The following is a 71,912-nucleotide window of genomic DNA, read 5'->3' on the forward strand; positions in this document are numbered from 1 at the left end:
CTGCAGTAACCTTGAGGTGAATTAAGACATTTTTTTTTTCATATTCTGTCTTCTGTGCCAGTATTATCCTGCCTGTAGAATATGAATAGATTTTATAGGTTTTGAAGTAAATGGGTTGCATTCTATGTATTTTTAGACCTTCAAAAAAGAATATGTATCTGGAAAGCCTGGCTCTCCCAGGACTTTGTTAAAGAAATAAAGGATGCAGTGTTAAGAGAGTCAGGGATAATTCTGGCCTCAGGTCTTTCAACTTCTCTGCCTGCTGATCACCACCCCCTTAGTCTGAGAGGTGGCAACAGAAATCAGATGAGTCAAATAAAATAATGGGCTATTTCTGTTTGCTACAACAAAAGATACTTTCTGGAGGCTTTGCCATGTTCACATACCCTTTCTCATCCCATGTTTCATCACATGGCCACTCCAACCAACCAGACTCAGGTAGCTTTAGGACATATAGACACATTTCTAAAGGGAATATTTAACTTTATAACAATCTATATCTCTCAAAGTTCAAAATTATACTAAAAAGTTGATGAGAAATATCAGTACTTTCCAGTGCCACAGTCTGAGGGAAGCTTTGACTGGTCCCTGGGTGGGGGTAGGATGGGTGGGAACCAACCCCGCCATGCACCTGCATTCTCATAGGAGATCCCTGGGTCCCGATACGAGAACAAACATCACACCAAAAAAAGGTGCCAGCTATGCATTAAGAGAGAAAAGTGGTTTATAATCAGGGCACACCTGAAGATCTGCTGTTCACTCTGGAACAGCATGAAGCAGGTATGTACACAACCATACAAGGTACAGTCAGCTGAGCACAACCTACTGTCTGCGGGCAGACAGTCACTCCTGGGTTTAGGGATTAAAAAAGAATTCTCCTGGGAGAAGAATTTGTTTAAGCCTTCGATTTTCTCAGTTCATTTGTAACGTCCCAGGTCAGGCAAGAACCATTATCCTCCCTTTCAAGAAATAATGACCTAGGCAGGACCCAAGCTTCAGCAACTGCACTGCAGGATAACCATTTTCTAAGCTCTATTTGACAGCTTCAGGCAGCCAAGTACAAAGTAGGTTCAGAAAGCCTCTGGTTGAAACCGTCGCACAGTAAATACCAAGCGAGTCCAGATAAACATCCACCAGTAGTTTGCTGCACATTCTGCAAACTAAGCGCAAATATACTTCTGATCCGCTCAAGCCTTACCCGAGTCTATTCTGACTCGATGGGCGATATGGCAAAGGATACCATCAGAGTTTCCAAAAATAAGTTTATATATGTTGAAAGAAATTAGCTGGGAAAAATAATAGATTAATTCCATTTTAATGGAGTCTATTTTTTTGTAAAAATACAAATTTTAGGGTTTTGCTGGGGGGGTTGTTGGTTTTGCGTTATTTTTTTTTGTAAAGGAGCAAAAAGTTCATTATTATCGTTTCCTGCCAGCTGTTGAAGCAAAGAAATAAGGCAGCAAGTAAGACTGCAAAGAACGCAAGGTATTTAACAGGGAGTATTTGTTCAATATAATTAAATACTCCCTGGTAAATACCTTGTGTTCTATACAGTCTTGCTGCCTTGTTTCCCAACAGACTAGGGAAGCGCAGGGCTGATGTGCGGTCAGGCGGGGCGCAGCGCTGCAGCGGGGCAGCGGCGGGGCAGGGGAGGGCAGCAGCCCGCGGAGCTGCCGCAGCCCCCGCGCCCCCCGCCCGCCGCGGCGCGGCACACTGCTGCCACCTGCCGGGAGACCGCGGCAGCGCCCCCCCGCCTGCTCCACCCACAGTCGGTCTGTTGAAATAATGACATTTTAAGGAAAAAAAAAAAATACCCCAAAGCCATGAATGATATTTGAAAGGTTTATTCAATACAAAGAGAATCAACAAGTACAAACTACATTTATTGAAGTTGTTTTACAATTCTGCCCTTTCCAAGCTTTTCTTAAAGAAGGCAAAGGCAGTTTCATGAAAAGAAGCAATATTAAGCAGGAGGCAGGTCCTTGTAAGTACTAATAAAAAACACTAAGCATGATTTTTCTGGTTGTCTCCCATCTTATCTTTCAAAGCCTAGCATGAAACTTTAAACCCTGGTTCAGTTTTGCACAAACACTGCCAAAGGAGAGCACTTTCACGAGCACTAGTTTCTCAATACTCATCAATTTACATATACCCCAGAATGTGCCCAAGCACTGAGATGCCCGGCACAGGACGGCCCGTGGATAAGCTAGTAGAGGGTTTACTAGCTGCAAAACCAGGGAACCTATTTCCCATGCATGTAGCTTGAATAGGATGGAGCATTAAACATATCCTGCATATTTTGGTGCCCAGTGTCACAAATGTAAACACCTACTACCTCTGCTGCTTTGTCACTGGCTTGGTGCAGCACATGACAATATGCCATTCCAGATGCAGCAGTCAACATCAGGGCCAGTCCCTCCTCTTCCTCTGTGCTTTACTGTGGCCTCTCTAACCCCTCAAAACCAAAACGTGATGGTAGAGGAGGCAGAGAAGGGCAAGCAGCTGCCTATTTGCCTGACCGTATATTGTGACACAAGACTACAGATACACTATGTGCCTTCATTGTGACTTCCTGAGAAATGATAATCAGAATATTGTTTTACTTTCATATAAGAATCTGCAATGACCGATGCTAGCTACATTTTGAAACACTGCCACCTGGGCTGCAATTCATCTTACTCCATCTTTGCATATTCACGCCACATAAACCTCTATGTTCAGGCTAGTTACGCTTTTCTGTAGGAGATGCTTAAGATTAGCTAGAATTCAACCACACAGGACATAAATTTTATTGTCTTATTTCCCCCATCACTCAGCAGATGGCATTCTGGCAACGGTCTTGCAGATGGTGTGAATCAGCCCACCCATGCTTTAATCAGGCTGCCTAACTGGGCAGACAAGACTCAGCACGCTGAGCAAATAAATACCCATACTCAAAGCCCTTGTCATTCACTCTTGCTCCTTAAGAGCTATCACAGCACCCCATGCAGAAAGACCTCAAAATCAATCAGTCTTCTACACTGATAAAACTTCCATGAAGCACTGGACCAAACAGAGATTCCCTGCAGAGAAGGGGGAGGGAAAAAAAAAAAAAAAAAAAAAAAAAAAGGAGAGGAAAAAAAAGCAGCTCCTTATCACACAATGTTTGGTGTAGGGGCACAACTTTTGTCTTAAGCCTGCAAATGATCCTGTGCTTGGTACCCTTTATTTCTACCTTTAGAAATAGCTTCACTTTACAAAAGACAACAGATGAGTCAAGTGGACTCCCTGTTGTACATATTTCAGCCCAGTCATGTTCCTGGAAGGGCTAGAAAGGCTTACTTATTCAGCCTAGGTGAGGAGAGGATTAGGAGAGGGGAGAGAGATAAGGAAGGACAGGAATGGTGAACACGTAATCTGTGCACTCTGAAAGGAACAGGCTTAACCAGCAGCTGAGAGCACTGTCAGAAATTTCTCTCAACAACCCTGCACACATCAAGAATGTTCCACAGTGCAGGGACACAGCCAGCCACGGACTGATGCACTCATACCTACGAGGCAGCTGACGCTGACTTCAGTAACAGTGGAAAGGTCTGATGTGGAGGGGATGTAGGAGGCAGCTGTGCCTGCTGGCACAGGCAGAAATGCTTGCAGAGAAATATCCTGGCAGTCCACACATGGGAAAATGATCAGCATCAGCTCTCACTACATGTCAAAATTAAGTAGTAGTGAGTAGCAACCTCCAGCACTGGACCCCTACTATCAGGAACTGAAGAGTTCACCAGCAATAAGGTGAGAGGGTGGTGGTTCAATGCTTAAGTCACATGCCTCTCTCCTCATGACTTTTACTACTTACTCCGTAGTGATCGACACTTATGTTCAGAACCAGCTGGTACTGGGTAACTGTCTGTTTTGGTACAGATTCTACCAGAATCGATGTAGAAAGCACCAACACATGGTATGCAAGAACACACATGGAAAACAAAACCATAGGGTGCTTATCCATTACTGTGTATAGCTTCACAAACTGACTCAAAGCCTTGCCTGTGAGAATTAAGATGGTGCTAAATACTGGCTAGATGCTTCATTTGTGTCTCTGCTGGTATACTCCTAGCATCACAGAATCTGCCGCTGCCTATGTTGCTGGAAAATGATTCCAATGGAATTGTTGGATAAAACATAAAATCAAGATGTGACATGCCATGTACTTCTCAGCTTGTAGAAGTGCAGCAAGGTCTAACCAAGGAAGCTTTGAAGAAAGCTGTGACATGTACAGGGATGCATGAGCATGTGAAACTATCTTCAGTCTTTGTTGATGCCAAAACAGCACAGAGTAACTACTCAGAGATTAATTTTGTCTTTAAGCAGCAAAGGTATTTATTTTGTGCAAATTTGGGGAGCTAGCCAATTTGCACCGGACAAACTGGTTCCGAAGTTTTCAGTGAAAAATTAGGTATTTTATACAGTTTTCCTTAGAGGTTACACAACGTTTTTACATACATATTCATTTGATTTTGACACCCAATCATTCCATTCATAATAGGTGGGATCTAGGTGGAATAGACCTTTCAATTTTCTTTGTTCAACGATTTCCTGACTTGATGGTCTCCTTATGTCCTTCAGGTGCCCACCTTCTCTTTTCTAATTATTCAGAGTACATTCCTTTCTCAACACAAACAGAGCATCAACCAAAGCATTGTACCAAACTCATCCTGACCCATCTTTTTAAGACCTTGTTCTGTTTCATTGTGAGCAGTAAGCAAAGCTGCCAAGTAGATTCAGCCCCCTCAGGCTTATGCCCAGAAGACAAATGAAGTTAACCAGAAATTCCATATGCTTTAGTCCCAGGAAAACAGAAGGCTATTGACCCTGTGGCATTAAACAGAGTACCAGGAGTAACTACCACTGTCTTCACATTCTTTCAGAGCTCTGAAAATTAAAAAAAACCCAAACCCCAAAAACAACTCCACTGCGTTTTTCCTCCTTCTCTCCTTACAGTTATCACATTCTGCAAGGTTTCAGCTTCTATGTTATTTTCTATCCTTATTCTTGATTTGCACACCTGTTACACAGCAGAGCTGTGTTGACTGTGGCTGGATGCCAGGAGCCCACCAAGCTGCTCTATCACTCCCCTCCTCAGCAGAACAGCGCGGGTGAGAAAAAAAAATGGAAAAAGCCTTCCTAGATAAAGGCAGTTTAATAAAGCAAGAGCAAAGGCCATGTGTGGTAGCAAAGGAGAACAAAAGAAGTTATTTTCTACTTCCCATCAGCAAGCAATATTCAGCTACTTCCTGAGAAGCAGGACTTCAGTACACGTAGCAGTTGCTCCGGGAGACAAATGTCATCATAAGGAATGCCCCCTGCTTCTTCCTTCTCTTAGCTTTTATTGCTGAGCAGACATTACATGGTATGGAATATCCCTTTTGTCAGTTTGGATCAGGTGTCCTGGCTATGTCCCCCCACAAGATCTTGCCCACCCCCAGCCCACTGGTGAGGGGGGATGCTGGAGAGCCAGCCTTGGTGCTGTGGAGCACGGCTCAGCAGTAGCCAAACCACTGTGTGTTACCAGCACCCTTCTAGCTGCCAATACAGAGCACAGCACTGCGAGGGCTGCCGTGGGGAAAATTAAACACACCTCAGCTAGAACTGATACAAGAGTTTAATTCAGCAAGGTGATGAGAGGTAGGGTTCTTTTTTTGTTTGTTTGTTTGTTTGGGCTTTAGTTTAATTTTTTTTTGCTAAGTCTGTTCATCAATTATTTTTTCAACCTCTATGTTTAATGCCCTGGCAAATATCTTCATTGCAACTTTTTTGGCTTTTTCTCAGAGTCTTTCCTGCATGTCAACTGTGCATGTTCTGCATGTCCAGTTGAGTAATTTTTCTTCATAGGTCCCAACTTTGGGCAGGATGCTTTGTTTTTCAAATTAAAAAAAGAGGGAATCTGAAGGAATAGCTACCTTGATAAAAGAGTGGATTCAGCCAAAGTTCAGGTGGCCCTCCTTAGGTAAAACTCAATGCCATTTGGTTACTGCTGAAGTACATCCAGTTTAAATTCATAGTCACTTAAACACAGGTTTAAAAGAAGCAGCTTAAAAGCCCCCCTATCATAACAGATATATAAAAATCCAATCACCATGACTAGAATAAATGAACTAATACTTAACAGAAGAGGCCATTAAGAAAGAAAAGAAAAAAAATATCACAGAAAGACTGTTTCCAAAAGCAACAGAAGGACCCTGGGGTTTAAAATACTATGACTGTGAGATTTTAAGAAATTTCGAGTCATGCTACTCAATGAAACCTAATAAGGAATTAGGAATGTGGCCTAATTGCTAGCAACAACAATCAGTGCATATAGAGCATTTTGCATCTGCTATTAGATGCAAATTAACAATAAATAAATAAATAAATAATAATTAGAAAGCAAAATTCAAAGAATTACTTTGGAAAAATCATACCCTAGGCATTAGCATACTAACAAGAGGCAGAACTGAATATGCCCACAAAAGACAGGGAATTTGTCTGAGAGTGTGTCTAATAGAAGCAGTTGTTAATATCAAGAAGTTTGCTAAAAGGCAACAGACACAAAAGGTTGTTCAGAATTGAGGCAGCAGGGAAAAGTGCAACAAGTTCCACTGAGCATAGAACAGTGCATAGCATATTCTTTGACCTCCTGGAGAATCTGAAATGTGGGGGAGCCTACTATCTGAATTTTAGGAGTTTTTCATTAGTGATGAATAAAGCATATGTTAAGGTTTTGGAAACCAACAGAACTTGCATGAAAGATCTCATTATAATAACTTCACATGCAGAGTGATGAGCAACGCCGATCAACTATGGTAGGATAGGGAATATATAGTAGCGTCATACCTACAGGGCAGAGGAAGGAACGGGATCTGAGAAGGGAAGCCTAAAAGTTGAGCAACGCTGTTTTGCCAAGGGAAGAGGAGATAATGCAAACAGCTAATCTTGCTGTACCATCCATTCTGGCATGCTCCACTCCCACCTCATCAAGGCAGCAGGTAGCAAGTATACATCACAGTAAAAATCTGTTGGAAGAAGGGTTCGCCGGAGTCAAGAAGACGCTCAATATGAGTTATGCATCTTGCTCAACTTTATTAGTTTCAAACACTACTTATATAGAACCGATACACATGCATATTCGTAAAGCAGAAATATAATTGGTTAGTAGTCTCTGAACACGCGTGGTTCTCACACCCCTAATTATCATGACTAAAATAAACATTCTATCCATGTAGCTAATTGTGTTGCTATGCTTCAGCCTTATAGTTTGTTACTCCCTATATTCCCATACCACTCCCTATCTTTCTTGGCCCTGCACCTGCTTTCCCAGCAGCTGTATCCTGTTAGAGCCACGGCCTGTTGGCACAACATAATTACTCAGTCTCAGGATTCAAGAATAGCTCAAGGCTACCTTTCTTGTTATCTTCAGCACAGCAACTTCAGTACAATTCTGATTACAGGCCTATTCTAATACCAGGCCTGGATTGTGCAGATCTTCAGAGATTCTAAGGCCATGCTTCTGCAGCCATTCTTCTGCAAAAATCCTCAGAAAAATTTGACCATCTTGAGATCAAGGTGGCTAGTAAAATTTTTGGGAGGTAGAGAAGCCTGTTGTTGCTACCTTCAGGGGCACTGTAAAGCAAGTGCCACATAAAAGCTGGCAACATTAAGGTTGCAAAGAAAGTGAATAGACAATCCAAGCAGGATTGCAAGGAGCTGATGATGAGAGAAACACAGATGGATACCTGACCATGAGAAAATAATTAAGTAATCTCCTACACTGAGCTTACATTTTAGAGAACAAGGCTCACCAATGGAAGGGAAGGATCAGCCCTACAATTCTGGGGGTGTTTTCAGGCCTGTAGGTACCTAGGTATGTAGTAAAACCAAAGAAATGTGTTAACTAGTCTGCTATATGCAGAAGCGGTTTACCACTGAAGTGTTAACATGGTCCATAACCGGAATGGAAGTCTAGGGGCAAAACTTATATTGTTACATAGTAGCTGAAAATCACAACCTCCACTGCAAACATACTCTGAAACAAGGAGAGCAGCAGAGATTCAGAGCATGACTTAAGAAATGGTGCAAGAAAACCCAATATTCTTTATTTCTAAGATAAACACCTTATTGGAAGAACAGGCATGAGCTAAATCAAGTTGCTAATATTAGAAAGCTACATTCAAGTAAAGGGCAGATATTGAAACAAAGGGTATTTTTATTGGTTGCCTGCTAAGCCCAGGGACTCCAGTAAGATATTTTTCCTCACAAGTTTGCAGATGCACCTTTCATGCCCTTGGCAAAGCATTACACAGTCTTTCTAAACTACCTTGCAGTAGTTCTAGTCAAGTTACCAGAGAGCGTATAATTATGTTCATGTATGACTCCAGGTATTTTTTTTTACCACTTTATTAGCTGTCTTCCCTTTAGCCTTCAGTCATGAGATTTATCCTCAGCCAGCTATGCTCCTGCCTAGTAAACAGATTTATTCTGGTCTTCTAGTGTAGTAAAGCCTTGGTGAAGCCTGCAGCATGAGCTTACACATGTATTCAGAATGATATAGTTTGCTCTTTTACATTCCCCACCCTCCCCAGTTTCCTTACCAAGTTCTGAAGAAGCCCCCTTTAAGACTTAGTCCTTTCCCAACTAGCAGGACCTACCACACCATAGCTGTTTAGATTATAGTTTAGCTATGTCTATAAAATTACTTCACTACTTTTAAAGCAAAAAGAAAAGCAAGTTGATGCTTTAGCTATTATTTTTGTAGTAACTATGAACAGCCTCTTTTGTAACTGGTTTAGGCAAATCCTTAGGTTAAAGAGGCACTTTTCTCATTAAGACCTTAGTGTGCCACCTGCTTCACAAAACAGGGGCTCCAAGAGAAGGCCTCGTGCAAAGGCCCCGCTCTAGTCAGTGGAGCACGTTAGTACTGTCGCAGCCGTCCGTCCGTCCCTCCCCTCCCCTCCCCTCCCCTCCCCAACCCAGCAGCAGCAGCAGCGGCCTGGCCCTCCTCCGAGGGCAGACACCTCCCCTGCTCATACCCCACCCCTACAATCCACACCAGAAGAGGCGGAACAACCCGACCCGCCGCATCCCAAACTCCCGCCTTGCCAGGCCGCCGCCCCGCGCACGCGCGGCACCGCCCACCCGCGCAGCTATTTCCGGCCGCCGCCGGGCGCTTCCGGTTTGCGCGCGAGGCCCGGCCGGAGGCGGAGGGGCGAGTGCTGCGGCGGGTCCCGGCCGCCCTCCTGTGCCGCTGGGTGCCGGCCCTGCGCCGCTTGTGCTCGCTGCTGGATCCCCCGAGGGTGAGCGGGGCCGGGCGGGGCCGTGCCCCCTGGCGGGGCGGGGCTGGGCAGCGCTGCCGGCCGCGGGGGCTGCAGCCCCGGGCGGTGGGCGGGCAGGGGGAGGCCGTGGCGGGGAGCGCGGCGGGCCGCAGGGGGTCTCTTCTAGCAGCGCAGATTCGCCGCCCCCCCAAAAAGTGCCCTCAGCCGAAACAACCGCGGTCGTGCTGGTGCTGTTGGCCGGTTGCTCCTCTTGGAGACCATCACTGTGTTTTCGGGGTAAAATGGTTAAAGCTTTACAAGGCCGCCCTGAAGCCGCGGGGTCTCTTTCTGGCGTCCTGGTTTTCCTCCTCGAGGAAACGTGTTTGCCGGTAGCTGCCGGGTAGCGCTTCCTCTGTAAGAGCCGGTTCGGCTTGGCAGGGCCCGGCTGCCCGGGGGAGGGGGCGGTGGGCGCGCAGGGGTTACCCCGCAACGCTGCTGTAGCGCAATTCGTATTTCTAAACGTGGCCCTCGCTTTGGGTCAGCTAAAAGTAGCATGTGCTCGTGGTTTGGCGCCTAGTTAACCTGAGGCTTCTGACAGCTGTGGTGTTCTCTGGCTAATGCCTCGTGCGCTCGGACCTGCAAAGAGAGGAGCAATACATTGCAAACTGGCTAAAGAACCTCAGCCTTCCTGATAATTACCTGACTTTGAGCAGGATCTCACGGAAAAATTTTGCTTAAATGCAAGAGATGCTTATGTACTTTTTACAGTCAAGCTTGTTTTCTAGATACCCATCTTAATAGCTGATGTAGTTGTACTCAAAATCAGAGCCTATAAGGAATGACTGTCTTCTGTTTAAAGTTATGTTGGGGGAAAAAAGTGACCTCATAGATATTTTTCCTGTAAATTGTAAAGATTTCAAGTATCTGTAATACACTTTAACTGGTTTTTTTTGCAGATTAGTAAGTTTACTGAAGCATTGTTACGGAGCTAGAATGGGAGTGAAAGGAGTTTTAATTGTTTACTTCCAGTTATGCATTTTGAATATAGATACATAGGGTTGTTCTGGGTGTTGTTTTTGAAATATTAGATGTTCAGCTAGTCACAAGAAAAAGGGGTTAATGTTTATTTATCTGTTTACTTTCATTTCAAGCAGAGTAGTTCCTCTTTTCTAAGAGTAGCAACTAATTAAATGACTGAAGTTCAGAGTGACTTGTTCTCGTTTTAGCTTTTTCCTACATGTTAGTTTGTGACACTTAATATTTTGGCGGTAATCTATCCACTTGGATTCTGTAGCTTTTCTTTTCACTGTCCAGTAGTCCGGCTTGAGCTAAGACTGCAAGAGTACAATATGCTCATGCAAGTAAACTTCCTTTATATAGCACTATAAGTCATCAGTATAAAAGGTCATTTTTTTGTCTTTTCTGTAGTCTGAGTTTTGCAGCTATTCATGTGGTGTTTAGTTTTAAACTTTTGACATTTTTTCCAGGTTTAAGTCTGTTTTATTATACAAGATCCTCACTGTCGTAATGAGGCTGGTAATTCTTGAAGATTATGATCAGGCTAGTGAATGGGCAGCAAAATACATCTGTAATCGTATTATCCAATTCAAGCCAAGCCAAGGAAGATATTTCACGCTTGGTCTACCAACAGGCAAGTTTCATTCAAAGCCTATATAACTGACTAAATATAGAACTATGTTTGTATTGTTGCTAACAGATACAGTACTTAAAAGAACATAAATACACTTTTGGTAATGCTCCCAATATATTTCTTTTAAAATACGAATTTAATTTGTGTAAAAAGTTGTGATAGTATTTCTCAGCTTCTCAAACTAAATGAGAAATAATAGGTTTATTTTATGTTGAAAAGCTTTGTAGCAAAATCTGACTATAAAGACACTTAAATAAACTGAAAGTGTTGTGTGGATACATAGAACAGTAGAAAAACTTTATTTAACAGGGAGTACACCGTTGGGATGCTACAAAAAGCTGATAGAATATCACAAGAATGGAGATCTTTCTTTCAAATATGTGAAGACTTTTAACATGGATGAATATGTAGGTAAGGTGCTAATTTTTTCCTTTTTTAAAACTATTAAATACTTTGTCAAAGCACGATGTCAGTATAGTATCTTTGTATCTCTGTTAGACTTCTGTCATAAGATGACCCCATAGGGTCATCTTAAGCATTATTCTCTATTCCTTTATCCACAAAAATGCAAATAAGAAACAGGTGGATCCTGGGCTAAATTAAATGCTTCCGAATAATTCTGTAGACAGTATGTTATGTAATATTTGTGACTTCATTTCTTCTGAGGACTTTACATTTATCACTGATAAATGTAATCTGAAAGGAATGTAAACCAATTACTCTGTGCATGCCAGCAGGAAATATTTCTTCTCAATATAATTTCAAATAGTGCTTTATCTGACTGATTTGCCTTGCATGCCCTACGTTGGTTACACACAGAGTAGAATTAAGGCTGCTTGGTTAAATCTTGCAATATGTTAATTTCACTCTAAATTATTTCAGGACTTCCCAGAAATCATCCAGAGAGTTATCATTCCTATATGTGGAATAACTTCTTCAAACATATTGACATAGATCCAAATAATGCTCATATCCTTGATGGGAATGCTCCAGACTTACAGGCAGAATGCGATGCATTTGAAAAGAAAATTGAAGAAGCAGGGGGAATTGATCTGTTTGTTGGAGGTATGAGGAAATGCTCTGTGGTTAGTTATGATTCAAGTATACTGACTTTAATCATTATTTTCATAATGTAGCTAAACCCATTTTTTTCAAAGATGGTATAAGAAAGTTCTGTGACTAACAATCAGTATGAATACCAAAACAAAGTTGGTGTCCAGGTTTCTAATAACTTAATTTCAAGTATGTTCTGAATGTTTTTTTATTGGAAATGGGGAACCAAAAGGAAAGAATGAGTCCTAAAACTTTTTTATGAATTTACAATGTTTAAGGATATTTGTTGACTCACAGGTGTGGAATGATTTACTTTTTTTTTAACTTTGGAAAGGCATTGGTCCAGATGGCCACATTGCATTCAATGAACCCGGATCAAGTTTGTCTTCAAGAACAAGATTAAAGACTTTAGCAATGGACACCATTTTGGCAAATGCTAAATACTTTGATGGAGACTTATCTAAAGTACCAACTATGGCGCTTACAGTTGGTGTGGGTACAGTGATGGATGCTAGAGAAGTAAGAACTCATTTAGTTTTAGTTGCATGCATCTGTTTTCAAGACTAGTGGGTATTGATACTGGGATTAAAAGTAAAGAAACCTTTGTTTTGCAGGTGATGATTCTTATAACAGGTGCACATAAGGCTTTTGCATTGTACAAAGCAATTGAAGAAGGAGTTAATCACATGTGGACAGTTTCTGCTTTCCAGCAACACCCTCGTACTATCTTCGTGTGTGATGAAGATGCTACTTTAGAACTAAGAGTTAAAACTGTGAAGTACTTTAAAGGTGAGCACTGAACCAGAGGTTACATGTACTTAAAAAAAAATATTAAATTGACTTAAGTCTGAGCCTTCCAACACTTTAGCTAGTGTATAATGCTATATATTCAAAATGCTAAATGTTAACTTATTTCTTGTATTACTTACATTCCTGAAAAATTTACTTTGGAAAAATATTTCCATTGCTTCCAATTTTAAAATGATAGTTTAGTAATATTCAGTATGTAGAACAGCAGCGGTCTCGTGTTCCAGAATACTGGTCTTAAATATACTGGAAAGTTTCACTTAAAGAAAACTTGTGTATTTATTAATCCTGGTATTTTTTATGCTGCTTTTGCTACGTACTGTAATGTGTTATCTAGTAAACTTGAAATGTGTGATAACAGACTTTGAAGCCACTTGAGGATGTTTTTTCATGCAGTGCAATTAACATAACAATCTATACTGACTGGATACGCTGCACCCTTTTACTGACCTTTTCATATTTGTAGTAAGTATAATGAGGGAAACTTGAGATTTTTGGTAGTCATTGAGACTTCCTAGATGTGAATTCTGTTTCACTGAGACTGCCGAGAAAAGCTTTTTCCTAACTATATTAGCACAGCAAATGCAATTGTGTATGTCAGTCTTCTTTCTTACTAGCATGGATACCTGTAGTAGTTGAGGCATCTGAGATCAAGACTGTATTTTATGAAATTATTTTTTTAGAGCATTATATCACCAATGTCTATATATTAGATTGCAGTTCTGGTATTAATGTGATTTTTATTTTTTTTTATCCTGATATCACTTGTGGCCAGCTTGTTAATTTTGGGGTTTTCCAGTATGCTGTCCTCCCCTATGTATGAGGTGTGGGGTGTGTTAGTCTTTACCTGTATCACACTGCTAGGTAGTACTTGGTGTTGTTTTCAAAGATAAACTTCTTTAAGTGCTCGGATAAACTTTAAACATTATCTTGTGTTTCATAGCTTTCCCAAACAAAGCTTTTGTATATATAAATCTGATAGAGAATTAGTAGGTATGAATGAAACTGAACATTGCTTTAAAAAGTCAAGGGCTACATTATATGAATGTGTGCTTTTATCACAATGTCTTTGATTACCCTGTAATACAAAGCAATAGAATTCTTAAAGATTGTTTACTTTAAACTTGCTTTATTATTAGTGAGATTTTCCCCTTTTAAGATGGAAGAGAAATCAATGTGGGTCAAACCTGGAATTATTTTTGAGTCTTGATCTTAGTTAGACTTATTAGGAAGCTGAGTAGTTCTTAATACTGCTAATTATGGTAGTTATTTACTCTAATTTTTCACTACTTAAAAAAAAAAAAATCCTCAAGGTACTATTTGAAACTTGACATTTTTTTCATAACAAAGTGCCACACTGGCTGGTAACTAGAATAACTCTTACTCCACTTTATTTCTAAACTTTCTGAAAACTGGCTGGTTAGAAGCTAGAATTGCCAAGTGTACTTCAGTGTTCTTACTGGAAAAGGGAAAGGTAACTTCCTTGCAGAATGAAGCAGAAAGTGAACTTTGAATTTACTAACTACTGCAGATAAGTCAGTTCAGTATAGCTTTTCCTGTATTTGTGCATGCTGCTCTTAACTGTATGCAGAAATCTGTTTATTCAAAGCATACTTGAATATACAGTGAGACTTTCCTTTGAAATAATTTTGGCATCTATCAAGTAAGGACTCTGGTGCATACGTTTTTTATAAAACCCTTTTCTTTATGGCTTTTTCCTGAATCATTCACTAACAGGATTTAAATATATTGACAGCAGCAATACTTTAAACATTTCTCATGCATCTAGGAAGTGGGTAATTATCTCCATTTCCTTTTTTTAGAAGAGAAAAACACTAGCAGGAAGTGAAATGCTTTAAAGTTCAAAACATGGTTCTAGTTTGAGTAGTGTGTGCAGCTGTTAACTCTTTCAGTACAAATGGCTTTTGTACCAAATGTATACTTAATATTTTGTCACTGCTAAACTCCTGAAAAATACTAGACATGACCGTGTACATCAATCCAATAGTTACCCTTCACGAAATCTAAGAAACTGTTTTCTTATGTTGCCTTCTAATGTTTGGTGGTTTTGCACAAATATTTGAAGCGAAGTCATTAGCTAGAGAGACCAACTGAGCTGGGTTCTTGGGTTGGTTATAGGAGTGTTGCCTGAATGTGTGATTAAGTGGAGAAGGAAACAGTAACATCTGGATTTTAGGATAAATAATCACACGTTGATTAGAAATAGATGCTGCATAAGACTCCTTTTGTTGTGGTCACCTACAGTAAATGACCCAAGACTGTAAAGTTGTTCAAGTCTCATGTTGCTGCAGTGATCCTAAGTTTGCCACCAGATGCATCATGTAGCAAAGGTATTTAAATATTCTTTGCCATAGGTCATCACTAAAATATGCACTACTGTTGGAGTTCTTTCATGGTTTTTTGTTTGGGTTTTTTTGTTTTAATGTTGCACATCACGTAAACTTGTAATTTTAGAAGTTAATCTTTAGTTTGATGCTAAAATGGTCTTTTACTTTGCAGATATTAGTCCTTAAGGTGAAATGAGGTTAAAAACATATCTGTGACTGAATGTCATACCAACTAGATGTAGGTAACATTTTTACTAAGTCGTAACACAGTAAAGAAAGAAGCACTTTTTTTATTGCTCTTCTCTTCAGCACTTTCCAAAATTAAAATACCTGAATAGGAAAACAAATGCTCCCCTAACCACAGCTATGGATGACTTGTATAGGACCAAAAAAAAGCCTGGCTAGACTAGAAAACGGCTGCACTACTGAAGTTCTGAATCTGTATTAACAGTCCGGGTACTTTTAGCTTGTTTTCCTGTCTAGGACCAGAAGGTATATTACTAATTAGAAGGTAATACTGCAATGCTAGAACACTGGAATTCAAACTGACTTTTATGACAAGTTGTGGTATGAGGGGAATTTTTATGTTGTTATGCAGTTTTTATTACAAAAGAAAGATGGGTGGATCTCATGTATTGAAGTCACCTGGAAGTATTCCAGATCTACTTTTTAATAGGTCTGTTACCAGACAACTGTCTCATCCCTGTTCACTTTATGCTGAAGATGTTGTTAGTATAAGTGATACAGGAATATATGCTGTCTTTAACTTCTGATTTTAAACTCCTTTTAAATAGCCATTGTTGTTTTCTTTAGGGAACTATTTAAGATGTATACTTTGAAGCAAACTCCAAGTAAAAATGTGGATAGAAGGGACATGTTGAAAAAGTATAACTAATGTAAAGCTGGCATTGTTGCTTTCCCCCCAAGGTTTAATGCATGTGCACAATAAGCTTGTGGACCCACTGTACAGTATGAAAGAAAACTGAAAGAAGAATTCAAGAGGAACTCCATGTGGGTCAACAGCAACAGTTTTAGGTAGCAGATGAGTTCACTGCTATGCAATATGCTGAAAACTGTTTAAAATGGGGAATCCTAGGTACTGTATTTTTTTAAAAGGTCCAATATCTGTACATTAACATTCCATATCTGTTGTGCATTTTGCTTTAAGATTTGGAGCTCTGTTGTAGGCTGGTGGTACATAATTAAATGGAATAGAATAGAACAAACCTGGGGGAGACTGCATGTTATGGGCAGGGGGGAGGGGGGAAGCAGAGCACTTATTCTAGCACAGCAATGTAACGCATCTGCCTTGTGTTAGAGAAGATGATATTTTATTTCCAGGAATTTGTAACTTTTGGCTTGATTAGTGTAACTACCTTTTGCGTTTGTGTCTCTAGGCAGAATGGTTTTGGCCTTTGTCAATACTATGGACTTGTAATAGTTGTAAAATTTCTACTATGAAATGTTCTGTTTACATATATCTAATGTACACTGAGCTTTTGCACTTGGTTGCCTTAAATTTATCTTAAAACAGTTTTTGGGCATCTCAAGTCCTGCTGTACAATTCAGGCAAATAAAAATATAAAAACAGTGCCTAAAAATGCACCAAATTCTTGAGAGTTGTAACTTCACAGATAAAATATTAAACTTCTGCCATAGCACTTTTTCCTCTCATGTATTTCAAATTACTTTAGGATTTTTATATTTTTGGTAATTGGAGCTTTATACATAAGAAATTTAGATGTTCCTTTCTGGAGGTACCTATTTAATCATACTATTGATGTTACTATTAAATGCCTGAAATAAGGTTAATTTACAGGAATATGTCTGCAGGTTTAATATATAAGCATTTAAAGTCAACTGTTAATCACTTTGCAATAGTTACCTCTCGTTGTATCATTATAAACATTGAGCTGTTATAAGGAATGTTATTTCCTACTTTGAATATAAGTAAAACTTCATATATCTACAATTTCAAAATTGTTTTCTTTCTACTATAAATTCTGACATGAATAAATACTTCAGGGTTTCATGGAGGGGTTAGGAATTTTGTGCCTTCTTCCACCTAAAGAGGAAGTTAAGAGTTTGATTAATACTTTTTTTTTGGGGGGGTGGGGAGGGGCCATGGGGAGCATGCCCTTGTGTAAAATACTCACTGGGAGAAAGTGCAATAAAGCAAACTTTTTTTTTTTACCCATATGAGTGGTAGGTAACCCTTCTTGCAGATCACATTACCTTCCCAGGGATGTGGAAGAGTCCCCCCTTGCTGCTGGAGGTTTTTCAAGATGCGATTGGGCAGGTTGCTAGATAATCTTATCTAGGTCACCTCTCCCAGAAAGGGTTGGACCAGGTGGTTTTTCAAGGTCCCTTTCAAACCTGGACTGTTCTATGATTCTGTGAAATTAGAAAAGGAGGAAAGAGTCTGCCTTAGAGCAGTGTAGGAAGCCAGGGCTAGTGTTTCAGTTCCTAAGAGTAGATTGAACAAGCGCAGGTTTAAAATAGGCTTTCAGGTTAAGGTTCAACTTTCACGCTTGTAATTTTTAAGTATAATGCAATACTGGGGGGAAAAGTTTAACTGTGCTTCAGGAGAAAGCTGTTACATGTAGCATATAACCCACGATTTGCATTGTGAGGCTTGCCATTCTTGGCGTTTACAGCTAAGTAAAGACTTTGTATTTGAAATTCTGTTGAGGACACTAGAATTCAGGTATGAGTGGAAATGCATGGCTTTTATATCTTTCTACTTAAAAAGCTTTTTCTTCCTTGCAACTCCTTATTTTTGTTTTTACTCCAGAGTACCTTTCAGTCATCTGCCTTGGCAGCCTTACCAACTAGAGCCCTTTTTGGTGTTATCTTAAAACATTGTGAGGCCACAGTATTGGTACCTCTTTTCCCTTCACAACTACTGAACTTCTGTGAAACACAGGCCGGTTTAAGTACTGGTACAGCAGTACCCATGCTTGTCTGAGGGGGTCTAAGGCTTCCTGCCTCTTTTTGTGAAGTTTCCAGTAGTTCTCCAGTTTGTTTCTGTTAAACTTTTTCTAAGTTATGAATTCTATGGGGGGGAGAGACTTCTACTCTAGCCCCTGTAAATTCATGACTTCATTTTTTTTTTTTAATACTGCTGCACTGTTTCTATCATTTCAGTCCTTAAGATGCTTCCAATTACTTTCTTAGTAAATACCAGTTCTTTATTGATGGTACCTCCCAAACTTGTTTAGCTATAAGTCAGCCCTGTAAATTGTTCTACCTGTTACCCTGCAGTATTTTCAAACATTTTCAAATTCACGAAGTCTTAGGTTATTGGTCCTTGGGTAAGTGAGTAAATCCTAATGTAGCCTGGCACATCTACTTTAGTGTTTTATTCCCCTTTTTCTCAGTAAGATTTTGAAGTATGTTTCAAAGGCGGGGAAGGGGGAATATGTGACCAGATTGACACAAAATGACCTGATTCTAAAACTAATACTTCATTTACTTTAAGAGTACTAACCAGCTCTCTTAAAGTCCTTGCTTTCAAAACTGACATCATGTACAAGTCCTCTCAGAATTAGACTGAATTTGTATTTTTTTCTGTTTCAGATGGCTGTAAGGCTAAAAGACTGAGTTCTAGTCTCATGCTCAAAGCAACTTTATACATGCATGTAACTTTGTTTAATTAGGTAATATATATTTGATATACTCAGCAACTTTATGAAATATTTACTGTTTGCATAATCTGTCTTACCTTTAGTTTCTGCTTTATTCCTCATTACGGAGCCAGTACCTACTTTCTTTTAGGTCTACTTAAAGGGAGGGTTGGGAGAAATCTTGCTGTAGTTACTTTGCTCTTAGCACATATTACTGTACCTGCACTTTCTTAAAAGATGTATCTGTACTTTCTTAAATGCTGTCTTTTAAGATAGCATTCCTGCTAGCTTTTTTTAGGGGAGGAATAATAATTATGTTAATGATAGAGCCTTTATTTGCATGTCCTTTCTTCAGCATCAGTAGTAGCAGCAACTTACTTACGTTTATTAGAGATGTGGGATAACTTGTTTGCACACAGATCTTTGGTTTTTCAGTATACTTGAAACAGCTTCAAATAAAAAACCCAAACAACAACAAACTAGCTAGCCATTAAAGTATCAGAGTTCCCCCCTCTTTCTGTAGCCTTTGAGAGCAGTGTAGTTGAAGGGGATGTCTGAAGGGGTCCAGTTCAATTCCATCCCTCCAAGGATTTTTCCCAATTCATCCTTGTACTCAGGCTGTAATAAAAGATCCACCTTGTGATTAATCAATCTCAGATTGTAGTCACAATCCTAAATTTAAAAGCAGCCTTTTCTGGGGTTGGTACTTCAGTAGGTATTAGTAGCAATCAGTTCTCCAAAATAAGTATATTTAGTAACAAGAAATGAAGACTTGTGAAGACCCAGATTAGTCCCCAAATAATAAAATAAAAGCAGCTTAAAAGTTTGGGAAGGAGGGGGGGCAAGCAGTTGTTAATGCAGTATAGAGCATGGTTATTAACTTGTGTTTATGATTGCTTTGTTTATACTTCCAAAAGCAACAGGTTATATTAAGCATGCTTAACTACAGCTTTCAATTGTGAACTTGGCGATCAGACTTTAGTATGTGAACAATACAGATGTTCAACAAGTACACCAGGATGTGCTCTAAGAGGAGGAATGAGAGCTATGTGTGGTGGCAGGGCCACGATCTCGTTGCAGTTACAGAGCCATGGTGGGATTGCTCCCGCAACTGGGATGCTCTCGCAGAAGGCTGTGTAGAAAGACAGGCCAGCAAGGAGAGGCAGTGGAGTTGCTCTTTGTGTGAGGGAGCAACTGCAATGTAGCGAGCTCTGCCGGGGTGGATGCTGAATGAGTCAAGAACTTACAGGTAAAGATTAAGGGGCTTGCTCACATGGGGGACACTGTTGCAGGTGTTTGCTCCAGGCCACCTGATCAGGAAGAGGAGGTCCATGAGGCCTTTTAGAGACAATGGGAGGTGGCCTCATGATTGCAGGACATGGTTCTTACAGGGGCCTTCAGCCACCCTGCTACCTGCTGGAAAGACAATCCAGCTAGGCTCAGAGTCCAGGATGTTCCTGCAGAGCACTGATCGTGCCAGAGCTGATGAGGTGAGGTGTGCTCATAGACCTCGTACTCACAAAGGACCCATGTGGGATGCAGCCTTGGCTGCAGTGACCGCAGGATGGTAGAGTTCAGGATCCTGCATGGAGGATCAATGTCTACAAGTAACTTAAGGGCAAGTGTCAGGAGGACAGGGCCAGGTTCTTCTGTAATGCCAAGCAACAGGACAAGGGGCAATGGGCACGAACTGAGACACCAGAAGTTCCATCTGAATAGGAGGAAGAAACTTTACCTTGAGGGTGGCAGAGCACTAGCACAGGCTGCCCAGGGAGGGTGTGGAGTCTCCTTCTCTGGAGACATTCAACACCCACCTGGGTGGGATACTGCCCAGCCTGCTGTAGGTGACCCTGCCTTAGCAGGGGGTTAGACTAGATGATCTCCATAGGCCCTGACCATTCTGTGAGTCTGTAACCAAACTTTCATTCCAAAGGAATTCTTTAAGGCTTGAAGCAGTCTTATTGAGTACAGCAGTTATGTATCTTGTGTTGTAATATATTAAAATTCCCAGCATCTTCATGATTTCCTAACAACCGCAATTTGAGGAAGTAAAACAGGAAATAGCTTGATATTTTTGTGGCCACAAACTTTTAGGTAAAACAAACCAAAAAGCCAAACAAAACCAGCATTGTTTGACTATACATATTTTCAATTATTTTTATGAACTGCCACATGGTTCCTGTTCTCTCATACAGACTTGCAATGCTAAACAAAACCTAATTATGTTACATTTTAAGTGTTAGAAAAATGTTAGAAAACAATGAAATACACTGAAAAACAATACAATTAGAATTGGCATTGTCAAGTCTAATTAATTTCATAATAATCTACAAGTATCTGTATATTTTAAGTACATAGTCCTTTCAATTTGTCCCCACATATATTTGACTTTAAGTGGTGTAAATTAGATATATTCCTTCTCACAGTGATAAATTCTACATTAGCTCCTTATTACAAAAAGTTGAGAGAATTATCAGCTGCATGCCACTGATCTCTATTTGTCAGTTTGTCTCTTTAAAACACGTATAAAGGCATCTCTTGGTACTTCCACATTGCCAATTTTCCTCATCAACTTCTTCCCTTCTGCTTGCCTCTTTAAAAGCTTCATTCTTCTTGTAATGTCTCCACCATACTATGAAAAGGAAAAATATTTTGGTAAGCTTAAATGCAACTACAGTATATTTCAGCAACACTAAACTGAAGGGCTTAAAAGTCAGAAAGGCTAGCTATATTATGACAAAAGATTATTTTATACTCCAAACAGTTAAGCCAAAAGGCCACTAGTTAAAAAGAACAACGGAGCAAACAAGCATGCTCATTTAGACAACTGAGGGTTGAATTTGGTTACCTAGATTTATGCATTCGCATAAGCCCGGCTGACAGTAGACACACCCTGTAGGACATCCAAATAACCCTCCTGGAACAGCAGGAGGATGCCAGCCCAGACACACTAGGTGAACCCTTATACGATGTTGAACAACAGCATCCCACATATGTGCCTAGCAAAACAGTTCTACAGTAGTTGTGAGAAAGGGACGCTGGTTTAATTTTTTCTGACATGTTCACTTCAGAGAGCTAAATACAAAGTACGTAAGGGGCAATGTTTTTCCCTGAAGCAACTCTCTAGACAGGCTGAGAGAGCTGGAGTTGTTGAGCCTAAAGAAGGCTCCAGGGAGACCTTATAGCAGCTTTTTGATACTTAAAGGGGTCTTACGAGAAGGACAGGGACAGACTTTTTAGTGGTGCCTATATCAACAGGACAAGGGGTAATGGTTTTAAACTAAAAGAGGGTAAATTTAGTTTAGATATTAGGAAGAAATTCTTTAAAGGTCAGGTTGGATGAGGCTTTGAGCAACTGGGTCTAGTGGAAGGTGTCCCTGCCCTTGGCAGGGGGGTTGGAACTAGATGATCTTTAAGGTCTCTTCCAGCCCAAACCATTCTATGATTCCTATAATGTTGTTGAGCCTTGCTGATAGTCAGCTATTGCATATTTAAGACCTTATCATGATGTATTTCTGAAAACCCAAGTAAGTGTCTAACCATAATCAAGTTAACAAAAAAGCACTTTCATAGTTTCTTAAATCACCTGAAAAAAACAATTTAGGAAATATGTGAAGTTACACATATGTGTGTGTACACACACATTTACCCTATGTCTACAACTATTAGAAAATGGTGAGACAGGAGTGAACACAGATACGCTGTTGAGTTCACTCTAATGTGTATAATTTTGAAAAAGCCATTACTTTTTCTGATCTGCTTTTACAGCAAGCTGAAACCAGAGGTTACACAAATTGAGTTTCAAAATACAAGCTTAAAAGTACATGTTAATATTCCCCTGACACTTGGTAGAATGCATAAACAGAACATGTCTTTGCTGGGTGTTTAGGAAGAGATAAGCCCAAGTTAACAGGACTCTTAGGTTTACAAATTTTAAAAAAATGAAAAAAATACCTACACATTTTGCCACAACATTTTTTCTGTAAGCTTTCAGCCTGTAAAATGAAACATACATAAACATATTAGAACATCTCCTATGTGTGAAGCTAAATACTGAGCTGTCAAAATGCTAAGCATTTTTTTCTATTAGTTTAGTAAGATGCATCAGAATTATGACATTTTCATATTCTGTATACAGAAGACAGTTCTAAACAGAAAACTTGATTCACATTTCTCAGTTCTAGAAATAACCTTTAGGTCGTGCAATATGTACATAATGTACATATGTACATGCCTTTTTATCTACAGTTTCTGCTATGATTCAGTGTTACATACATGTGTGTATATAGATATGTACATACAAATCCTTAGAGCACCTCTGCTTGGATCCCTACCTTTAATTATTTTACCACATTCCAAATTCTATTTAAACAGCAACAGCAAAAATGTGACAAGAAACAAAGTGTCAAGGAAACTATTTGCTCTAAAAGAAGTGACTGCTGCTGAGAAATAGCTATGTGTTTAGCTTGCAACACGTTTCCTTTGGAACAGCACAGTTCAGTTCTTTTTTCTGCTGACTCTCCCAGAGATTAAACTCTTCCAGTAGTAAGAAACTTCTTCCACTGCGCCAAAGAGGAAGTGGACACATGGGTATTGCAAGTTACTAAGAGCAATGCTGACCGCAAGCAATTATAAATAAAATATACATTTCCCAATCAAATTTATACAAAGACCTTAGTCATAGTCACAGCTCAAATGTTTGGATTCGGTCAGCCTGTGTCCCCCGTGAGATTCGGTAGCATACACAAGAAAATTACAAATTTACAGTAAAATCAAAGTACCGTAATATATAAAACTATTTAGGTTAAGGCATTCAAAGTCCATTTTTAAAGCAGCTTAAAATAAGGGAAAAAAAAAAGTAAACAAAAGAAGGGAAACAGAAGAAGTTTTACTTACGTTTCTCTTGCAATGATTTTCTTGCCAATAGCAGCCTGAATGGCTATTTCAAACAATTGTCTAGGTATAGCATCTTTTAAACGTTCACACAGGAATTTACCAGTCACATGTGCCTTATCACTGAAAAATGAAGTCACCAGTGTCTTCAGAAAGAGTAATACAACCCCCAAAATATATCCTGTTTGATAAAAGGATTTTAGTAGAGGTTTTCCTCTTTTTAACTCAAAAGATAAGCTGATCAGATCATAATTTTATATCTAATGAGTGGTCCCCGTATGTCACCTGCTTCATAGGAAAAGGTGATAACATTGTATTCACAGAAAGTCTTCAAATAAATTTAAAATATTTATAAGCAGCACCCTGATCATTTATCACACTGAAGCCTGAGTACCATTACATTTTCAAATGCAATTTTAAACTAGGTGGTCAAGGAGGATTTTCATTGATTATAAGTCCAGAAGGTCAAAATATCTATGTATTACAGAAATATTTTTCAAACATCTGTTTTTATATAATAAGAAAACAAACTGAACAAAAACATTTTAACATACTCCTGATATCTGCTAATAATAATTATCCAACTATATTCTGCATCTGCTTCAAATTTTGGAAAAAGAATATGACAAATGATCTAAAGAAGCTACTAAACAGGTACTTCCATAAGCCACTGGAAACAAATGGGTCTCTTCTCTCTAAAAACATATTTAGCAAAATACAGCTGAAAACAGTTTTACATGTTTTTATGTAGCAACAATGCGACTCCTTGCTGCCTGTACAAAGCAAACAGTTTAAGCATGAAATACTTAAGTAATGACCATTAAGCATTACATTTTAGAGGATACAGATATTTGTGTAATTAGGACAAATAATAATGGCTATCTTAATACTGAGGTTACAGTAATCTCTAATTCTTCCTCTACAAACGTAATTCAGCATAACTCCTTTATACGGACAGGTGTAGTCCATTTAGAGAGGACTGTGAGAGTAACTAAAGCAGGAGCAGAACTCATTGTGACAACAAGTTAAATCATTTGTACTCTAAAGCTACAAAAAGGCTAAAATTAATTTTAGTGAGTAAACAGTTCAGGAGTGCAAACTAAACTGATCAAGAAACACATCTTAAAGCAATAATTAACTTTTGCAAGGTTGGCCACTTCATTTTGCATCTTTTCAGAGTAAGAGATGCAGGTAAATTGCTAAACACTGTATATTTATGAAAAATATGTTAAGTAGCAATTATATATGAGAAAGTTATTCCATTCCAGCTCCCATGACCTTTTGGAACAAGGTAAAGGTTTTGTTTTCCTATGTCACGCTTCTTCAGTTAAAGAATTCCAAGAATTTCAGGACTGACTTATGTAAAAAATATGAAAATATGCAAATATTTAGCAACTACAAGTTAGTATTTCAAGAAAGGAAAAAAAGTAAAAAGAACCACAGAAAAAGTTGATCTCAGGATTACTGGTAAGGGATGCTGAAGTTACAAAAGGGAGCCTTATAAAGACTTTGTGAGAAGAAAGCATGGGGAGAGACTGGAAACAGGAAGGCATTATTCTCACCAGCAAACCAGTAATTCTTCAGAAATTTACAGAAACTGAATCACTTTAGCAAAAAAACATTTCTGAGGAAATTACATCCAGTAAATATTTACATTATCCTGGTACTCTAGCTGTAGACAAGATAACAACAAACTTCAACAGAACAGGAATTACTGGGAGTATAAACCCAATATTTTTTTTTTTTCCAGTACTGAGTAGCAAGTGCCAAAACAATCTGGCATCTCCTGTATTCAAGTTTTTCCAGCCCCTTAGAAGACTGGCATTTTGGATTTCCTTCTCCCCCCCTGCCCTACATTACCACAAAAATATTATACCTAGCACATAAATTGAGAAAGGGAAGTAGAAAATTGTTTTTAATTATAGTATGCATTTCCTAATTTTCCTATTACAACATGCTTCTCTTTTTTTAGATCATCTCCAAAAGTGGTGAAATCCTCAATGCTGTTTTCATACGTATTTGTCAGATATTAGTAACACATATATATAGAATCATTTAAATTGGAAAAGACCTTTAAGATCAAGTCCCATTACTATACAATGAAATGAAAAAATTGTATATTAATAGGAAGTCTATTTCTTCAGAATAGAGAATCCAGTCAACCTACTTGTGTATGATAGTTGCCAGTTCTTCTACTGGATTTCCGTTTAGAAGAATATCCATTTTGATAAGATCTGCTGCCTGGTATCCTGCATCTTCATAATCAAAACTAAACAAAAACAGTTTAGTAGTGATGATCTTGTAAAATTTATAACCTGCATTCTTTATTTTGTAAATTTTAAGTTATAGACACATTTCTTAATAAAACACTTGAACCTTTTAATACAATAGGAGCAGAGTTTTTAGTAGTCTCAGTATGTCTCCCTTACACAAGGCTGGGCTAGAAATTCACTGCAGATAAATCTCATCTCCAATGCAGCAGAAGACATCATCATATCTTGCAGCTACTGAACAAGGTAAATCAATCAAAAATCTACATGCTTAATGCAATCTCTTATAAAGTTTATGCAAACCCTTATCTCCTATCAGCTGGAACTGGAAGTTCCTCCAAGCTCCAGGCAACAGAATCCTTCAATACAGCTTTTGAACTGTAAACATCCTTGATGCCACAGGAATCAAACAGTAACCCTGGATAGTTTTCTTTTCATCCTCTCATTTGACAGATGTTTTTTTTTATATATGACCCCTGTTACCATTCTCTCTGACAACTAAGTTGTCCTCTTCATTTCCAAACCCTGTTTCTCCTTTGGTAGGTATGGGTCTTGCTGTCTGTGTATTGGTTTGCAAAAATTCTTACAATGCAGGAGATGCAGGGATATACGTATGCAAGATCTTATATAGATATGTATCTTGTATATAAGTATAAATATGGAGAATATCAGTATCACTAATTTGGTCAGATCTGATATTTATTAGAACAGATGGGGGAAAAAATCCTTTGAGAGCATCTGAAAGTGCTTTATCTTAATTGGCTTAATAAACCATAATTTTGTAAATAGATTCATACAACAAAAGTACGATTGAGAGCATTAGATACACAAGCAACATTAGGAAGTCAATTAGGAAACAAAAAAATAATCAAGAAATGAGACAATGCAACGTAGTTTGCAATCACATCCAAATCAAAGAAAACCCAGCATAGTTCTGCTAATGAAATAGCTTCTTTATGAACAGGTTGGTTTTTACCTAGTTGGATAACTAGAACTTCACAGAAAATTCAAAGTCTTCATCCCCCAGCTTCTTCTACCTGTCCTTGCCTCTCCACTTTTGATTATGCTTTTACTGCAAATATATACAAACCTGGGCAAAACACATCTCACCTTATGTTTATAAGGCATATTTAAGAAAACACAAACTCAAACTAAATTCAGTCCTTTAATTGAATTTGGTTTTATGCTTATAAAATTAATAATGTAGTTGGGTATACCAGCTCCTGTCAAAATGTAATATATGTTACTAACAACGTCTCTTCATACCAGATTTGTAAGAACTATTGAGCCTCCTGTGGCATAAGCCCATCTGCCAGGCAACATTTTCCCTTCCATTAAACTCACAGAGGCTCTTCACAAACAGCTGAGCTTTGTTACAGCCTCCAAATTTAGAGAATCCACACACAACAGAACATTTTGCCTCAAAATATGGATGATTTACTTTACTCCCATAATAAAGCATGTAATTAAAGTAAGTGTTGTTTGTTTAAAATATAGTATGTTGATTGTTTTTACTAGCTTTAAAGAATCAATACTTGGTTATTTCCACCAAGAGACAATTAATTCATTTAAGTACAGTTTCAATGATTCCTTTAATAGAAAATGCCCATTGTAGATTGTTCTTACTGGTCTGAAGTGACATCTTACTTATCTAGATGAGTGAGTGCCACTCTAGAGGTCACACTTGAAAAATACGTGCAGAGAAAATTATTATTAGTTAGTGATACACTTTTAGTGTTTTTCAGACTCATTTCCATCCATTTTCAGAGTGAATCTAATTCATTAAAGGTGAAACGAGACTAGATTTGCAGCACCACAATAGAATATTCTTCACTTTTACCCTTCCACATTTTCTTCTCACATCTTTTTTCATTCCCACTCTTCATGATCCAGGGTGGGGGACAACAGGAAGGGGGAACAGAAGAGGTAGTTACCTTGCATAACCTGAAGACAGAGACTTAAGAGCATCATAAAAATCCACCACAATTTCATTCAGTGGAAAAAGGTATTTTAGCATAACTCTGCGTTCATCAATGTACAACATATCCTTCTGGACTGCCCTACGATCCTAGACAAATAAAAACTGTTTCAGTTCGCCTTGACAGAAATTTTCAACAAATAAATACAAAGCAAATTAAAATAAATAGCCATCTCCAGTTATGCAAGAGAGCTCCCAGTAACTTTCTTATCTGTAGCTCACTAAAGTCCCAGAACAAATTGCAGCACCGTAAAAAACAAAGTGGTTGTAACTTAACTGGACATATGATTCAAGTCTATCCTCTCTAAAAACTTAATTTCTGAAAGCTAAATTTCTGAAATCCTTAACAGCTTCTGCTTACTGCTGCCTTTTAAATGTAGAATTATTTATCCACAAAGTCTCACTGAAATTAGATTTTCACACACACCGGAGTATTACACAGTAGGACTTGCAGGCTCATCTCCTTTCCTGCCAGGAGGGTGTTCTTAAAGTTATTTTAGGAATTTTTTTAAATAGATCTTATACTTCACTGTACTGACATGCAAGTACTGTACTGTTTTGTATTAAGCATTTCAAAGTCTTAAAAGCTAAGAAAAATATTGTGAAGAAATTATATAAAGACAATACGCATGGCAGTTAAAACATTTTTAGTATTCCAAATACACTTGGGGAAACAAGCTTGGCCATCACTATTATAAATCTACTCTAGTAAAGTACTGAAAATATATATAAAGCCTCAGAAAAGTGTTGACAGAAGTTTGATTTCCATCAACATACTTCCAAAAAATAACAGATCTTATTCCCCTGCAATAGATTCCATTCTTTCAGGAAAACAGAACTAGCTACTAATTTGTCTAGTACAGGATGCTTGACAAAGTCCTTTGTTGTCACTGAGCTTCATCACTAACTTTCAGTATAAACATTTTGTAGTTCAGAGGTTTTACACATAAAAAGTTCAACATATTTCTTTCAAAAGCATCTAATAATTACTGTCAAAGATACTCTTTAAGTACTAATATCTAGTATCGTACTGTTAGTGTCTTCACTTTAAGTATGACACAAAGAGCTTAGAAATACAAATGACAAAACTAAAACTATATACCAACCTGACACAAAGCAATTATTTTCCCAATATATTCTTGAGGTGTTACAATAGTACCAAGTACAGTTGGCTCCAAATACTCTGATACTGAAAGTCTATCAGGAAACTGAGCAGGGTTGATAATAGTGATCTCTGCTTTACCATACTCCTGAAAATAAACAAATAAAGCAGATATTTGTAAAATTACAGTAAGCAGAATGAATAGCGAGACAAATATAGCACTGAAAAAATGTTTCAATTGCTTGGAAACACTTGTGAATTATGCAACCCAAATTTATACCAAGCACAATTTTAAGAGAGATTACTACATCACATATAGAAGTCTCTGATCAGTGTATCTTTAAAAATTATTATACAGGCAGGAAGATTACAGGATTTACTTTTTCACTTGAAAGATGGGGGTTTGGGGATTTTTTCCAGTGAATTTTAAATGGAAGAGGTGCTTAGGACTGGGACTACTACCTAGGGTTATCCATCAAAATAGAAGTGCCTTTCTGTCCGTCTTCCCAGCTCTGTCTTGCCTGTAAAGCAAGGATCTTCCTTCTTACTCCATCTCTATAAAGTATAAGGCACAGCTTCAACAAAAGACATGCTCCAAGTATCCTGGAGTTTGGGGATGGGGACATTGTTCTCTAAGTAGAACTTTGGGTTCAGGCTCCCTTACAGGCTGAAGCAGGCTTAGAAATTAAGTTTTCAATTTCTGTGCAAATGCTTTCATTACCTATTTTTTCCAGTCCAACACTGCAATAGGAGCTGGAGTGAGAAATAAAGTAAGAATAAAAGGAAAGTCGTGCTTCTTACATAAAACACCGCCCTGCCACCACACCGAAGCAAGTTGATTGTCACTTCCACTGACAAGGACCCAACTTCCAGCACCGTTTGAAAACAATTCCACATCAGCAATCTAGAATCACTTATGTAGCAAAGGTGTCAACTATTTCATTCATAGCTGTGACACTGCCTAAGCAAGAAACCAAAATAACTGGAGAGAAAAAGGGTCTATGCCTTATACCTTGCAAGTACTGCAACCTTTCTTATACAAGCTCTTAGTAAATTACATATTCTATGTCATGTTTAAAGGTACATGTTGGATTGTGAGTCAGTCTATTTGCAGTCTCCTGTCAGCAGGTGCTTGTAAGTCCATATCTGTCTCTCTAAAAATCCAACACAGTGATTTTATTTGCATCCAGTTCAATGAAGTTTACGCATACCTGTTTCACTGTGATCAAAGGAAAAAAAAATTCACTCGTTTTCACCAGCCCCTGCCAGTCTACAAGCTATTCCTAAAAACATTAGTGTTCTGACTGATAAAGCCTGGAAGAATATTTCACCTGCTTTAAACTCAGTCCAGTCAGTATGCACTTAAGAATACAGCAAGATATGTGTCCTATATTCCCATTTGCAAGGACAGGTAAGACATAAAAAGAGGGTGCTTGAAGTGGAAGTGGGAAGAAAAGTTAACATCCTTAAGAAAAGAAATCCATTAAAAAAGTTTCAAGTTAAATATTTTATAGTAAACATTAGAAACACCAGTAAAGTACTAGCCTACATAAAAAGTGTAGATGTTTATTACAGGAGGCTTTTAAGCTGCTATTTACATAAAGCTGTACTAAATTTAACATACCTTTATCAACTTTGCTGAAGAAAGAATAGCTTTATATGGAACCGTAGGTGCAGTCAAAATAACAGACATGTTATACTCTTGCTCCAAACGTTGATTAAAAACTTCCATGTGTAAAAGACCAAGGAAACCCAACCTGGAAAAAAAAAAATCCTGTTGGTGCAAGTATCAGTACATTCCCTGGAATTTCACAGTGGGTTTGTTGTTTTTTTTACCTTCCAGCATGTTTACACTGCTAGGCTGGCAGTACCAGGCAAGCAAACAACCTCCAAAGGACCAAATGATCCTACAGTTGAATAGTACGAGTCTTGGAGAACAAAAACTATCAATCACAACAAATTGCACGCTCTGCTCAAACACAGAATGTAAGAACATCAAATGCTTTTGACCTTTACCTATCACTAATTTGAACTGAAGCTTCTAATCCTGAATTCATTTTAGCTCTACCTTCAGTTGCCTTAAATCTGCATTCTCAATTTATGAACAGTTCCAGAAAGGAAAGCAATATAAAAGCCTCACCTCCATCCAGCTCCTAAGGCAAGACTACTGTCACGATGAACAGTTACACTGGAGTCATTCAATGTCAGCCTCTCCAAAGCACTTCTGAGATTATTATATTCTGTTTGATCTACAGGATACATGCCTGTCGAAACATATTAGAAATGATGTGATAGAGAGCTTTATCTAGTGCATACGTAACTTTCAAATATGCCTCTTACAGGGAACACCATAATGAAATCAGAAATAGCTTACTTTCTGTTCCAACTGCTTTTAGATGTGGAAAACTTTACAAGGATTTTTTTTTCTTTAAAATCATTCCAAATGTAATAAAAGTTTTAGATTACCTCTGAATTAACACTCAGATCATAATGGTAGGGGCACTGTGCTCATCTAGTCCTTCACAGTTGTGGAAGATGCACTATTAAGTATAACCATTGTTTTGCAGGGCTGCAGCGTAGACATATAGCTTAAGCATAAATGAATACACAGACAGATTTCACTGAGACATTCCTTCAAATGTAAGAGTGAATGGGGAAAAAAAGGTGCCATTTCAAAGTTGCAAGGGTTTCTATGTTTTTTTGAAATTCATAAAAACAGCTGTTTGTATAACTACTGCCTGAAATAGGTTCTACTGTATCACTTTTCACATCACCGTGTTCAGAAAAATGTAGATTACACCAAGAAGCAACCTACATGCACACAAAACCCCCATTATTTACAGGATTACACTTTTCTACATTCACTGTCAGACTGTCTGATTTCCATGATACCAAGTTTTATCTCAAGTGAGTTTTACACGTTCCTTCACAACAAGTCTAGAAAGTGATGTATGGAATTTATTTCTTTCTAAAGCCACCTTCCATAGCATTTGTAGTAGTTACTGAAGCTGGTGGCAACAGCTCAACAAAACTATTAAAACTTAAGAAGCCAAATATTTTACAGAATCATGCCGAGTATTACCTTTGGCAGTTTACCATGTTTAACAAAAACAAAACAGCTGCTAATTTTCAAAAGAAAAAAGATCACAATTATTATGGAAACCCGATTATCAAGATAAAGAATTCCCAAAATTGACTTTTTTTTTTTTTGGTCTCAATCTTTCTTTTCCAGCTATCAAGAGTTTACTGGCATTAGAAGCAAAAATAATGGCTAAAAATACATATTATTCTTGTATCATATAAAACCAGTCTGCAACTATTATTAATCCTATCTGTTGCCACAGGGAAAATTTCACAAAACTATATAAATGATGCGCCTCTGTAGCTTAACTTCGCTAAAATTCTAATTCTCACAACTCTTAATATACACATCTATTATTTTAAAAGCTCTAACAGTTCTCTTACTCTTGTTAATGGAAAAAAAGTAATTCCACTTTATACCAGTTTAGTCCTCACCTGCAAAAACCATTGGCTTTGCTGTCTTAAAGCCAGGCAAAGGCTCCACTGGCTGTTTATACAAAAACAGTGTGTCTCCTATTTGGGCTTCTGTTACTTCTTTCATTCCAGCAATGAGGTAGCCCACCTGTCCAGCATATCTAAATAAAATTGGTGTTATGCAGACATGGTTCTTGGCATTATCAGTATTTCCACTATTTTTCTTACTCGACTTAGCCAGGCAGAAATTCAAATAAATCACCCCCCTAAAAGCCAATACACAGTCCAGAAGACAGATTTGTTTCTCCCCTGATTTGTGAGCTCTCTCAAGTAGCTCTACTTCTGTTAAACAGTACATCTACAGCACTGAATTTTGAATTCTCTGCTACTCCCAGTTTAAAAGCTGGAGCTAGAAGGAGCTTCTCAAGGATGTAAGACACAGAAGCCAGAACAGTTACCAGCTGCCACCACAGCAAGTTTCTGAGGGACAAACAAGAGGCAAATACCTTCCATCAGGACATAATGCTGTTAGGAGAGGAACCCATAGCAGACAAACAGTAAAACACAGTGTACTGGTTTTGGCTAGGATGGAGTTAATTTTCTTCACAGAAGCCCTATATGATGCTGTGTTTTGGATTTGTGACTAAACCAGTATTGATAATATACAATGTTTTTGTTGTTGCTGAATAGTGCTTACACAGCTGAGGGTTTTCTCTGTTTGTCATTGCACCCCCAACAAATAAGCTGGTGGTGGGCAAAAGACTGGGAGGTGACACAGGCAGGACAGCAGACCCAAACTGACCAAAGACAATAAAAAAAAATGGAGTGTGGTCTTTCCAAGGTGGCTATTACTTGTAGACTAGCAAGACATCGGTCTGCCTGTGGGAGGTGGTAAGTTATTGATTACCTTTGCATCACTATTTCTTTTCCTTTTCCTTCACTTATTAAACTCTCTTTATCTCAGCCCACAAGTCCCTCCTCACTTTTGCTCCTCCAGTTGTCTCCCCCATCTCACTAGGGTTGGGGGAGTAAGCAAGGGGCTGGCTGGGTGCTCAGTTGCTGGCTGGGCTCAAACCCACCAGACACAGTAAAGCAGTCTCACTGAGAATCTCGCAAGAAAGTCATTAACTCATACTTGGATGTAAACTGATAAAACTTCTCCACTAATTCTAAGTACCTGATTTTCTTCCCACTGCTGCCATGAGAAGCCAGTTTCTGGAAGCGGTTGTATTCACGGATTTTAAGTTTTCCACCCTCAAAATATGCTGCAGCAATAACTAAGATGAAGCCCCATTCCCTTCCATTCTCAAAGAAGGTAGTTCCTAGAAATAAATCGGACAGCTGAATAAGAATATCAAATGCTAGTCTTAAAAAAAAGCTGTCCAGATGTTCTGCATACATAATGATTTCCTCCCCTACCAGTGCCCCAAAAGCAGTCCCCACAAGCTTCTGCCTCAGCATGCCCAAAATGAAAGACACTGAGCATTAAATTACAAATAATAATCATTAGAAAACCACCACTAAAGATCAAGAACAAAACCCCCAGACATTTCCCAGACTTTACCACTCAAGCAAAAATGAAACAGAAATCAGGATTTTTGTATGTTACATAGATTTATGGCTTGTCCCAATGCAAGAAGTTTTTACTTACAGCTTATGTGTTGGCTGTTCGTTTGGTGTCAGAATTCCAACTTCATTAACTTCGTATCTTTTCTTCGTGTGTGCAGACACAATTTTATACCCTTTCTGAATCTCACCACCAAAGAGTGCAATGTTAGCTATGACACCTCGGTAGTGGTCAAAGGTGGAGTCAAACACTAAGGCTTTCAATGGATCAGCAGTATGACACTGGGGTCTGCCACAAAAAAATGAAAACAATATATTACACAGTGTGTTTATCATGCAATACTGAATGAGCAAGCACCCTAACCAGCTCCAAAAACTTTCATAGAATCCTAGAATACCAGGTTGGAAGGGATCATCTGGTCCAGCCTTTCTTGGCAAAAGTAGAATCTAGATCATTTTGCCCAGTTTTTTGGATCATCTTTGTGGCCCTTCTCTGGACCCCCTCCAGCCTGCCCACATCTTCTTTGTATAGCAGGGACCAGAACCAAACACGGTATTCCAGGTGTGGCCTGACAAGCACTCAGTAGAGTGGGATGACTACTTCATCTCTGCTGGTGATGCCCCTGTTGATGCAACCCAGCATCCTCTTGGCTTAATTTGCTGCAGCAGCACACTATTCACTCATATTGAGCTGCTTGTCCACCAGGACTCCCAGGTCCCTTTCCACAAAGCTGCTCCCAAACCAGGTACATCCCAGTCTGTGCTGCCCTCCTGGATTATGTTTTTCCAGGTACAAGACTCTTCCTTCACTGACAGTGGGTCTTGTCTTTGCATTGACGTGGATTTTTGTTCCTAAGGCTTGGGGCACAACAGCGGTGGTAATGATGGAGGTGAAGAAAGTGTTGAGAACTTCTGCCTTTTCAGTGTTGTTGGCGACTAATTCACCTCTCCTGTTTAACCATGAGCCAGTATTTTCCCTTTGTTTTGGCTTGTTAATACACATACCTGAAGAACCCTTTCTTGTAGTTTTTGTCATCTATGGACAATTTCAATTTGAGATGAGCTTTTCCTTTTCTAATTGCATCTCTGCACACCCTGGAAATGCCCTTGTAGTTCTCAATGGGTATTCATCTGCTTTCCATATCTGGTATGATTCTCTTTTAATTTTGAGCAGACTAAGAAGCTCGCAGTTAAGCTAAAGGGATCTCTTGCTTCACCTACTTCCCTTACCTTTAAAGGGAATGGATGTTTTTTGTGCTTCCAGGAGAGCATTCCTGAAAAACTCCCAGCACTTGCTAGCTCCTTTATCCTCCATGGAAGCTTCCCACAGAATCCCTCCCAACTGAGCTCTGAGCAAGCTGAAGTTTGGTCTTCTAAAATCTAAAACCTTTGTCTAGCACTAACCTTCAGCATGCTCAGCAGGATCCCAAACTCCACAATATTGTGATCACTGCAGTCAAGGCTATCCCTAACTGAGATATTACAAAGCAGCTTTTCTTGGTTTGTGAGTAGCAAGTCCAGCACTGCCTCATTCCTGATTGGCACATCTAACATTCGTATGAGGAAGCAGTCTTCTACACATTCCAGGAACTTAATGGATGACATGTGAGCTGCTGTATTGTTCTTCCAACAAATGTCTGGATAGTTGAAGTCACCCATAAGAACCAGGCCCTGTTGACCTAAAGCTTGCTTAAGTGATCCAAATATTGCTTCATTAGCTGTATCATTTTGGTTTGGAGGTCGGTAGCAGACACCTACTGTAAGATCACCCTTGGAGACAACCCCTCTGATCTTGACCTAGAGGCATTTAATAGGGCTTCCATAATCGCCATAGCTGACATATACATTCAAGGTTCTCCACATAGAGCATGACTCCTCTTCCTCTTCTTCCCTGCCTGTCTTTACAAAACAGCTTATAGCCATCCATCGTGATCCTCCAATTATGTGGGTTATCCCACCATGTTTTAGTTATTTATATAATATCGTGACTTTCTGACTGGGTGTGAAGCTCCAGTTCCTCCTGTTTGTTCCCCAGGCTGCGTACATTGATATACATACATATGAGGTGATTGGTCTTCTGATTCTCATTTTGGGAGGCAGCTAAGGTTCTTGCTGCTCTGTTTGGCCTGGCTTATTCCCCAGTTTGTTGCAATGGTGTGAGCATTGCCACTTCGGACCCTCCAAGTCCTTCAGTTTAAAGCCTGCCTCATGAAGTTGGCCATATTCATATTAATACAGAAAAACCGACATTAATTTTCAGTAAATACATATCAGATGTTATTTCAGTGTTTCACGATGTATTATGTAGCGTATTTGTGTTTTATTTCCCCCATATGCAACAGCAGTACAATTAGAACAAAATCAAATGCATACCTATCACACCCAGCAACAGGTGAAAACCAATGCTTAAAATATCATACTTGAGGAAAACAAAAATTCAACAGTTACATTCCTGTAGAGGAATGAAGCTGGGTTAATTAACATTGATAATATACAGCTGTGGGCTGGCTTCAGGGGCAGCAGGTTGGCTGATGTAAGTAAGGTGCAGCTGTGGCTGGTTCTGTTAAGTGGTTGAGAGCCGATGAAAAGAGAGGAGGAAAAAGCAGAGAGAAGAGAGAGACAGAGAGCGCACCCTGGATGAGGAGAGACTAGGAGAAGGCAGCAGAGAGACTGGCATAAAGAGTATGCTGGTATGAGATGGTAAATGACTTTGTTGCAGCTGGCTAGTTTGGAGAGTGCTGCGACACATTCCAACATCTGAGTTTAAAAAGTCCACTGATATTTTGGTTTTGCCATCTTTCATGGAAACCTAACCTTGGATTTTCGTTGTGGCTTCTTTTAACTTTAATTATTAACTAATATGAGGACTAAAATTATTGGCTAATAGTAGGAAACAAGAATAAAGAGCAATATGCTGATTGAAACTGAATTTAGCAGCTGTGTCATCAAGTTCTTAGGTAAATCTATCTTGAAGGTTGAGTTCAGGATATGAAACTAAACACAGCAGATTTCCATTACTTTTACCATTTTAACAATGCAAAGTTCAAAACAAGTTATAGCACACATCCTCAAACACTGAGTTTCATGGAAGCTATATAAACAGTCATGAAGTACCACCTTTAGCGACTCACTTCTCATCTTTCATTTCAGAATGAATTAATTTTTCCTCTCCCACTTCTTAAGAATAAAGAAGCCTTCTCTGCTGATATTCACACATTCATTTCTTAAAAGGCATCTCAAATCCAAAGTGTCATTTCCATCTGATTTGCAATTTTAAACTGACTTAACCAGCTCCAACATCAGATTTCTCCCATATCTCTTTATAAAGTATTGACTTTAAATCAGAAGAATATTAAGTGCAAAACTACTGCCAATACTGTATAAATGCAACTCATGGTTTCCTAATTAACCTTACAAGGTTTCATAGTTAAATACAGACTTACGGTGGAATCTTCTCAATAACCTTTTGAAGAACTTTTTCAACATTTGTTCCTTGTTTAGCAGAAATCTAGAACAAGTCCAACAACAATTTTATGAGATATGTCTTACACCCATTCAGTAAGATCTATTAACTAGTGTCACATTAGCTTAGACAGTTTTGGTGGCCACAGATAATACTATCCATAAAAACACTCTGAAACACACTTTAAAATGCTATTACTATGAACACTTTTTAATTTTTTTTTATTATAAAAAAAGTTTAGAATAATTTCTCTCCTGAATGACAATTATTATTATGGTAAAAATGAAAACAATATATAGACTCACAGTGAGAAATAATTTAAAAATCTATTTGATGCCATTCATCAAGACATACTAGAATTTTTAACAGAGAAGTATGTTCCGCAGTCGTCTTTTCCAGGAGACTGGAAATCTCCTTTAAAGAACTTTAAAGAAATTCATGTATGGCATACAAATAGCACTCTGTTGATTTACTAGGTGTACACATCTGTATATCTGCTTTGCAGCTAATGAAAATTTGCCACGTTATAAAACTTCAAGAGACCTTACCCTTACACATTCATCTATAGGGATATCAAACAGCTTCTCAATTTGTTTTTCAACTCTTTCAGGGTCTGCATTCTTCAAGTCAATCTGAAAAACAACAAACTGTTAAATATACAGGCAATTACATCTTCCATTATGATCCAGCAATGTAGTTTCCAAATATACAAGTCAAGGAACCTTTCTGTATTTATGAGTTAATACCAGGTGTCTTCAGGAAAACGCCTTTATCAAGATTCGTTTTAGAAAACATCTCCCTTGCTTGACTTCAGGAACTAGAAGTAACCCTCTGTAACTAGACTATTTTTTGCCCATTTCATTAGGCAAAACACTTCTGTCCAAGAGCTGGTAAAAATCTTCATTTTACAAAGTAATTTGAAAGCATTAAGTGCTACCTATACTGTTTATATGTTTAAACATTAAGTACAATATACATCTAAAAAAAGCAATTAACTTAAGCTAAGCAATAATTAAAACTTGTGATCCCAATCACACAGTCTGCAAACCTTGTATAAACCACAGCACTTGGATTTCATTTAAAACCAAGACTGAACTGCTACTCATGTAATCTCCTCCGTGTATCACCATTAACAAAAAAAAAAACCCAAAAAAACACCACACTAAAGCATGAAGGAATATACGTGTTATCATAGCAAGAACAGTTTAAGTTATTTCCATAAAAAGCCACTTGAAGATTCACCAGAAAAAAGTATTTCAAATGGAAAGAATTCCAGTGTTCATGAACCAGTGAATTTAAATTATGATTGGCTACAGGACAGTTACATATACCCCAAATTATCTAAGTCCTTCCTATGCACAGATAAGAGTCTTAAGTGTTCTCAGGTTAAAGGGTCAACTAAGAAGTGGCACAAAAATTATCGCTAAGTCTAAAGCATATACATATAAGACTACCTAAGCCCACACTGACAGCCTTCTAAATCATTCACATCTGTAAGTTTCAATTTGAAAACCACAGGTGTTAGAAATCTGGTATTTCAAAAAGCGGGATTAGTACTGTCCAAAAAGCCACATCACAACCAGCCTGCATGGAGCTCGGCAAAGCACCTGTAGATTAATCTACACCTTTCCAGCCATTCACACCCAAATCACAGCAACCCTGTGCAATACTACAGGCTTGGGGAAAAGCCGCTAGAAAGCTGCCTGAAGGAAAAGGACATTGACAGCCAGCTGAGCATGAGCCAGCAGTGTGCCCAGGTGGCCAAGAAGGCCAAAAGAATCCTGGCTTGTATCAGAAATGGTGTGGCCAGCAGGGCAAGGGAAGTGATCATCCCCCTGTGCTCAGCACTGGTGAGGCCGCACCTCGAATCCTGTGTTCAGTGTTGGGCCCCTCACTACAAGGCAGACACTGAGGTGCTGGAGCGTGTCCAGAGAAGGGCAACGGAGCTGGTGATGGGTCTGGAGCACAAGTCCTATGAGGAGCAGCTGAGGGAACTGGTGTCATTGAGCCTGGAGAAAAGGAGACCAAGGGGAGACCTTATCGCTCTCTACAGCTACCTGAAAAGGGGTCACAGCGAGGTGTGTGTCAGTCTCTTCCCTGAGTAACATGTGACAGGACAAGGGGAAATGGCCTCAGGTTGCACCAGGGGAGGTTTATATTTCCTATTAGGAAAAATTTCTTTACCGAAAGTGTTGTCAAGCACTGGCACAGGCTGCCCAGAGAAGTGATGGCAGTCACCATCCCTGAAAGTAATTGAAAGACACGTTGATGTGGCACTTAGGGACATGGCTTAGTGATAGACTTGGCAGTGTTAGGTTTACAGTTCAACCCAGTGATCTTAAAAGGTCTTTCCCAACCTAAATGATTTTGATTCCATGAAATGTCCATACCATCTAAACATTTTCACCTCTTGTTTAACATGGAGTCAACCTGAAACCCTGAAATGCCAGAGCTTCAGCTTGTTCTCATTAGGATAAAACACACATTAATAATTTTTCAGTGCTGCTTGTAAAATGCTTCTACACGTATTTTATGAAACAAAAACCGAAGTACCCAGCAGCTACTGTAAAATATTAAACAGAAAGCAAATACACGAAGTTCTTACTACATTCTAGTTATTGGTTACATACTTCTATTTGAGGATACATTTTTTATCAATCTTCTACACATTTAAACACCAGAACTATTGAATATAAAACTCTAAAACTTTTATTACCTTGTTTATGACAGGAATTATTGCAAGCTGTGCTTCAAAAGCAAGATAGAAGTTTGCCACTGTCTGAGCCTGAATACCCTAGAAAATAAGCATTACAAAAGTTTAACATGGAAACTTCCTGAGCTGGCGGTTGGGTTTTGTTTGTTTGTTGGGGTTTTTTCAGGCAGACTATACAATGTAAGGTTACTCTGCTATTCTATCCACTCCATTTGGGGGATGGAAAATAAGTAAAGGTTATTGATTAAACATATTGCTGAGAAACAACATTCCTAATTATCATTTCTCATAATCTGATTATCAGTAGACAAACTAATAATGCTGTATGTGTGACGACTTACATGGAATTATTTATAGATAACACAGTATTACACCTACACTATGCACCAAGTACATATTTTTGTGTATGTTATTTATTTCTGAATAGCCAAGACCATAACGGGTACATCTAAAAATCAGATTCTTTGTTCACAACAAACTATTAACAAATGTACTAAGACAAAGAAAATGGGTTGCTTATCATGGTAATAAGACTGTAGTTACTCCAGAGGGCAGGAACACGTCTTCAACTTACCTTAGTTATTTTCAAAAAAGAAAACATTATAAGGTCTGCACGTCACGTTTCTTTCAAAAGCATGACAAAACAATAGCTCTGATTAGGAAAAAAGGAAGATTACCTTCCAGATCCAAATACCAGACAAGGGAAAACAAAGAGACAGAGATGCTAAGGAGTAAGAGCATAAAGCCTAATATCACAACTGGACCAGAGATGAGACAAGTGAGGATAGAGGGGAAGAGAAGGAGGAAAATAAGCTACATGTTGTATTCCCCTTTGTTTGAAACAGATCAATGGGAAAATTACTTATATGGGGATATTCACTATGGATATATAGGCCTAACTTTTCAGGTAATGTAAATAAGCAGTAACGAAAATTTATGTAAAAAAATAAAATGAAAAAAAATCTGCAAGACCTAAATCTTGAACGTTATCTCCAGAATTCAGGCTGCAGGAGATACATTAGCAGTTATAACAAAAAAAGTTGAGTTTGTAAGCATTCTGACTGAATGGCAAATACAGAATACCAAGTAATCACGTATCTAAATGTGACATTAAAAAATATATATACACATTAAATAGAAAAACATAAGTACATTTAGAAAAAATGTATTTATTACCAAATTTTACGTAAGTCTACTTTCCCACCAAGCTAGGAAGGAGCAAGTGTTCAATAATCATTGAAAGTTAGCTGGTTTGGGGTTTGTTTTTTTTTTTTTTCATGGGGAGGAAAAATGTAGCATTCATTTGACCCTTACACAGTCCAATTATAAATATGCCATAGAGAAAATTCTTACAATTCTTAAAAGAAAAAAGTATTCTTAAGGTAACCTGTCCACATGTAAAATCATGATCCCATAATGCTCACATTCTGGTCCGTTAACTGACTCTTTAAAAACATTTCTAGCCCTGTACAAATAAAAGTGCAACTAAGAGCTCTAATTTCATTTCCCTCTTAGTACAGGCTTTGTAAACTTATGAGAGTATCACCTTACAAACATTTTACTCCCTCACTCTCCTGCTTCTCCTGAAAGATCAATCAAGAACTTATTGGTCTTGCAGATGCAGAACTTCTCACTTCCAGAATACATTTATTCACATTCGGCCTATAGTGACCTTCAGCTTTATGTTGCCAGTATTGGTTTGTATTACAAATGATCAAAACCACAATGGCAATTAGTTACAACTAACAGTGTTGCTCGTTGAACAAATTATCTGGCTTTCCCACTACGAACTGAAGGTACTCAAATAGGTATTAGTACAATAACTAAAAGTTCTCCAGATGGCCATCTGCAAAGGTCACACTCTAAAAAGTAGGATCTGACTCTGCATTAATCATGTGCTTTTATTGCTATGCCAAGGAATTGCAGTATCTATTAACACACAAGTATTTGTCCCTAGTAGTTGGGTATTTTTTAAAACTCCCATAACTCTCTTTTTCTGCAACATAATACTTTTATGGAGATAGACCAGGAGCAAACACACAGATGGAAAAAAAAAAACAAACAAACAAGCTAATCTTCTCTCTTGCTTGCTTCAAGAAATTACTGAAATTCTAAGTAGAAAACAAGAACTTCACCTCATTTGCATCCACTACAAGTATGACACCTTGACAGGCAGACAGTGACCGTGATACTTCATAGCTGAAATCTACGTGGCCCTGTAGAGAAAATAAATGTTTACAATTTCAGGTATTTCTAAAGTCTTTTGCAAAGATTTCTATATTGTGATGTTTCCATTTGTATATATGTTCACAAGTCTTTAAAAAAAAAATAATTCAATAAATACAAGAAGCCAGAAACCTCCTACTTTTAAATAAAAAGACATTCAGTTTTGAGTGATTCAAACACTGCTTATACTTAACTTACTGGCGTGTCAATAAGATTTAAGAGGTAGTTTACTCCTTCGTGATTGTAGAAGAGAGATGCAGACTGTGCTTTAACTGTAATTCCTCTTTCGCGTTCCACTTGCAGTTTATCCAGTACTTGTTTATTACGGCCAGTTTTAGCAATTGTTCCTAAGAATAAAAAAACCCAAACAACCAGCAGTATTACCTCATACAGTACATTAACTCTCAAAACAAATCATTCTTGAAAATGCCATTAACCAGGAAAATATGGGACTTGCTGCTGCAAATGAAGCTTTTTAATCTCATTAAGCTAAACTTAGATTTTCATTTTAAAATAAAATTATGGTTTAACTCTTAACATTTGTTAAATATATTTTTACATATAAAGTTACATATAATACTTTCCTGAACAAGCACAATACAAAGTATCACGTGAACCTAAATCAGAGATTAAGAAGCAACAAAGCTTCCATTTGGTTCTAAATAATTTTGATGTTTAAAGAAACTTCACTTTCTATCACTGGAAAGCAGCTTCATGGCCCACAGCTCCAACCTGTGCCAATCTCAAGTGCAAAAAGAGCATTAGCGCACAGCTTGACAGATCTGAATTCAAAACTCCATTCTATCACAGACATTAGGTAAATCTGCCCATAGTGACACACGACGTAATCATAAAGAATTACTTTGATCAAAGGCTTCTCTCTCAGGTTTTATTTTGTTCACTCCTTAAATAAGAAAAGTAAGATTCTTTCAAAGCTCTATTCTGAAATTAGTCTTGGGAGATAGAGCAATTGCTTTACAGCTTACCTTAGAGAACTTTCTGAGGCATCCTCTCCCCCCCCCCCCAGGAAAGCCTAGTTTCAGAGTCACAGTTATGAAGATCCCTTAGCACTTCTGTTTCTCACTTTAATTTTAAAGGGGGGTAATTTTCCTTCTTCTTAATAACAACACAGGAATAAAAACACTGAAGTGCAAGAAGCACTTTGGTGAGGACAAAATAAATACCTCTGAATATAAAAGTAACACAATTTCACCAACACTTAAGAGTGAAGGAAAAAGCAAGTCTTTAGAGCAGCTGAGAATCCATGGAATTTACACTTAATTACTGGCAGTTATTCTACACACTAAATCTAAATCAACATAGGTCTGTACATTTCTAAAACTTACAATGCAGCACCATGTCAGCTTCAGTACCAGTGAGCTCTGCCACGATGAAAGGCAGTTTATGGTTTGCTCACAAGAGGACATACCACTACTTTCATTTAAGTACAAGCAGCTGAAGTTCCTCTCTTTCATCAACACTTTTGAAAACTACCCTGTCCAGAATTCCTAGGTCATGACAGTCCCTCCCTTCTGTCCAACCCAGACCCTGGCAGTAAACGTCATAAACTTGCTGTATACTTGTCTAATGGATGATTGGTCGGGAATGGAAGGAACATCTTGAACAAGGTAGTCAATTCCTTTTCAGTTACTTTCTAAACTATACACTTCTTCACCCCCTCCTTGTAGGCAGATCTCAACCAGAAATAAGTTCCATCATATTCACATCTGTAACACTACACAACTGGCAGCCTAGAGCACAAGCAACCCGGCACTAGAAGAGCAAAGATATTAGAAATTTTAGTAATAATCAAAGCTACAGGAACTTACACATCCCCTTACATGTCAAGAAAAGGTAGCATAAAATGAGGAAACTTACCTGTGATTTCCAATAATCTGTCTGCTAGTGTACTTTTGCCATGATCTACGTGAGCTATAATACTGAAGTTTCTAATGCTTTCAACAGGATACATCGACATATCGAACTTTTCCTGAAAAACAGAAATTTTCATAAACCGTAGTTATAGCCTCTACATACAATACAAGCCTTTAAAAAAATAATTAACTCTTTTCTCTAGAACAGGCATAGGTTGAATAGTAAGAGAAAAAAAACTAAATTGTCATCAATTTTTAAAATGCTGGTGTTTCACTTTAGTCATGCATACATATATATTTATTTGTTACCCTGTAAAATCAGTATGTTGGAAAGTGTCGTGAAAAGTACAATGTTCTTATGAATACAGGAAGTTGTAAAACTTAAAAACAGTTTCAAGTTTGTTCAACTACGAAACTTAAGGATTAAGAAAAACTGATTCAGGGGACCATTAAGGACATGGTTCTTCACAAACATGTTAAGAATACAGCTACAATACCTAGCAGCTCAGATAGCAGTGAACTTATAAGGAGCAAGCAGACTTTGTGGAAGAGAAAGCTACAGGTAACATCTTAGCTAAATTAAAAAAAAAAAAAAAAAAAGGCAGGAAGTCAGCTTGACTTTCTTGGTTCATACACAGAAAGGTCCAACACTTAAAAAAAAAAAAAAGATGTTGTTTTTTTAAAAAAATTCCTGCACGTTCCAGGTAATACAACATTCTGAAGAAAAGTGGCTTCTTTGCTTTTCAAAGTTTTCAGCATCAGGAACCAGAAGACCCCCCAACAGCCATCAGTAACACTTCATCGAAAAACTGTGGTGGCAAATTCTATAGAGATTCACAAAGCTCATCTCTCTTACAGGGGCTATGTACGCAGCTCCGGGCCAGGCAGCGAAGCAAGCCCGCAGTTCCCTGCTAGCACCAGCACAGAGCATTAACCAGCATTTGCGGGGTGCCGCAGCTCGCCTGGCACGGCAAGCCCTATCGCCACGGGGACACAAACGCCCTTGCAGCGGCAAGTACCTACTGGAGGGCAGCATCGCCTGCCTGGGAAGGCCGCCTTCGGGGCCTCGCTGCAGGCCGATTTCGGGCAGGCGAAGCGACCCGCACCCCCGGGCAGCCCGCGGACTCACCGTGCGGCGGGAGCCGTACCGCCGCCGGCAGGCCGCGGGCCCGGCGGGCAGGCAGGGCGGCAGGCAGCGCGGGGCGGCAGCGGGGCAGCGGCTCCGCAGCCGGGCCCACCACTCGGCCACCCTGCCGGCGAGGGCCATGGCGCTCAGGGCTGGGCTCGCCCCCTCACAGCGCGGAGGAGCGCTCGGCAGCCTCAGCCCCCATGGCAGCGCGCCCCGCAGCGCTCCCCTCACCGCCGGCCCGGCCCCGGCGGCTGCCCAGCCACCCCTCCCCTCCCCGCTCCGCTTCCCGCGCTCAGCGCCGGAGGAGGGCCGTTGCCACGGCGCGAGGCCGCCCCCAAGCTCAGCGGCCCGCCGCACGCCTCACGCGCCGGAAGCCCTCCCCGCCGGCGGCGGAAGTGACGAGCGCTCCGCCTGCTCCGTGCCCCTCCCGCCGGGTGGGGCCGGGCGGCCGCGGGCGCCGCTGGGCTTCGTAGTGTCCCGCGCCGGCGGGCGGCTCGGGTGGGCGTTGCTGTCGGGCTGCACCGGGAGCTCGTTTCAGTCTCGCCTCGATAGGCTGCGGGCGCTCGCCCCGCTCGCTGTGGCTGTCGGGGGCGGCGGACGCGGCTGAGGACCCAGCCCGGCGGGGTGCTTGTCTGAGCCCTAGCTGTGCCTGGAGCCTCCTGCAGCGGCCCCATAAAGCTGCTTCAGCAGTGCAGCAGTCTCAGGGGAGAGCCTCCCCAGGGCCCTCCATCTGGCTGGCTGTAAAAAACACCTCAAAACTGCAGCATTTGGTCCAGTTCCTGCTATCAGATGGCCTAGCAACTGCTGCTAGGTGCCTGTGTATTTTTCCTAGAGCCCATTGACTATTTACAGAGAGCACAAATGGTATTTTTTCCAAGTTTTGCCAGGAGCATTTCCTTTTTTTGGTATGAAATAACTTGCAAGAGCAGCTTTGTTTCCCATCTCAACATCTCAGTGCTGCTGCAAGGCATAGAATGCTGCTGTTTTGAAATAACTTGCTGGTGTTACAGAGGCCTTGCATGTCTGCTGCTTTACCAGCATACAGCTGTTCTGGCCTTCACATTTGTGCTTTGTAAAAATCCTAGAAGCGGTAGAATGTTGTCGCCTTCTGAGAAATATTTTCTGTGTGTCTGTTTTACCAAAATCTTTGAGGGCTGACATCTTCCCAGATATTTTTCTAGCTTATGTTTTTTCCTACTTTAGCTTTCATTACTGCTTGCGTGTTCCTTTAGTTTTTTATAACTTGAAAAAATTGCATTAAGGTTTCACAGACCTGGGAAAACATGAAGGCCTAGGATCGCTGCTCAGTTTACTTTTATTGGCTTTATCTTTCTCATTTTCTCAATGTAATCAGGATTTTAGCTGTAGCTACATAAAATATTTCAGAAATGCCAACAGACCACTTAGACATTTGCAGTTTTATTATCTATCAGATTCACAATCTAGAGATGTGCCAAATAAAGTCTTGGAGTATATTTTGAGGGTAAAACCAATTAAAGGAGGTTTAGTTTCCAGATATCAATATAAAATCCATATTCTTTTAAGTTACAAGGAATTGGTTTCAATAGGCTGCGTAAAAGTATATGATATGTAGTGCAGAGGGCATATACTGGCGCGGGAGCATGTGGCAGTAAATTTGCTAGCAGAGTTTACTGTGCTGATCACATTGAATTTGGATAGTAATGGGCAAAGAGGGTCCTTGAACAAATTCATGAGAACACATAGGGAAAGAGAAGTATGTCCTCGAATGGAAAATTACTGTGATTGGAGCCATGAATCCTAAGTTGCGATCAGAGCATACATATGAGTATAGCAGGCACATTTGAAGGAAAACATTGTTCCTGCTATACACAATTACATTTGATGCACTATAGGTATTGGCTTACTCGTATGCAATAACAGAGAACATAAATAAATACAATGCAATCCTATAATTCATAAATGGATATTGTCTTCACTGTCCTAAGAGACAAAAATACCAACAAATCTGAGGCGGCACTGTATTAGCAGGAATTAAATTAACATGCTTTACAGAATATCCTCACGTATCACCACCACTGAGCAATGTACATTTCAGCAATTCGAAAAAGCAACTGCAGAGGTAGCTAAATCACACATCTGCTCTAGCAACACACATTGTTCATTATGTGTAACGACATAACAAATTCACATAGTCACAGAAATACCTACAAAAGCAAAAGTTACTACAAACCAAAGAGTGTGACTAAAGGTTGCACTTGCATTCTGTATCTACTCTGTAGAGAATCAAGACTTGTATTTGCACCACCTGCACAGCAAGCTGGCTGAATACAGCCAGGATTCAAGGAGGTGTGCTGGAATAATTACTGAATGAGGTTATGTGCTGCACCTTCATGCTGGAACTCATTCTTGTCCTGTTGGCATGGAATGAACACCCATGGAGGGAGTGCTGGTCCATGCAGCGAGACAGCAGTCCTTAGTGTTAAGCTATTGGCAGGTCCATGTATTTCGGAATTCTGAAGTACATGGAGCAAAGCAGAGGTGGAACTGCATTTCAGGTACGACTCTGAGTCGTGTGAACACAATATATTAATTCCAAGTTAAGATTGGCGTCCATCAGTAAGCCAGGACAGAACACAGTAAAAATGACAGCGTCATCTATCTTTACCTTCACTTTTCACCTTGGATAAATACATGAAGCACATACTAAGATTTTTGATCAGTTTGCTTTGAGATCCATATGCAATGAACACACTTACTAGAACAATTGTGGGAAGATGTCCAGTTCAGCAGAATAATAAATGTTAAAGTATTTACAGGACAGCAAATCAATAGCATAAACATGAATTTTCAAGTGATGCATTTACATGTCAAAATGTAATGGATGGATGTGCAAAATTAACATTTCCTGTACTTCAAAAGCCATTAGTTATGAGGATAATTAAATGTACCTATCATTAGCTATATTGAGTAACATTGAAGCCAACAACATAAAATGGTACATTCAAGTATTTACAGATTGGTGACTGAAAAAGTGAAAACAAGATATAAGTATGAATTTCTTGTATGATTCCCAACTGTATTTTTATAGCTACAGATGAATGCAGCATTGAATGTCCCATCAATAATTATTTTGGTTGAAGACAATGCAATTCTGTCATAAATGCAAATCAGTCAATGTTATGTGTATTTCCTGGCAGTCGTGTTCAATAGAAACAAATATGTTCCCTAATCAACGTGATTTCATAGCCTGAGTTGTATGTTTGTCCATAAACTGAAAATATTGCAAAAGTAAGCAAGCCATGGTTTAACCCTAGCCAGTGATCAAGTACCAAGCAGCCACACTCGCACTCCCTGTCCCACCATTGGATGGGAAGGAGAATCAGAAAAAGATAAAACCCGTGGTCTGAGATAAGAACAGTTTAATAATGATGATGATGATGAAAAAGATAACAGAAAAGGAGAGAGGAATAAAACCCAAGAAAAACAAGTGATACACAGTATCATTGTTCACCACCTGCTGACTGATACCCAGCCAGTCCCCAAGCAGCACTCTGCCGACTCTCTCCAGTATTATATACTGAGCACAATGTTCTATGGTATGGAATACCCCTTTGGCTGGTTCGGGTCAGCTGTCCTGGCTCTGCTCCCTCCCGGATTCCTATGCACCTGCTCACTGGTTGTTTTGCCAATTGTCAGGAAACACAGACACCAATACAGAAAATAATCTTGATTTACTGTTTGCTTCAAATTAATACAGAAAATAAGGCAGTATACACCTACAAAAGGATTAGCCTATGATACCCTGATTCAAGCAATAAAACAGATAAGCAAGGCAACACACCTAATCATTACTACTCAAGGTTAGATACAGTGATTAGGATACATCATCAGTTTCTCTATTACATTACCATCATTCAGATCTGCAATTGCTGGAGACCCCTGGTCACAGAGAGGATTTGCAGAGCCTTTCCCAGCAATCGGGAGGTCTTACGCAGGGTGTCCCCTCGTAGGTGAGGGCTCCAAAGTCGCTGTAAGAGGGTCCAGCCTTTACACTGTTGAATGAACAGGCTCACATAATTTCACATGCAGAAACCTCTGGTTTCACACTTCTCTCAGATCCCACCAAAGCCTGACCAAGGCTCAGGGAGGAACCAAGGGACTTTCCTTTATCTACTGGATTTTAATCACCTGTTTCCAAACAAGGCCAAACATCTGGTTTCATGGCCTTAACCACCTGCCTCTAAGCAAGGAAGGATGCACTATATCTTCACTAATGATTGTATTCTAAGCTGCATCTTTCGCTAATGATCATGCGTATTTCACTAATGATCATATTTGCTAATTAGCATTTTTTGCTAATGATCTGATACTAAATATATATAAGGTTTCGTTGGTGGGTTCATCTAGAGGCCAACTTTGGCTCAGGGCCTGTTGCTCAGGCCTCAGTACCTCACTGGCAGGGCATGGGAAACTGAAAAGTCCTTGACTTGGAATAAGCACTACTTAGCAACAACTAAAACATCAGTGTGTTATCAACATTATTCTCATCCTAAATCCAAAAACACAGCACTCTACCAGTCACTAGAAAGAGTGTATCCCAGCTGAAACCAGGACAGCATTTACACTGTCAGTGACCTGAGTCATCTGCTAAACTTCCATAAGTGTGACAGTCACACAGAATGGAATAGCATATGATAATACAGTGAATAATATAAAAGGTAAAGCAGCATTTCCCTGATAGCAAAATACGAGCTGATAAAATGCAGCTAAGATTTCTTAGCATAGTATATATTCATATATATATATATGGCATGCACAGGGCCAAGCAGATTGGTAATCAATGGTATCTATGAAACACAGCAGAGAGCATACCACTTGCTATTCAATTAGGAATGCACCTCATTTGGAAGCAACCTTTGGTAGCACTGTGAGGCTGCAGAAATGTAAAAATAAAAACAGAACAAGGTTCTATGGCAGTAGTGGGGGAAAGAAGGTGGAGGGGGAGTATTTCTTTATTTCATTTGTGAGGATTTGTGTAACAGAAGCTGGGTAAACAAAATCATGGATTTATATTCTCCACAAGTAGTTACTACACAAATGGAATAGCTGTGACAAAAACCTTTCCTGTCACTGGGAAGTGCTACTGTCAGCAGATGCTAAAAAGGAATGACTTCCTTGAAGACATTACCAGAAATTTCACCTTTCTGTAAAATGTATTCTCCTAACCCAAATTCACAGGCTTCACATTGCACAGTATGAACTGAATTAAAAGGACAAAGTTTACCCTGAAAGAAAAAAACCTAGACAAACAAGCAAAGAAAACCAAGGTTAATGAATTTCAGTCTTGAAACTTGTAAACTAAACACATTATAGGACAGGTCACTAACACTCATCTTCTAACTATGTGTCTATGTGGCAGAGGGAGGTGCCTGAACAGACACCTGAATTAACTAACCTGCCCTGCTATTTTCTTACCCAGAAGGTGAGTGACCCAACTGGTTCCTCAGCTTATTTGAGTTTGACAGGCCCTTATTGTTCTTGGGAGGACAAAACCTAACAAATCCTATTCCTTTCTTCCTTTCTTACTTTTGCAATCAAAAAATCTCAAGTGCAATATCCACTCTTGCCATTGTATCTGCTTTAGACCTTTCTTAACCAAAGTTACAGTGGACAGCAGTGCAAATGGACAGCAGTGACTGGACTTAGTATTTTGCCTCTTCAGGCTGACAGTGAATTTCTGGTTTGGAGCCTTTCCTTTACATTGATTTGTTGTGTTACTGCAATAAGTCAAGTTCTTCTCCAATTGTGCTTGAGAATGCAGCTTAAACTTTTATTTCTTGGCACTTTGTGCATGGTGATAGCCAAACATCTCTGTTATAGCCAAGCTGACAAAAATAGAAGACACTTAGGTATTTCTTGCCTTAAAAATAAAGCAGAAAAGGTAGTTAGCATCTTCCTGTCTGATTTTCAAAAGTCACAGCAGAAACAGAATGAAACAGCAGTGATTTTGTCTGTGAAGAAAAACACCTGAGAAGATTATTGTCTGTCTAATAAAAAAATCGAGAATGTTCCCTTTTTCTACAAGTGATGCTAAACTACATGCTTCTAGGCCATAGCCTTCAGAGGAAAACAGTATCTAATGAAATACATAATAGAATAATTGCTATTTTTCTTTAGATTAGAAACCTTTGTCATTTAAGACATTCATCTTCTATATTCTGCTCACTAGAAAGACAGTATTTTAGAACTATATTCTGTTTACTTCCCTGGGTTCATAATTCTGATGTATTTTAATGAGCAGCGATCAAGAATATTCCTCCTCTTTCCTTTTGCCTATATTAAGTTCTTAGTATATAGACTGTGATTAGCAGCTTTGCATGAGTTTACCAGTCTAATGGAAAATCACCTATCTTAAGATTTTCTTGAGAAGGCTTAATGGATATTAGATGGATTCCTATTAGCTTGGCTTGTGTTTACAGAATAGCTCAAACATGTTTAAAAGGTTCCATAATTTTAACAAACTGCATATTGAGAAAAATGCTTGAACAGTAAAGATTACTGGTTATAAGAGTTTTATTTCTAATGAAATATCTTCTTCAGAGAAATGTGACATTTTAAAGTGTGTTTTCACCCTTGTATTATCCAGGTACGGAAATATTCTAAATCTTAGAGGTTACTTTGTAAGCAATATATTACGGCATGTTGAATAGGTAAAGCATATATTTAATGATGTAAATTGAACTAAACTGAAGTTCAGTCTAGAGATTTTGAAATACTGGAGAAGTGTCATATGTATCTGGATTAAAAGGCCCCCAAAAAGGAAGACATTCTTTGTGTTTCACCTGTACATAATAACATTTCTAAGACTTTCTGGATTTAATTCTTCTTTGTACTAGAATATGAGTATTAATAAAAAGTAAGGAGTCTTGATTTAGAAGGCTGTCAGTGATACAGAACCATTTGCCACATGGGATGATTACTCTAACAGCTGCCTGGTTTAAATCTTTAAGAAAGTGGATTTATTTCTGTTCTGAATTACTGTATTAGCAGCTACCTTTTGTCAGGACTGAAAAGACCATTGTGAAAGTTTCTTTCCTGTGTAAGTTCTTACCTGATCAGTAGGCTTCCCTTAAGATATTCTTTGTAAGCCAGGCAAAGTTCCCTGAGTTTTTGACTGAATTAAATAGATTTCTTTTATTGTTTTTCTTTATTTATTTTACAGTTAATTGATTTTCCTATCATATTTGCATTGTACTCTACTAATGTGGGTTTTTTTGAATGAGAAAAGGCTAGTAGCATAGCCTTCCCTTTCTCTTTATTAACTTATTTATAGCTTCAAGGGTAATTTTTTTGCCACAAAATTTCTGAAGTTGATGCTGCCACCATGTAAGCAGAGACCACTTTCTTTGTTCCTAGATGGATAACTACCTTTGGCCACATCAGAAATACTGGTTTTGATTATGGCCACCTTGCAATGACATTCAGATTGCTTTGCACCAGTGACCTGTCCTTCTCATTATCTAAATAATCCTTGATGTTTGTGTTATTTTGAGGTCTATTAGAAATTAGTTTGTTTCTCAGAGATGATAAAGAGAATTGTTAAAATGTATACAAGCAAGGAAAAACTCTGCTGAACTTCCACTAGACACACAAGTACATGATGGTAATTTCCTAACAAGTATACTTGACACCTAACAAATATACTAATCCATTTGATATGCAGTGTAAAAGTTGTTTTGTTGATATTTTTTAATCAAATATTGCATGTCATCAAAGTCACATACCATATAGAAATCTATGTATTTTATATTGAAAGAAAGTGTTACCTACCACCTCTGTCAGCGTATCTTGTAACCTTATTTTAAATAAGAAATCAAGTTGATGGGATATATTTGTCACAAATCCAGGTTGATTGGCATTAATTATGTTACCCTCCTTTAATTCTTTATTACAGTTCCGTAGCACCCATTCCATTATTTTGCATATGATTGACATCCAGCTGACAGGTCTATAATTGCCCTCTTTAAAAGCTGTAACACGTTTGCTCTCTAACTCTGTTCTGGAACTGACAGTGTATTTCAAAAGTTGCTGAAAAGTCATGTTAATGGTGCACAGATCTTGTCAGGCAGCACTTCTAAAAGTTCTCTGTGCAAATTATCTGGATACAGCTATTTTAAAATTTTACTCTGCAATGTTTTCTGGTATTCCTATTAGAATGTAAAGAATTCAACCCTCATTATTCTGTGACACGTACATAAATATTGATGGATTGGATTTTGACAGAAATTAACTGCTTAACAATTATTTTTCATCTAATAAGTGAATAACCTAATGTATCAATATGATTGGAGGCTTTTTCTCTTGAGGAATGGATTTCATTCCCTGAATCAGCACTTATCCACCTTTATCTCTGCTAAAAATTCTTACCAGGTAGCTGTAGTTCTCATCTCCTTATTGACAGTAATTATTACAACCTTTTGCTTTCTTTCATTTCTGGATTATTTTTTTTTTATATATAGCTTCGCTTCCTTTCTAAGACTAATGGTTTGTTTAACCATTGTGTCCTCTTTGACTGCCCTGTGGCTCTTTGTGCAGCTGGCGAAATGTTTGCACACGTTCTGGATTCCTGTCAAAGCTCTGTATCCTAAGCCCATACTTAGTTCTTTTATTGTTAAGAGGTATTAGAAGCATAGTTCCCTACAAGTTACTTTGTTTGAAAACGTTAGGAGTAGTCTTCTCAAAAACAAATCAAGTCTATGAAATTGCCATATCACAGTAGCCCAGCCTTAGCCATCCTCCAAGGAATTCCAGTTTTAGGATGTTACCCTGCATTTTTTCATGTCCCCATCTTTTCTAAAAAGGTATAAAAAGACTGTTAATTTCCCAAAAAATCCATTTCCTTCATCCTCCAAGGAAAAGTAAGTGACATTAACAGAATTCACGAGCCCAGATTCACCATGACAGCCACTCAATAATTGGGTCGTGCTGAAGATATAGTTTGATTAATTTTGTAATTCTAGCTTCTGTTAGTGTAAAGAGATGAAGGACAGCAAAGTACTTTTGAAGAACATCTTAAAATGCCTCAGAAAAGTAGTCTCTACACTTTGTTTTGTTTTTAAAAAGCCATTAACAGTTGTAAGGTCATGAGTTACATTGCCTGTAGATATGGTGAAAGAAAACTAGTTAAAAAGCCTAGCAGACTGATGGGTAATTGTAGAATTCTTATATTTCAGGAGGCCTTGCCTGGGTAAATGACAAATAAATAAATGGAATATTATTTACCTTGTATTTTCTTGCATTTATATGACATGTTTACCAACCAAAATGTTTAGCTTTTTTAGTACAGAAACCAGTTTTTCTCTTTCCCTTTTTTAGAGCTGTTCTGTTTCAGCTGATGTTGTGCTCTTTCTATAATTCAGTGATTATTATCTGAGTTAATATTTAATAGGAATACTGCAAGAGACATTCTGTAATTAGGTATGAGTAAACAGTTAGGAAAGGGAACAGATTGGCTTGTTAATGTAGAAGATTGATTATCTGTACTTGGATACCTAGCTTGTAGAACATAAAAGTGAGCCTTGGTCTATCACAACCATTTCTTTTAACCATTTAATATATATGCTGTTTAAACTTTTTAAAAATAATAACAACCTCTTTTAAGGATGGGGCCTCATGAACATAAAAAATGCTCTTTTTTTCATACTGCACATATTTTCCTTATCTCCCCCCAAGGTGGAGAAAATATATGGCTTTTTTAGACTACTTACAATTTGACCCATTTTTTTCAAAATTAGTGGCTCTGATTCTGCTTTTTCATAGGGGCATTCAAACAATGTAAGATAGTGTGAATTGACTTTTAGGACAAAATCCAGTTCTTTGTATGAAACCATCAAGTATGGCATGTTATTTGATATCTATATCATCACAATAGTTGCCTGGAAAACAAGTGATTCAATTATTAATAGAAAACAGAAAAAAAGAGAGAGAGAATTATTTAAAAGCAAACCAAACAATTCTGTATGTGTGAAAATACAAATAGATAATTTTATTTTAAAATATTGGCCCAGTCAGTCAAAGATGAAGAGTGAGAACCTACAGAGAAGACAGTTCATTTGTGTTATTGTTTATCTTTGAGATGTCATGGAAGACAGCTAGGTCTCTTTAGAGAAGGACAGACCTAACAGGGAAAAGAGAAAGACCTGATAATCACTCACTATGATACCCAGAAAAACAGCAATGCTAACTATTTAATTTATAATGTCTGTAAAAAAATAAGAAAAAAACAGGTGGGATGGGTTCATGGAGAAGATTACGTCAAGTCAGATAGCTATCTTTCCACAGGCCGCTTGGCCTGATGAATACAGGGAGGGAAATCAAAGGTTGCAGCTCACTTTCAACTTTAGCAGGGTTTTTCGCAATCTCAGCTTCTTACAAGAAGCTACAGCTACATTGTCAAAATCAGTGGCTCCCAAGCTCAGGTCTGAAGGCAGGTGGGGAACTTACCCCCCCACTTTCCATGAGCCTGTGTATTTATAGTTACATAGCCATCCTATGAAGTGCTCCAGATCCATCTCCACCTTCAAGACAATTTCTGAGCTACTCCAGCCTGTTGAGAGTTTGGTATCTTTTCAGTTTCTCTTTTAGCCCGGTTTGCATTTGAAGTCTATGAAAATCCTGTGTTACTAAACTCCCCAGGGAAATAGGTATTTCCTTTGGATTCACTCAGTCAATCAGTCCACTGCAGCTGCTATTTCATTAGGCTTCCTTCCAAGATACACATCTGCTATCTGCCCATTTTTCAGGGATTCCTTGACTGTGTGCTGTAGGAACAAAAATCTCTGTGTGCTGCATGAAGTGTGCCATGCTATGGCATGGTATCACATCCCCATTTCTGCCCACCCCAAGGTCTTTTGTCTTCTGTGGTTGGATCCATTCCATTCCACTGCCCAACTGTTACCTGAGGTTAACCCTTTCTTTGTATTTGGTAGTTGTGAAACCATTTGGAGTCACAATTGCATTAACCAGGAATATTTATGGGAATGTGATACAGTCATTCCGCTTCCCTCAGTATGGATGTCTCAAGGACTTAGTACTTTCCCATGACAGGCCTAGCAAAGAAATAACATTTTCTCAAAACTAGTGTTCTGTTTGGAGCAGCACAGCTTCAAAAAGTTTCTCACTGAACGTAGGAACTCCAGAGGATAGGAACAATAATACTGAGAGGATTAGAAAATAACTTTGCCAAAATGTTCAAAGAATGAGTTTAGATTCTTTTAGAAAAGGGAGAGCTAGCCAGCCTGCTATCGCACAGCCCATGCACTTAGCAATGCAGTTGCCCATGCAGAACCCATATCTGATGGGTTTGTGTAGTGCAAATCTAAGTTTCAGCATTGCGTTCCCTCCATCTCAGATGCCCTCACTACCATATGATGCCTCTCAATGCTTTAGTGAACCATGAGCTGCTAAAAGCATCATGTCACATATTGCAGCCCAGTACTTACTTTGTAATACAGTACAGGGTCACAGCAGCGAGCTGGAGACTGGTGGGAACACTAGCATTTCTTAAAGCTGAGAAAATCAAAGAGAATATATACAGCTTAATATGGCTAATTTCATTATCTATAAAACATGGCCTCACTTTAATTTCTACATACATCCAATAGATAAAACCTTACATAACTTGACAGAACTAATTCACCTCTATCTTTCCATTGGTCAAATGTATACTTTAGGATAACCTCCAACTGTAGCTGAAAGCAGTAAGAGCGTAAGAAACACCTCACTTGGTGAGATGCATGGTTTGCCCAGACCAGTATTTCCCCTTCAGCAACAGCAGCAGGATGAGCTGTTTACTGGGAGCATGGAGGCTTGGCCAAGGCCTCCAGGGCATTCCCCTTGCCCTCAGTCATGCTCCCCTTTGCCTTCTCTCCAGCGTGAAGAATCCCAGCCTCCCTCCCTTTCATCATTTCCCTTGCCATTTATTATATCCTCTTTAACTCTTATTGGCTCACCATCTTTTCTTAAGGTCTTATTTTCTGGAAGCAGAGAAGATGATTTAGCACTTTATTGTTCAAACATGGGGGTCCCAAATATGTGGGACAGTCCTTAGGATGACAACAGTATTAATCAGGGCATATGAACTGTGTTTGGAGGAACACAATCCACACTCCTTGCTATGTCTATTCAGTTCCCTCCAGACATAGATCAGGCCAAGGTCATTAATCCCAATTTTAATTGCTTTTCTCTCTCATTAAGTTATCTGTGTTAGAAAGCTAGATCCATCCAGCTGTGGAGAATGGACAATTTAAATCTTTTTGATGGTTATTGCCTAAAAAGAATTGCAAGTAAAGAAAATGTTTCTGAGCAGAAGAGAAAGGATTGTTCATATTTGACATAAGTATTGAATGTATTCCAAAACGACAGCTTTGAAGATTTGTTTTCTTAAAATACGGTATCTTGTGAATGACAGTTGTATCCTTGCTTTTTATTTTCAATGACAATAGAAGTATACATGCCTTCTGTACTATTGTGCTTAAGTTTTTGGTCTGTGTAAGATTCCTATGAGCTAGCAATATCTATCTTGTAAGACCTGTCCTGCCGGATAAATGAATGTCTCTGAAAATTAAATGATATATTTCTGGGTACTTCTTCAGTGTGTAGCAATAGATAAGAACTGCTTAACAGTACAATTCATGATAGGCTTTTCTATTGTATCTTTCAGAAAGGAGTTTTAAAAGAAGTAAACTGATATAGAGCATGCACCATAGTAAACTCTGCCAGAAAACTTAATTTTTTCCTTTCTCAGTTATTGTAGCAAAACTGTTCTGATTTTTTTCTCCTTATTTAGCTTATTACTAAAATAAAATTAATAGTGAACAGTGATCATTTTAATAAGCACTTCCAAAAGCTATTCACCCATTAGATATGGCTCTGATATCTGTACACCTATAGTTGTAGTATTTACTTTGTATTTATTTATTTATTTATTCTGCTGTGATATTTATTTATTCTGCATAGATCTTTTCTATGTTGAGAGGAAAAAAATACCTTGGCTCCTTGTTTGTTAAACTTCTGCTGTTTGCTTTTAGCCAATAAATTTTATCTCGTTTCTATATCCATCTGTTATAATGGCTACTGTGATACGGAGTAATAGGACATAAAACCTGGGCTAGGGAAATGTTAACTATGAAGTCTGGAAAGTTTGAAAGCGTTGGGAGTGAGATTCTTTTAACAGATATGATTTGAATTACTCCTGCTCATTCATTTTCATACTTGCCTAAATATTTTATTTTTCTTTCCTAAAAATGATTCTCAGAAAACAGTGAGCATTTTTTTCACTGAATTTTCTTCACCTTGAAAATAAAAGGCATGGAGAATCTAAGCCCAAATACTTAAGATTTTACAAATTTATAAGCAACAAGGTCTTTGTAGAAGGTCTTTAATTACAGCGTGGGCTGTGGCATTAATCCATTGCTTGGATTATGACTGAGTGTACACTCTGTCATGACAAGCCTGCACCCTGGATGACCTCAGCTGGGATGAATCCTGAATTCACAGATCACTTTTGTTCCATTTTGGTCCAACATTCTGTCAGTGTGTGGAATTTGGATCTAGACAAATGTGTCTCATGTATCTATTTCCTATTCAAATTGAGTTGGGCGTGGGAAGGGCTTGTCTGCGATGGCAGATTTTGCTGCTCAAGGGAATAGACCTGGCGCCACTGTCCCCTCTCTCCCTGTGAGTAACTTGCAGGATCTGTGTGGCATCTGTCTGACTTTTATCAAGGTCAGGATATATTCAGCTAAATAGAAATTCATTAGGAGACCCAGATTAATTATCAGTAAAGGCTTTCTCTGGTGATTTGGGATTATTTTCAAGATTTGGATTTAGTTTCTCTTTCCTTTCCTTCCCCACATCCACTCCCCTGTGAGAGCAAGGTAACAGCAACCAACAAAGGCTTTTCTCTTAGTTTAACATTTCTGTCCTATGCAACCCCTGTTATATATATAAAATAGTATGAGCAAAGCAGCGTATATCTCCAGAGGTCTATTGCACGTTTTACAAATCACCACCTTTTTTCTGCTCCAAGTTTTTCTGGCTCCAATTCTGGCTACACTCCTCTGTACATAATTACTCTGGGCACAGAAAGGAAGCTGAGATTTTGCCTGAGAATGCCTTTAAGGATGCCAAATTAATTTGTTTATTCAAAAAGTAAACCTCAAGTTTTGGAGTTAACATTCCCTTTAGGGAACTTGTGATCCACAGATTATTGACAAAAAATGATGCAATGTTGCAGCTTTGTTACTCTAAGAGCCCTGCGAAAAGTAGGTACCATGCAACACACTTGTCAGATGTTGAATATCTTTATTTTTGTTTGAATAATGTTGTGTTTTAAAGCTTGTCTATAGTCTTATAAAAGGCTTGCCACAGAGCCAACATTTCTATGAATGGCAGAAAAAGTCCTGTCATAGGTATCAGAAGTTTAAAATTTTATTCCCACCCTGTGTTCGGGCTTGGTGAGTTTAGTAAGGTTGCCTAAACTCCCTTTTCAATTCTATGACAGCAACAATACCTACTTCCTGCATAAACCACTTCATAATCTATTGAGCAAAAGCTGTACAAAACATTAAAAAACAATTGTGTTTTCTATATGTTAACTACCGTTTCAGTATTCTGGAAAATTATGGTCTCTTAATGCATGGATAAGCCAATATAATTAGATACCTACATTTCAAAGAAGTGTACCTCAAGAACAAGTTTTCTTTTCTTCATCCTTTGTCATAATTTATTTCAAATTGAGCTCTCCTCGAGTGTGAATACATATTGTACTTTATACACCTCTATATTTGGATCTCTCCATATGAAGATTTAAAAGAAACTGCCCTAGACTGACACAACAGAAGGGGTACAGCAACACACACACCCCAAATTAAAATTAAAATTAAGATGTTGCTGTCTTTTCTATTACATAAAAATCTTTATTTCCTGTAGATAAAAGACTGCTGTACTGTGCTGCTTATCTACCTGTTTTGGCATTCCCCACAACTTTGAATCTCTTGGCTAATTTTGAATATGTTGAACAGAGAGGCAGAGCTCTTAAGGCTAGTTAAATTTCTACAAATTTCATGAGAATAGGCAACTACTGTGAGGCAAGAAACCTTGTTAGTACCTCAGTTGAGAAAAAAATGATAACACAACTCATGCTTATCAGACACCAAATAATCAACCTGAGAACAAGGTGTTATGTGTGATTCAGCCACTAAAAAACTCTTCAACTGAAATTTCTTTCTTGGTGGATATTAGATATTAAAGAATTCAACCAGAAGATATTAATCTAGCATCAATCAGGCTCTGTTAGTTCTGATACCATAGAACTAAAGTTTCTCTTAAAATTCACTTTCCTCACAAGAAACATCAACATAAGCAGACTTGTAATGCTTTTTTTTCTTTTTTTTCTTTTTTTCTTTTTTGTATTGCATATCCATATCCAGGCAGTGGCTCCAAGGATCAGAAACTGAACTCTTCAAGATATTCTCTACATAAGGCAAAGCAGCACAGAAGTTTTGGATTTTTTTCCACCAATCCTAGTACAGAAGTGTTATGCAGGAAAGAGATTAGGTTAAGAAGCTCTGGAAAAATCAAGACAAATTCCTTTCACTTTTTTGGAAGTCTTTAGCAGGTCAGTTAACCCAGTTTTAGGGCATTTTTTCTGCTGCTTCCAGCAGAAAAAAAACCCTGGATGAGGAAGATACGTATTATGAGTCAGGAGCTGAAAGACAGCTAACTGAACAGAGAGATGAAAACAAGGGCTGCAATCAGAAGTAAAAAGCCGTGTGGAAGGAGAGGTGTAGTTGAAGCCATAAAAAGCAGTAGTTTTGGTAACTTGCATGTCAACAAATTCATCCTACATAAAATTAAGGATGTTATGGTCTCATGCAGTAGGTTTCTGCCCTTTTCTTAGATTTTAATCTATTAATCTATTTTAATCTATTCTTTTGGGTTGCTTTCTTCCTTCACAAACATAAAGAATATGAATGGCCACGTAAGTCAAAATAGAAATTCTCTTCAGCAATGACAGTAATTGAATGCATGGGGAAGAACTTGAATACTTTCCTTGAATATTTTCCTAGTCTTCTACTAATTCTATTTTATGATCTTCTTGAGCTGCATACTGTTCCTATGCATTTAGTAATTATTGGTGGATCTATCTTTCATGGACTTGTTCCAGATCCACATAGGTATTTCACAGGCATAACATCTTTTGATGAGGGCTTCCACAGGTCTGTCACTCCTGAACCTTTTGTTTTGAACCTGATGCCAAGGCTTTTTGGCTTTTGTTCTTCTTTCAGAAGAAGGAGTCAAGAGTTTATTCCTACCCCCCAGTTCACATCACTCAATTTTGTAAACCACTGCTAATAATTTCTTTTCCAGCCTAAGGGCTTCTTGCTGACCTGGTTGTTCTTAATGTGGAGCTCATTCCATGCACACCTCCCTTGCCCTTTTCTCAGCACGTCACCATTCTGTTAAACACTTTCTGAGGTAGGAAAGCTAGAAATGCCCACAATATTCAAGTTTTTATTGAGTCACAGACTTACACACTGATATAATGATATTCTCTGTTTTACTGTCTTTTCCTTTCCTAATATTTTCTAGCAACAGATTCGTGTTTTTCACTGCAGTGGGTATTTGTGCAGAGACCCATAACTTTTCACTTGTTTGTTCAAGTGTAACAAACTTGTTCAGCATATAAAACACTAATAGCTTTGGATTTCACTTTTGTTTTTTGCCTCTTAACCACCCTCTGAAAACCTGTCATAGGAAAGAATTAGGGTGTTACAGCAGATGTGTTTTAGGCCTGTATGCGCAAAAATGATTTAGTAGACACTTTATAAAATGTAAGTAAGTAATTTGGTAAAAAAATATTTCATAGAAGTAGTAAATGGTATATTTCTTTTCAATTAAATTTTCCTTTTCTCTTTAGTAACATATTTTAGTAATGTCCCACTTTATTGATGGGGCCTGTAAATGTAATTAATTAAGCTGAAGGCTTACTGAATCAGTCCTTAATGTGATTAATTTTTATGTTTGAAAAAACTACAGATTAATTGACTAATTATCGTAATGGATTTGCCATACTCCTCAGTTTACTTTGAATAATAAATATAGGGTTACATAGCTGATTCTATAGACAGAATTATAGTCTTTTCTATCTTGTCCCTTTTAATCTTGTTATCTTTTTTTTAAAAAAAAAAGTTTTCCTGAAATTTACAAAATATTGTGATTATTACCTCATTTTGTAAAAGAAAGATGAAAATTAAAATATAAGTTTATGACAACTGATGATATTTCACTTTTCTTTGCATCTGTTTTCTTTTTCAGGAAAGATAGAAAAACTAGGTAAACAAAACCATAGCAGTTTAGTTTAGGAAAATGTTTTGAATTTTCTGTAGAAATTCTCACATTTTTCATCAACTCTGTTCTTTTTTATACTCATCAGCTTCAATTCTCATTTTCATTTTTGATGATTAATCAACCTCATCCAAACTATTTTTTCCCCTAGATTGTTAGCATCCTGCATACCTGCCAGTGAAAGAAAGTGAGGTTTCACATTCTGTTCTAAAGCCTTGAGGTGCAACAGTTTCTTTTTTCCTTATATTAATGCATGTGTGACAGCCTTCTGTAATGTGTTAGTGATGAACTGAACATCAGGTACCTGAAGAAATGCTCAGCTCAGGCATCCCTCTGCTCAGTCTACTGGCCTGTACCAGCAAATATCGACTGGGTGCTCCTTTCACACCAGACATTTGATGTTTGCTATAGCTATTGTCATCATGGACAAATCCATTTTTCCTAGCCCCTCTCTGATCCTTTTCAGCCTTATACTTTTTTTTTGTTTTGTTTTGTTTTTCCCCTCAGAATGGTTTGTTTAGCTTTCAAACCTGCCCCTAAGCAGAATAATTTCTTACTCATAAATCTTAAGACTACAAAGGACTTGTACTATTGTGGTGGGTTGAGATTGGCTGGACACCAAGTGCCCACCAAGCCGCTTTATCACCCTCCTCCTCAGAAGGACGGGTTGGGTGAGAAACTAAGATGGAAAAAAGCTCGTGGGTCAAGATAAAGACAGTTTAATAAAGCAAAAGCAAAGGCCGTGGGTGGAAGCAAGGGAGAACAGAAGATCTGTTCTCAGCCAGACCCAATACAGCTATCTAGTTTGTAGTCCTGGATAAACAAAGGTCATGGAGCATTACTGAATTAATTCCCTAGATGAACTAAAATATAGTATCTCATCTGATCATCAGATATCCTATTACAGGCAACTTGCTAGCACTGTTAGGAAAATGCTCTTGTGGTCAGCTGCTGCTGTCACTGCAAAAATTTTCAGGCTCTTCTGCTCTGAGTTTTATTTTACTGTTGACTAATAGCTTCAAGGATCTTTTCATTACTTGCTGTCTGTTTTTCCTAACATCTTCTGGTCAAACCAGTCTGGGACTGCCTCTGGTTTGTAGATTTTGCTTCAAAGTCTCTGCTAGATGAGGTTTGTAAAACTTCTGTCCTGCAAGGCATCATTACAAAACCTCCCCTCTTTCACAATTACATTTGAGACACATCAGATAGCACTTATTTAATCAGGAGAATTGTTGTTCCATTAAGGAGTGACGGTTCATATTTACTGAAGCAAAATCAAGTAAAATGCCTTGTATAAATATAGGTCATCAGTGGTTACCTTTTCCCACTACAAATCTTGTTAGAAAATAAATTAATTTGAAATGAGCTGGTTTCCAAAAGTCCATGTTGATTGGATTCATCAATTCAGTTTTTTATTATTTGAGCCTATAATTTGATAGGATTAACCTCATGGTGATGAGCCAGTAATTACTCAGGACATCTTATTTAGCCTTTGATAAAATGGCCTATTTACTCAGTTTCGATCTTCTCAAAATTTCTTGTTGTTTCACAACTCAACAATGTAAAAAGTTTTTGACCAATTCTAAAACATTTAAATGCAGAAATTTAAGATGTTGTTTTGAGCATTTCTAATTAAATGTTTCTGTCTTTTTGTTTTGTTAATGCCTTTACTTTTTAATCTAATGGAACAAAGTACTGGTATTATTCTATCTGCTTCTAATACACTTGACAGTCATCGTTTCTCTTGGTCACTTTCCTATCAACCACTTAATCTTACCTTCTTTACATTTTTTAATCAACTGCCTGCATCATCATTTCTAGCTAATATTATTCTCCATGTTTGTATTTTAATGTCCATTCATATGCCTATATACATAGGGATAATAATGTAGTATATATGTATAATACATGTAATAAGGCATATTGTCTTTTAATTTTATCTATGGAGAGAAATATAGCTATAAGTTTCAATTTTAACTTCATTTTTTGTGGTTTTTTTTTTCTAATTTTCAGGTGACTTACTTTTCTCTGATATGTTAAACAGCTATTAAAATATCTTCAGCCATTCCCCACTACTAGTCATTGTATTTTTTTCTGTTTAAATTCCTTCTCTGAAGGGCCTTGTCTGATAATTACTCAGAGTTCTTATCTGGCAGCCCGCATGCGTGTATGTATGAATATATATTTGTATGCAGTGTGTATATATATATAACTTTTCCTAACAGAAAGTAGCAGAAGTAAGCAAGTCATTTTTGTAATTAAAATAAACAGGAATAACCCAAGCAAATTAAGTTTTATTTATCCCTGATTATTATTATTTTTTATTTACATTCTGAAGGACAGAAGTTAATCCTATATTATTGCCCCTGCTGATTTGGTATAAACAAGATTAAACCATATTATCTAAACTAAGATGATTAGGCATTATAGAGATTAGCAGTTTGCTAAGAATTGAAACTGAAGATTCACCTTGGTGGATGCAGCAGCATGAACTGTTACTCTGGAAACCGCAGAAGTTTAAGAGCATGAGGGAGGCTTAACAACAGCTGTAATAGACACCATAGTTAATTACATGTAATTAGCAGAAACAAATGTTATATTTTTCTACTTCTCACCATCCTTCACTTCTGGGCTCTTTTTTGAACATATGTACTGAGTGAAAACTTGGTATACTTCATTTTTTCTTATTTAAAAATGCACCTATATTATAATTTTTTCATAGCATTGTACTATGTCATGTCAGGTACTAACAGGACATGATTATTCTCCTAATGAAGTGGAAGTCATCTGGCTTTCAACCTCACAGAATTTAGTATGCACCTGAGGCATAGATTAATGGCCTGATAATACATTCCATTTAATTTTCCATTCCTTAAATTAACCAGCCCAAGTGCTCATCGGGAAGCTATCCAATAAATAAGTGAAAAAGGCAGCACCTGTTATGCTTGGTTAGGTACCTGATACTAAAGCACGTGTAAATAGAAATGCTGACTTTGAAGTTTAAATGCTATTTCAAAATCCATACTGTGCTACAAGTTTTCTAGTACCCAGGACTATAACAAAGGTTCCTCATGTTTTATTCATAATGGGTCAGGTAACGAAACGGATATCACGCTGAGCATTGCATGGGAAAAAAAAACAAAACAAACATGAATCTGATGCCTACACACTCAATAAATAAAGGCCCTCAAAAAGCAGAGTGGAGTTCCCTGTCTTTTGAGTTGAGACTTGCCCTGATCCTGGCATGGTGGGTGCTACACCGCAAGAGAGTGCTTTGCAAATGGACAACGGCTCCTGGGGAAGGAATGGGATAGGGGGATGTGCCTAGAAGATGGGGTCCTGGACATGGACTATTGAATGGACCTGGCCCCACAATGCCTTCACCCTCCTTCTTCTGTTGCAGTCCCAAAATCTTTGTAAATACCTACTTAAGAAGGAAGCTCTAAACTACAATCTAGATTCTTGGGTTGAAGTATGTAGAACAGTATTTGTTCACTTTGTTCTGCTTTCCTTGAAGACTCCTATCCTTTTCTGCTTATTATTCTTAGCTCTCGTTAAATGCTGGCCATGATATTGACAGGTTGTGGCGTTTTTTTTCCTTCATATGCATCTGTTCAAAGATCAAATTTAAGATCTTATAAATAGCACTAAGATCATCCCTGTTGAAGCAAGAGGTTATTTTAGGTGTTCTCCAACATGTAAATTCGACAGAGTGGAGTTTTCATGAAATATCTTAAAAAGTAAGTAACCTCAACTCCAAATTCTTTTGAAAAATAAATTTATCTTTTCTGAATTCTGTTATACAGATTATAGCATGCCTGGTTAAGTAATTATTTCATTCCTTATAGTGACAGCAAAAATCATGAAAGACTTACTGGAACTGAACTGTTGAGGTAGAGGTACCAACTAAAGTTTTTTAAAATATATTCCATGTAAAATCTTTATTGAACAAATGCATAACTGGTGTGCAATTCCAGATAAAACTGCAGTAATTAGCTTAGTACAATTAATTTCTATTAATTCATATTTACAATGTAAAAATTGTTTTGCTTCTAAATTTGGAAATCCTGTATAAGATTTGTTAGCAGTTAAGAAAATAATATAAGAAAAACTTCTACTCTGAATGATCTAGGTGAATGAAATAATTGGTTCCCCACAGATGAGTCTGATTATAGGAAAAGATTTAGAAACTTTAATATGCAGCATTTCAAGGTCTCTGGTGAAATACTAATATTTAGAACTCTTACCTTATGAAGAGATTTTCAAAGATCTGTTGCATAAGCAGCATGTGCTTGATAAATATAGAGGTAACGGTGAAAGTAAACGTGATGTGACAAGCATATTTTTCCAATGGCATTTGGAAAGCTGGAAAAGTGGGCAAAAGTGAAGAAAATGGGAAATGTTAGGAGAGATAAGTATCTTATATGAAAAACTTAAGTAAATTGGATATGGTTATGTTTATCAGTCAGGTTATATAACTTCTCTGTGTGTTTTAAGATTTAACTACATAAATGCTAGCAAGTGGCAAAACACATGCATACATCTATGCATTTACAGGCAAACCCTGCTCGGACTGTTTCCTAAATCACTGAGGGACTTTAGCTGGGGGGAGAGAGTGCTCACGGGGATCTCATCAATGAATATAACCCCCTGATGCGAGGGAGTAAAGATGATGAAGTCAGACTTTTCAAGACCCAGTTGGACATGGCCCTGAGCAGCCTGCTGTGGGTCCCCCTGCTTTGGGCAGGGGGCTGGACCGGGCAGTTCCCAGAGGCATCCTCCAGCCTGAACCTGTGGGTGGCTGGGGGTCTCCCTGAACCAAGGCACTGCTCCGAGCAGGTGTGACGTCTTTGCCATCTGTGGCTCAGCATCAAGGTAACACTGAGGCAAAACAGGGTCAGTTCTTAATCTTGTGGATCCTCTTACTCAAGGCACAGAAGGCAGACCTGCCAATTTTGAAGCAGTTTTGTGGATTTATAGTCAGCAGTGCTAATAACGTTAAGAAGCACCTAGACCAAATCTAAGAACTAATAAAATATCTTTTCAATTGGAAACACTCTGTAATTCTAAAAGGTACATGATGCATTACAGAAACAATGTGCTTCATTTTTTATGTTGCTTATCTATGACCCAAACAGTCCTGCCTACACACAAGTACGTGAAATGGGCCCAGTGTGTGCAAAATTCAAATAGTTATAAAAAAACAGTCACAACGTGGAAGGGAAAACAAGTTGTTCCTTTCTTAATCTAATCAGTCCACAGCTACAGAGCTGAACAGCAGGAATGGGTCAGCAGGAATGAAAGATGTGTTTAAATGTGTTTTCTTTACTATTCAATCATACAGTATGCTATCCTTTTCAAAGGCAGGTAGCTAACCGGTGAGAATGTTTCTCTGGTACTCCTAATATGCCAACTAGTGTCCTTAAAGAGAAATCACAAATTCTGTGAATGCATTTGTATTTTTCTATTGGTTTTGAAATCCAGAATAACCTCCTGAAAACGTTAATTTCTAAGCATTCTGATGTGACCAAAATGAGGAAATCTTGTATACTGCTTGTAAATTAGTATACAGTAATTAACAGTAACAGAAGATTAATTTCTCTTGTTACAACAAAAGAAAGTAGAGTCTTTTTTTGTAAATTCCAAATTATCATGCATTTCCACAGAAAGATTCTCTTGAGTTTGTGACGTTAAGGCTTGTTATTTTTGTTTAAGAGAATTAAAAACATAGGTACTGGGTTGTTGCAAAGACTATTTTTTTGATAATTGCAATTATTTTTCCAACCAGAATGTCAAATTTTGAGCAGTTTCACCTTGACTTTTACCAGTCCAATTATACCATAGATGACCAGGAAGAAGGTTACAACACTTATGGGTCTAACAAAAACCTCTGTGGAAGCAGAAAGTAAGTATGCTAAAAAATAATAATAATAAAAAAAGATGGCAATATATCTTGAAGCTGAAATGAAACTAATGACAAAAACCAGTATACAAGTGGCAAAAAAGGATTGCATAATCAATAGAGTGGAAGTTTTAGTGGAGAAATACAAACCATAACAGTAGAAAGACAGAAAGAATATTTTTTTTTCCCCTTTATTTTTTAAACCGTTTGGTGACTTCTGTCCATAGAAGAGAGACACTGAGGGGAAGAAGTTCTGAGGGTTTCCCCCTTAAGGAGATTTCAGCACGTCAGCAGTAGGAGTCTGGGAGTTGCCGCAGCTTCCCTGTTCAGCAGCTGATGGATCCAGCAGGCTTTGGGTCTTGCAGGAGCTTCAAGAGATCATCTAGACTTTCCCCAAGGCAGAATCACTTTTAATTGAACCTTTCTTTGTAAAGGATTGGGTTTTGTGCTACTTCTATATCTACGGATGTTACTGGTTGTTTAACTAATTGGAGTGACTGAGCTTCATGTTATTAATGTAGATTTTAGGTCACATATATTGCTAGAAATTCTTCAAGCTCCTGCTCATATTCAAGACAAAAAATAATGTCTAAATATATGGCTCTGTCATTGGCAGTATGGACGTATCTGAGGAGTGTCACCAGGCTGCTTGGCAGAAAAGTCAGGAGTGGCTAAATTTGTGGGTACCCTCACAGCTCCTCAGTTCCCTTTGCCCCCACCCCAGCCTGGGGGCTTGCACTGTGCCATTGCCTGAGCTGGGTGGGCACAGAAGCAGGTGCAATGGACTGCAATGTGCTGGCAGGCGAGCAAAGAGCCCTGCCTGGTTTCAGGGCAGACTGCAGTGAAGGGAAGCAAAGCCATGGTCAGTGGCTTGGCATTCAGTACACACAGCAGATACCGTGCCCAGAAAATTTCCAGGTTCTCCAAATTGAAAACAGGTGAAAATTTAAACCACGGTACATGATGAGCAGCTCTAGGCTATGTGTTATGCTGTGATTTGCTTTTTTGTCCTAGGAGCCAGACAGGAGAACAACCTCCAGCCGGTGCTTTTGCCCCGTCAGAAATGCTTCTGTCCTCTCAGAGTTACACGGGTCAGATTTTGCAGCCAACATACACTCCCAGCACCCTCTCTCATCTTAGTTACACTGACGGATTTGATGAGGAACCTCCTTTGCTAGAAGGTAAAAATAAAACTGTGGCTGATATGCGTGGTTCCTGGGGGTGCCTATACTTTTCTTTGCCAGCTGGTGGTAGTCACTAGAGGAACAGCAGCAGAGCTGCCAAGCCTGGCTGTGTTAGCTTCAGCCAGCAGCCCTGGCCCTCAAACCTACATTTTCTTATTAGAATTCACCATGGATTAATTCAGCCTTATTGGCATATATAGCATATACTTTACTACCACTAGATGACAGCATAACAATAAGGTTTGCATTCACATTTCCAAATACTTTTTTTCCTCTCTGTGCTTGTCCTGCATATATATTGAAACATCTATAATTAATAAATACTGATACTAATCCTTTTTGCATATCTAGTAATAAATTTAATAGTTTGAAGATGCTAAATAGCTTGTTTCAGTGGAAAAGAAATTGAGAAAGCTGCTTTCAAATTCAATTAGTTGAGCATTTAACTACATGAACAATATCATTCTTTACGGTGACTGAACCATCCTAAGGGTAGTGGCTGATTTTGTAGTTTAAAAATATTTGTGCTACACTTAAAAAAAAAAAAAAAAGAGAATTTTTTGGGGATTACTTCAGCATGATGCAAAAAGAGCATATTCAGCCTGCTTTTGCATACTGGAAGGCAAGTGGAGTTTTTACTACTTAAAAGATAGTACTACTGTATGAAAACCAGCAAAATCACTCTGTTTGGAAGAGATAACTGCTAGATCTCTCCTTCTCAAAACTCCAAGCATTTAACTCAGATGCAGCTCACCCGGCAAAAAGGATGTTGAAATACAACTGCTTCTGATCCGCAGGGCTTCAGAGAGGTTCCTATCTGTGTACCACATAAATCTGACCAAAGACACACATTTTAATACAAAATAACTTTATATAATGTTTTGGCTCAACTCAAGATGATGGTCAGTGGAATATGGTAAATAAGGTAAATAATAAAAAATAACTTGGCTTTCAAAACAGATCTAATACATTGTCAGTCTCAGTAATTCTGGCACCCAGTTCTGAACCTAACTTTTCCCTTACTGGAGCATCTCAAGGAAGATGATTACTCTTGCAAGCTGAAGTGTTTCTGCAGAAGTTATAAAAGAAATCTTTGTCCCAGTAAACTTTATGGCAGAATTCCCACTGACTTTCATGGGGAAGAATTTTGTTCTGTTTCTAGGGGTCCTCAGTAATTACTTTTTAAATTCAAAAAAAGCTTATAAATCACTGTACAAGGTATTATTAACTTGCCTTGAAGGGACGAATGTCATTTTTAAGTGGCTTTGGCAGTTCAGGTTTAAGACACATCTCTTGTCAAATTTGCCAGAATTAAAGCATATATCTCTGTCCTTGGTGTTACTAGAGCCGCTTGAATTCTGCAGTTACTGTTAATTAGCGTATTTTTCAACATCTAAGTTAGTGTGGCATTAGGTATATGTGTTTTAAATATAGGGAAAACAAATATTAACTAAAAATTGCTGAGGGTGGGTGGTTTTTGGTTCACCGCCTAAAATAGGATTTAATGAATTAATATTCCAATTTAGAATCAGAGCTGACTCTGAATATACTGGATATATAGCAGGGACATCATGTTCTTACTACAGACTACATCATCCTACAATATTATTTTCATTAAAGCGATTAATTTCTTTGCTTGTTTGGGGTTTTGTGGTATCTCATGGGTTGATGTAAAAGCCTTGTTTTCTTGTGAGCAGTTAACAATCCTGGAATTTCTCATTGCAGAACTTGGGATCAATTTTGAGCATATATGGCAAAAAACGTTAACAGTTCTAAATCCAATGAAGCCCGCAGATGGCAGTATTATGAATGAGACAGACCTCACTGGACCTATGGTTTTCTGTTTGGCCCTTGGAGCAACGTTGCTGCTGGTAGGATGTAGTAGCAGTCTCAAGGGGTTTCTTTTCTAACAAGCTAATGCCTGGGTGATATTGCATGTGAAGTAGCAGAAAATGTAGTACTGGCATAAAATGAGTCA

The 71,912-nt window shown here is 38.3% G+C and overlaps 3 protein-coding genes across 7 annotated transcripts in view; 2 read left to right on the forward strand and 1 right to left on the reverse strand.

The window, feature by feature from the left end:
* Positions 1-9,147: 9,147 nt before the first annotated feature.
* On the forward strand, positions 9,148-18,796 carry GNPDA2 (glucosamine-6-phosphate deaminase 2). Of its 3 annotated transcripts, none has more exons than XM_056334091.1 (7): positions 9,148-9,305; positions 10,751-10,918; positions 11,228-11,325; positions 11,797-11,979; positions 12,302-12,486; positions 12,582-12,756; positions 18,702-18,796. In XM_056334091.1, the coding sequence occupies exons 2-7, from the start codon at positions 10,791-10,793 to the stop codon at positions 18,779-18,781; spliced, it is 849 nt and encodes a 282-aa protein (XP_056190066.1). In that variant the 5' UTR covers positions 9,148-9,305; positions 10,751-10,790; the 3' UTR covers positions 18,782-18,796. The 3 variants fall into 3 exon arrangements, with proteins under 3 accessions (XP_056190066.1, XP_056190073.1, XP_056190081.1); XM_056334098.1 differs by lacking the exon at positions 18,702-18,796 and adding an exon at positions 16,050-17,158; XM_056334106.1 differs by lacking the exon at positions 18,702-18,796 and adding an exon at positions 15,295-16,043.
* A 1,664-nt stretch (positions 18,797-20,460) lies between these two features.
* GUF1 (GTP binding elongation factor GUF1) lies at positions 20,461-45,773 on the reverse strand. Of its 3 annotated transcripts, none has more exons than XM_056334067.1 (17): positions 45,458-45,773; positions 44,333-44,444; positions 42,653-42,801; positions 42,364-42,444; positions 40,232-40,309; positions 38,064-38,147; positions 37,496-37,560; positions 34,138-34,341; positions 32,508-32,647; positions 31,132-31,255; positions 30,616-30,748; positions 28,996-29,139; positions 27,846-27,979; positions 25,809-25,910; positions 23,645-23,764; positions 22,707-22,743; positions 20,461-21,380 (listed from the first exon to the last, which is right to left on the reverse strand). In XM_056334067.1, exons 1-17 carry the CDS (start codon positions 45,593-45,595, stop codon positions 21,243-21,245), a joined length of 1,983 nt encoding a protein of 660 aa, XP_056190042.1. In that variant the 5' UTR covers positions 45,596-45,773; the 3' UTR covers positions 20,461-21,242. The 3 variants fall into 3 exon arrangements, with proteins under 3 accessions (XP_056190042.1, XP_056190034.1, XP_056190050.1); XM_056334059.1 differs by lacking the exon at positions 45,458-45,773 and adding an exon at positions 45,185-45,450; XM_056334075.1 differs by lacking the exons at positions 34,138-34,341; positions 37,496-37,560; positions 38,064-38,147; ... (3 more) ...; positions 44,333-44,444; positions 45,458-45,773 and adding an exon at positions 33,664-33,793.
* A 22,864-nt stretch (positions 45,774-68,637) lies between these two features.
* Positions 68,638-71,912, forward strand: part of YIPF7 (Yip1 domain family member 7) — a 12,445-nt gene continuing 9,170 nt past the window's right edge. The window contains exons 1-3 of the mRNA XM_056357176.1: positions 68,638-68,753; positions 69,765-69,931; positions 71,660-71,805. Coding sequence (XP_056213151.1) covers positions 68,638-68,753; positions 69,765-69,931; positions 71,660-71,805 — 429 coding nt within the window. The remainder of the gene's footprint in view (positions 68,754-69,764; positions 69,932-71,659; positions 71,806-71,912) is intronic.

The sequence above is a fragment of the Falco biarmicus genome, chromosome 1 (genome assembly GCF_023638135.1).
Source record: "Falco biarmicus isolate bFalBia1 chromosome 1, bFalBia1.pri, whole genome shotgun sequence".
NCBI classification, from domain to species: domain Eukaryota; kingdom Metazoa; phylum Chordata; class Aves; order Falconiformes; family Falconidae; genus Falco; species Falco biarmicus.

Excerpts from the sequence above, each read along its gene's own strand:
- GNPDA2 (XM_056334091.1), top strand. The coding sequence starts at position 10,791 with ATGAGGCTGGTAATTCTTGAAGATTATGATCAGGCTAGTGAATGGGCA. Across the intron at positions 10,919-11,227 it reads CTTGGTCTACCAACAGGCAA|TACACCGTTGGGATGCTACA; the intron begins GTTTCATTCAAA and ends TTTAACAGGGAG. Across the intron at positions 11,326-11,796 it reads TAACATGGATGAATATGTAG|GACTTCCCAGAAATCATCCA; the intron begins GTAAGGTGCTAA and ends AAATTATTTCAG.
- GUF1 (XM_056334059.1), bottom strand. The coding sequence starts at position 45,364 with ATGCTGCCCTCCAGTAGGTACTTGCCGCTGCAAGGGCGTTTGTGTCCC. Across the intron at positions 42,445-42,652 it reads TAAATCTTATTGACACGCCA|GGCCACGTAGATTTCAGCTA; the intron begins GTAAGTTAAGTA and ends TTTTCTCTACAG. Across the intron at positions 25,911-27,845 it reads CTGTCTTCAGGTTATGCAAG|TTTTGATTATGAAGATGCAG; the intron begins GTAACTACCTCT and ends GTTTTTGTTTAG.